Source organism: Amborella trichopoda, chromosome 1 (assembly GCF_054954075.1).
Source record: "Amborella trichopoda isolate Santa Cruz 75 chromosome 1, AtrichopodaSantaCruz75HAP2 v2.0, whole genome shotgun sequence".
Taxonomy (NCBI): Eukaryota; Viridiplantae; Streptophyta; class Magnoliopsida; order Amborellales; family Amborellaceae; genus Amborella; species Amborella trichopoda.
The window spans coordinates 16,390,054-16,443,272 of record NC_142336.1 but is presented as its reverse complement, the minus strand read 5'-3'; the positions used below and the strand labels follow the sequence as shown (position 1 = coordinate 16,443,272).

At 40.8% G+C, this 53,219-nt stretch overlaps 2 protein-coding genes across 4 annotated transcripts; both read left to right on the top strand.

Annotated features, from left to right (window-relative positions):
* Positions 1 to 2,879: 2,879 nt before the first annotated feature.
* Positions 2,880 to 38,986, top strand: SKIP5 (SKP1/ASK-interacting protein 5). Of its 3 annotated transcripts, none has more exons than XR_016045379.1 (6): positions 2,880 to 3,092; positions 25,604 to 25,748; positions 25,959 to 26,040; positions 27,527 to 27,585; positions 27,673 to 28,098; positions 38,756 to 38,986. XR_016045379.1 is itself a non-coding variant. In XM_011631102.3 (6 exons), the coding sequence occupies exons 1-6, from the start codon at positions 2,975 to 2,977 to the stop codon at positions 28,013 to 28,015; spliced, it is 660 nt and encodes a 219-aa protein (XP_011629404.1). In that variant the 5' UTR covers positions 2,880 to 2,974; the 3' UTR covers positions 28,016 to 28,226. The 3 variants fall into 3 exon arrangements, 2 of the variants coding, with proteins under 2 accessions (XP_011629404.1, XP_006830359.1); XM_011631102.3 differs by lacking the exon at positions 38,756 to 38,986 and having other exon boundaries at positions 27,673 to 27,700; positions 27,788 to 28,226; XM_006830296.4 differs by lacking the exon at positions 38,756 to 38,986 and having other exon boundaries at positions 27,673 to 28,226.
* Positions 19,961 to 21,021, top strand: LOC148783590 (uncharacterized). Its single transcript, XM_088855179.1, has 3 exons — positions 19,961 to 19,973; positions 20,213 to 20,331; positions 20,427 to 21,021. The coding sequence occupies exons 1-3, from the start codon at positions 19,961 to 19,963 to the stop codon at positions 20,850 to 20,852; spliced, it is 558 nt and encodes a 185-aa protein (XP_088711305.1). The 3' UTR covers positions 20,853 to 21,021.
* Positions 38,987 to 53,219: the final 14,233 nt, after the last annotated feature.

Genomic DNA, 53,219 nt, shown 5'->3' with positions numbered 1-53,219 from the left:
AGACATATTTACCAAAGCTGTTGAAAAAAAGAGGCCTAAATAGATTCTTGGCAAGTTGGGTGCTTTCAATCTATTTGGACCGACTTGAGGGGGAGTGCTAACATGGTATACAGTTCGCATACAGTGTAGAGCTGGCATACTCTATGAAAACCGTGTACTTGGGTGTTTCCTTTATTTTTTGGATCTTCACATCAACTTATAAATTGTAAGGAGGCTATCAGAAAAAGGGATAATAAAACCGTATTTCTTCATTCTTCGTGTATAGCAGAACCACGTACATGCTCTAAGTTCATTTCTTCTTATTTTCGGTGAATAAATTCTTTAACAAAATATAAGACCAAAGAATATGATCTCTTAGGGGCTGTTTGGGTACTTAGAAATCTATTACATGACAATTGATTATGAGGAAATATGACATTTCCACCGTTTGGGTACACTTTATAGTAAGGAAATTGAAAGATATTACCCGAGATTTCCCCAAAAATCATGAAACACATTACGCGCAGTGAAAGGTGAAAAATCTCAATAATCTTTAGAAATCTTTCGCGTGCGTCCCTCTACCATATCCCAGCTTAATAAAATGCCAACCCGCCTGCTCGGTTTGCTCCCTCCCTCTTTAAACCTGTCCCCTCTCTCTTGAACCCTAATAACTAGTTTGCAAAAGATGCTCTCTCTCTGTACGCCCCTTCCTTTTTTCTTTTTCTTATCTTTAAGCTCCTTTTATCTTTAAGCCCCTTCCGCTCATCTGGGCTTTTTCCTTTTTTTTTTTTAAGTCCCTTTACTCTCTCATCTGGATTTTTTTCCATTCTCCCTCTCTCCTTAACGTATTCATTCTCCTTAGCATATCTAATCAATGAGAAATTACACAACACAATTATTATAAAAAATTTCACCTAACACAAGAAATTGAACAACACAAGTATAATAAAAAATTTCACCCAATATAATCCTCATAAGAGATTAGTAAAGGTCAATTGAAATAAGATACCTCTTTAGTTCCTCCAATACCTCAAAATTTTCTACTGCAATTACCAAACCTTCTAGTTTACTGATCAAACTTCTTCCCATTTTTTAACTTGTACCATAAAGATTTTTAATTTGGTATCATAAATTTATTGCTTATTTGAAATTATATAGGAGACATTTGAAAGACTTATGTAAAAAAATAAATAAAAATAAGGTTTATCACAATAAAAACATGTTATTCCAATCATATTATTCCAATGACTTATCATGTTGAAACCGAAGTCTAATCATGTTAGAAGACATGTGATTCCATGTAAGTACCAAAGTCATGCAAAATAAGTAAAAAGTTGTGTGATGATGACTTTAGAATGGTATAAGTTATCATTAGAAAATCTTTTTGGAATGGTGATGATGTTATTATTAGAAAATCTTTTTGGAATGATTTGATGATGACTTTAATTCCGTATTTTAGTGAAATTTTGTGACAAAAAATAGAAATAAATGATAGTTTATAGGCAAGTGCTAGTAAAATGTTGGTAATGCATTTCCCATATTTCTTCCAGACATAGCCAAACATTAGCCATGTATTTCCCAAGTTGTATCTAAATACTACTCAAACAATAACAATCCATTTGCATGTGATATATTATGTCAGAAATATATTTCACAGACAATATATTTCCAGTTATCCAAACGGCCCTTTAATGTATTCATAGGATACACTTTAAATATGATAACGGGGTGTAACAGTGTTGGGACTTGCCATACAAGGACACCATATGCCTTGAAAGTCCTGACAACTAGTCATTGTACATCTTGAAGGTTGACCATCTCCATTTGAGATCAACTCTGGAACTTATATTCTCTTGGCATCTATATGTTTCTCCACACAATATTGAAGGAGTTTGGATACAATATGATATATCTTTATATCTGTTGTCTGTCAAAGAGGGGTTTGATACGAACTATGTGAAATCTCATCAAATTATATCAAAATGAGGTGGAACCTCGCAGATATGCTTAATAAGGCACCATATGCATCTGGTCCAATAATAACATAAATTGGACACTATTTGCTTCATCATCCAAATCCGTTGGTCACCAGGATATGCCTTGATCGCCAACCCCATAATGATACTTGGGAAGTTGATCTAGAACTTTTGAGAAATCATGTGAGGCATGATATCTCTCCTCAAAGTTCTAGATCACTTAAGATGAATTGACCCCTTATTAATACCCATAAAAAAACTAAATTTTGAGTTGATATTTATATTATACCAACTTAAGATTGGATGGTGCGTATTTAAGGGTTATTTATTTTCAGGCACATCGAGTTTAAATCCTTTTTTTGAAATTTTAAATTCTTTTTTAAAATTTGTAAGACATTAATACCTCAAAAATCGAAAAAAATTCTTCTGATGCCAGAAAACCCTTCATTAAAGATATGAGATATATTGATATAAAAAAAAAAGATTTTAAGTCATAAAAATTTATATCTTGTAGCATATTATCATAACCATATGTGTCCTTGATTTTCAAGTGTTTATAGATCTACATAGATCTTCATATTTTAAAGATCGTAAATTTCATGATCAGGGGTGATAATAGATAATCATACCTTTCTAAAAATAAATTTAAATTTTAGCACCTAAGCATCTTTCCACATAACTTGAAAGTGTACCTTACTTTAAAAGTCGACACCCAATACAAACCACGCCCGTCTTTTTACGAGGTTGGTCACATTGAAGACGAAACATTACGAAATTTGGGGTGTAAAAACGCTCTTAAATGGGGTCTTACTTAAGGCTCAAGAGGAGAAATAGACCCGCCGGAGCATAGAATCTGTTCAGCATATTATAATTCTGGAAGTCGCGAAGGAGCGCTCAGATATTGGATCATTCATGGGTCACGGCAGATCGCGGCCGTCACCTTCCCTCTCTTGACTGCAGACTGCAGAGTAAATCCTTGTGTTTCTCTCTCTCTGCGTTCGGTGGATGGTAGCCCAACGATGGAGGAGAAGCAGGCGAAGGGAAAGAGAGCTTATTGTTCCTCCTCCTCGGCGCCTGTAAATGCTTTAGATGATGGCTGTCTAATGCACATATTCGCCCTTCTCTCTCCTATTCCAGGTGCTTTCTCGCTCCTCTTAACCTCGCTTTCTCTCTCTAAACCATCTAGTTTCTCTCTCTTGTCAACGCTATACGTATCGGGGCGTTTCATTCTTGCATCTTCCAAGCGCCATTTCTTAGGGTTACAGACATTAGAAACCTTGTTTATTGGTTTTTGTAAAGGAACCAGACATTTCTTAGGGTTACAAATATTAGAAACCTTGTTTATTGGTTTTTGTAAAGGAACCAGAGTTAGTGTCGCTGTTCTAGCTTTTTTTTTTCTTCTGTCTTGATGTATTCTAAGTCAAGAGGAATAAGAGATAGGGCACAATATAATATAACTTCATTCTTTTATTTCAATAAACAAAGATAGATTTGTTTTTTATAAGAAGGGAACAAACAATGAGGGAATTACTCAACCTGAAGTGGGAATCACTCACCACTCACCACTTAGAGACGCTCAAAGAAAGCTCAAGATAAGTCTCAATTCTAAGTTGTGGAATCGACCCTTTGAGGGGTATTTATATTTGGGGGTATTTATAGGCTAATTTTGGTACTCAGATTGTCAAATCTTGGCCATGATTCGTTGGACTAAATTTTTGTCATTGATTAGTAGATATTTCTAGAGAGGGGTTATCAAGAAATTTCTATAGAAGGTTCTTAAATAATTTTTTAAACAATAATTTATTGCTGGATATTTCAAGAGAGATATTTTAGAAATTTCTTGGGATAATAATTTAACTTTGTTATATTTTTTTTTTTTTTTTAGAGAAACTTTGTTATAGGTTTCGTTGGAAGGTTCAAGAATCCTTCTTCTAGATTTAGGGATGCATCAATCACCGCCCTTCAAAATAACTCATCCTCGAGTTATCGACTACGGACCTTCATATTTCCAATTTTGTCTCTTTCAATTGCTCCTTTGGTAGCTACGTGTCTTCAGATTCAAGTTTGTCTTTCCACTGCACTACTTATTGAGTGAGTTATCCTTTACTGATCATTATATTTCGGGTATAAATGGTGTTAAGAATGCATTCATTCTCTTCCATATGTATATTGTCTCAGACCTTGTCCCATTTGATAGCATAAGCTTCTCCATGATATTTGAATAAATCTGTAATGCTGAATGCACTCATTCTCCTCCATAGGTATATTGTCTCAGACCTTGTCCCAATTGATAGCATAAGCTTCTCCATGATATTTGAAAAAGTCTATAATGCTGAAAACTGGGCTGATCACTATTCCTTTAGGTAACTCGAGGCGATAGGCATTTGCCCTAATGTGTTTCAAGATTGAACACGGTCCTATCTTCTGGTGTTTGTTTTTATGATATTTTCCCATTGGGAACCTTTCTCGACGGAGGTGTACTACAACCGGATTCCCTTGATTAAACTCCTTTGTGACAACTTTTGTTAGCAGCAGCCTTATATTGTTCATATGCCTCAGCTAACTTACAATGAACATTGTCATCGACTTCAAATGGCCAGTCAGATCAACGCCATTTGCACTAAAACGCCTAAGGTTTGATATCGGTATCACATCCAAAATGTGCAATGGCGTTCACCCATTTGCAATTTCAAATGGTGTTTTGTCCGTTGAACGATAATTTGAAGTGCTGTAGGCGAACTCAACTTGTGCAAGCACAAAATCCCATGACCCTGGTCGATCTCCTGCAAGACTTCGAAGGAGATTTCCTAAGGTTCTATTGATGACCTCTATTGCCCATAAGTTTGTGGGTGATAGGCGCTACTGAATTGTAATTGAGTGCCTATGAGTTGCCATAATGTTCTCCAAAAGTGGCTAACAAACTGTGTGTCCCTATGAAGACTCATGACTTCCCGAAAGAATAAGAAAGGAAGTCCGAGTAGCATCTGTTACATTTTTACAGGGTATGAAGTGGGCCATCTTAGAAAAACGATCAACAACTAATATAGAATCCAGGTTTTGCCTTGTTCTTGAAAGTCCCATACCACAAAGTCTAGATTAACATTCACCCAAGGTTTTGTAGGGATGGGTAGTGGGGTGTATAAACCAAAATTTTGTGTGCATCCTTTTGCACACTAACAGATCCCACATCTTTCAACAAATCTTCCAAAATTGAACTCTCTCTTGCCCTCATCCTCCTCTCTCTCGCCCTCCTCTCCCTCCTCACAGATGTTGGAACGACATCTACAATCTCTACCCCAGAACCTCCTCACCCTCTCCGCCTCTCCTTCCTTTTTCTAGATCCTTGCCTTCTACCTCGCATCCTTCCTCCCATCCCTCTTCTCAGCCCTCCTATTCTCAGGTGGCTGCCTTCCCCAAGCCTGTCTCTGATCCCAGCACCCCCCCTCAGCCTCTTCAACGGCAGCGGCAACTTTCACTTGCAGCAACCACTAGGTCTCCTTTTCTCCCTTTCTGCATCTCCATCCCTCCAGTTGAGACTTCGAAGTCTAAGCCCAAGCTCCTCGTGGCCCTTGTTGGTTCGTTCCAGCCTGGGCGACACAACATTAGAGGGATTGAAAGAGCAGCTAAAAAACACTGGGGGGATTCAAATATCGCCTGTAATCTCCTTGCTAAAGGCGATATTCTGTTCTCCTTCCCTTCCTCGAATCTTGCCCAGCTTGCTCTAAAGAATTCCAATTCTTTCTCTTTCCATGGAGCCCGCTGTCTCCTAAGGGCCTGGTCACCTTCAGAGGGGTCTGTTTGTAAACAAAGGGTGTGGATCACCTTCAGCCGCATTCCCTTTTAGTGTGGTCCCCTGTCACATTCTGGGGACCTGCGAGTGCCTGTGGTTCCCTCATTTCGATCCACTGAATTTCAATTGAAACCCTTCTACTAGGTTCAATTCAAGTTCTGGTGGAAGTTTCAGACCCCTGTCTTATCCCCAAAACTCTGTGGATTGAGATTGACGACCTTTACTTTCCTATCCCGACTTCTTGGTCTTGGGCCTCTCCTCCCTCTCCCCACTTCCTTCACCAAGTTGCTCCCGTAACAGTACAGGATAAGCAGTCTGCTTGCTGGACTTTGGTTTCCAAGAAGGAGCGGCTGAGAAGAAGATGACGAAAGCCTCCTGATCCGTCTGCCACCAGGATCCGCCATTGAGACCTCTTGCCCTTCCCGTCTTCAACCCAGCCGTTTCAGTCGCCACCTCATTCTGACCCGCCATGTCGCAACCAGGCTCCCACTGGCCCGTCCACACTCGCCTCACTTACTCTTTCCCACCGACCCGATAAGGAGGCCCGCAACGATCTCCTCCCTCTTTCTCTCCCTCCTGGCCCGTTTTCCGACTTGGGCCCTTCTTCCTTCTCGCGTCCCTTCAACTCCCGTCCACCTGTCAGCTCCCTACCGCTCCCCAAGCCACGTGTCGTGCGCGGCCTTTACCTATCTCCCGACACTGCCTGACCTTACCTGCACGGAGTCGACTTCTCTTGCCCACTTGTCCACCATGCTCCTCTTTCTCATCCTCGATCGCCCCCCGGCCACCTTTTTCCACCTTCGCTCCCCTCGATCGTAGCTCCTTGCCACTCGTCACCCTCTTGTGCCCCTGCAGACCATCAGTCACCAAAGCCGTCTTCGCCACCCTTTTTCTCTGGCGAAATGTCTCCTCCCTCCTTCCCTCCCCTCGTTCCTTTGCCATCCCCGCCTCATTCTCTTGGCTTGTCCAACAAGATACCTGAGGATCTTTGCCCCCCATCCTTTTTCAGGAGTCAAGGAATAAGGGCTCATCGCCGACGCTGCCTTCCTCACCTCCTTCTTCCTTGGTCTTGCCCCATCTTCGCCCTCTTCTCTCCATCACCTACCACCCCCTCTGCCTCTTTGACATCCTCGCACCGTCCCTTTTTCCTTTGCTGCCTTCTGGCAACCCTTTCCCTCTCTCTATGGACAGTAATCGTCTCCCCCAAGGCATCGTGACCACCCAGTCTTGGGACCTTTCTCCCCCGGACCCTAACTACATTTCCTCCATGTTGACTCCTTACCTTTCCTACACTCCTCACCTGGTCTGCTTCACCAAGGTTAACTCCCTCCATTTCACTTGGCCATCTTCCCACCCCTCTCTCCTCACTACCCTCTCCTCTGTTCAGATGTTTACCCATCTCCCTTCTTTCATTTCGCCTCCCCCCCTCGTTCAGCTCTCAGAGTACCCTTTAGCTTACAATTGGCCCTATGTATCCCCTTCCATTTACTAGGAGTCCTCCCCTCCGTTGTATCCGCCTTTTGTTACCTAGCCACCTTCACTCTCCAACCCCCTTTCCAGTCGGGAACCCCTCTTCTCCACTCTTACCCTTGCGCCTGAGCCTCTCCCTGCGCGCCCCTCTCCCCCCGTGTCTGTGCCTTCACCTGAGCCCCTCCATTCTTTACCCCCTAACCTCTACCCCCTTTCAGTCCTAACAGGCAGTCGGCTCCTATTGCTGACCTCCCTGATAATCTTAGTCAGCCATCTAACCCTCCCACACCCCCTTGCATTGGGGAGGGGGAAGCAGAAGATGCAAGGGACACTAACATCGATGAAAAAATGAAGGAAATGTATAGGATCATGGGATTCCACCACGACGGACCGGCCCCACAAGTTTCTTACTGCCGATGGACAAAGCAGGGTCAAGGTGAGATCCAAAGGACAGAGAGAACTCATCAGCCTTTTCTCTTTACCCTCTTTTCAGGACAAGCCTCTCCAGGATCCCCCTCTCGCTATTTTAACTTCTTGCCCCAGGAGGTCTTCCAAGTTGGCCTCCTCCCCCCCTCTCCCTCTATATCATGAAGCTCATCACTTGGAATATTAGGGGATTTGGTCAACAGTCCAAAAAGAATGCCGTCAAAGATCTTTCTCTCAAACATTCTCCCACCATCTTAGCCCTTGTCGAAACCAAACTACCAGAGCCCACTGTGCAGCTCATTCGCCAAATTTGGGGCAAGAAGCCTACCCAGTGGGTTGCTCTACTGGCGAATGGAGCTTCGGGAGGCATCTGGGTTTTATGGAATCCGTTGGAACACACCCTTATCTCCTCTTTTTTGGGGGAATTCTTTGTGACCATCCTCCTTTCTAGCATCCCTGACGGGTTCCCTTGGAAATTCACTGCTGTCTATGGGCCCAACTCTTCCTCGCTCAGACACAATTTCTGGTCTGAACTACATCATGTTGCAGCTCTCCCACACCCTTCGTGGGTTTTGGGAGGAGACTTTAACGTGACAAGATGGTCCTATGAGCATAACGTTTCTTACTCCATAAACCAGGACATGAGGGACTTTGCTGATTTCATTGCTAGAAATAAACTCATTGATACCGCTCTCCGAGGCAGTTGCTTTACTTGTTCTAACCACTCCCCAAATCCCTCCCTTTCAAAATTGGACCGTGTCCTCTTCTCTACTAACTGGGAGGAATCTTTCCTGGGTTCCCTTGCCTTGGCCTTACCCAAACCTACCTCTGACCACTGCCCTATCTTGTTGGATACCAATGCTGTTCACAGAGGACCTAAACCTTTCAGGTTCGAACTAGCCTGGCTAGAAGAGGCTTCCCTTCTTTCTCTGCTACCCACTTGTTGGGCTTCCTTTTCACCTCCGGTTAGGGCTAGAGCAGGCTACAGACTTCAGACTAAACATCAGCTTCTCAAAGCCTCCCTCAAAACTTGGAGTAAGTCATTGCCTGGCAATTTTTCCCATACTAAATCTCTTCGCCTTGACCCCATTCAACGCCTTGACCATCTAGAAGAAACCAGAGCTTTGGATACTTAGGAACTTAACGTCAAAATCCAAACCAAACTTGATTACCTATCCACCCTGAAAAAAGAAGAAATCTACTGGTTCCAGAGATCGAGGATCAAGTGGTTAAAAGTGGGAGACCTTAACACCAGTTTCTTCCACCGAATAGCCAACTGTCGCAAAAGGGACAACTCCATCTCGATGCTCAGAGTTAACAACAGGTTTTGGTCCAACCAGTAGATATTGCGTAGGCCATTATTGGGTTCTTCCAAAACCTTTACACTGCCCCTGCTGGCCCAAGGCCAAGAATGGCTGACCTAGATTTCTTGCTCGTCCTTGAAGATTTAGCAGCCTCGTTAGAGCTACCCTTCTCCGAGATTGAAATCCTTCATGCCATCAAAGCCCTTGGCCCAGACGGTTTCCTGATCGCACCCTTCAAAACCTTTTGGAACACTTTCCATTCTGACTTCTTTGTTTTTTTCGAGGAGTTCTTCCAAAGGGGTATTATCCATAAAGCCATTAATGCCACCTTCATCGCCCTGGTTCCTAAGGTCGAAGGGGCAGAGGAAATCAAGGACTTTAGACCAATTAGCCTCCTGAACTCAATCTGCAAAATTTTGGCTAAGGTCCTTGCTTCTAGACTTCAACGTGTCCTCTCCACAGTCATCTCTCCTTCTCAATCAGCCTTCATTCAAAATAGACAGATTCTGGATGGGGTCCTGGTGGCCAATGAGTGCCTCCACTCAAGGCATCTTGCTAAGAAACCAGGCTTAATCTTCAAAATAGATTGGGAGAAAGCCTATGACCACGTTGACTGGTCCATCTTGGAACATACCATGGTGAGAATGGGGTTCAGGGATCGACGGAGGAACTGGATGATAGGTTGTTACTCTCATCCACATCTCTCCATCCTCATCAATGGGTCACCGAAAGGGTACTTCCCAGCTCACAGGGGACTCTGTCAAGGGGATCCTCTCTCCCCATTCCTTTTTGCCATTGCTGCGGAAGTCTTCTCCAGAACCCTTTCCCGCCTTTACTAATCCGGGCTTCTTTCGGCTTCAAAACTTGTAACCACGACCCATTGGTGTCACATTTGCAATATGCAGATGACACCCTCGTCTTCCTCAACGCTTCTCGAAAGGAAATCGAGACGCTCAAACTCTTTATCCTGTGCTTTGAGAAAGCTACAGGATTCAAAGTGAATATGCAGAAATCCAAAATGGTGGGGGTTGCCATGACAATTGCTGAGGTAGGGGCCCTCATCCCAGGTTGGGAATGTCAGGTGGAAGACCTCCCTTCCACTTACTTAGGCCTTCCCCTGGGTCTGGGGAAACCTAAAAAGAGACTTTGGTCTCAGGTTCTGGATAAAGTAGAGAGACGTCTTGCCTCTTGGAAAAGCAGATACCTTTCTCCAGCAGGAAGAGCAACTCTGATCAAAGCTACTTTGGCAAATACTCCGGTTTACTACATGTCCCTTTTCCAAATCCCAGCACAAGTGGCCAACCGCATAGAACATCTTATGCGAAATTTCCTTTGGTCTAGACAGGCAGAGAAGACCAAATTCCACCTCGTTGCTTGGGACTCCATCTGCCTTCCTAGAAAGCAAAGGGGTTTAGGAATCAGGTCCCTCAGAAAACAAAACACAGCCCTCCTCGGCAAATGGTGGTGGCGAATAGCCTCCCAACCAGGCTCTCTCTGGGCTCAGGTGTTACTCTCCAAGTACAAACTTTCAGACGAAACTTGGTTACCAGAAAGGATACAAAAACACAGGCCGTCTGGGGTTAAGCATCTTCATTGCCACGATTTAGAAAGCACATAAGATTTCATGCCAGAGAAGGCCTTAGGGTCAAGTTTTGGACCGATCTTTGGCTGGGTACATCTCCTCTATGCAAGACCTTCCCAACCCTCTTCTCTCACCTCCAACCTTAACTCTACCATTGTCGAGGAGATGCCTCTCTCGGGTAGAAGGAGAATCTGGTCTCCCTCCTTTAGAAGAAACCTCTTGGATGACAAAAGTGCTATGTTCCAGCAACTTTCGTTTACTCTCTCCTTGCATTTCCTCCCTCTCCTGGGGAGCGATACCAATGTCTGGAGCCTCTCCCCCTAAGCTCTTTTTTTGTCACCTCTTTCTACAGTAGTCTCATCCAACCCCTAACCTTTCCTCTCAACCCAACCTCCATCTCGTCTAAGGTTTGGTCCACCATTGCCCCCCCTAAGATTCAGTTCTTTAACTGGATTGCCTGCTATCAAAGACCCCTCACAGTTGACCAACTTCAAAAAAGAGGCCTCTCCATCTACAACAGATGTTCTCTCTGTTTGTGTGAGGAAACCAACCCCCACCTATTCATTCATTGTTGTTTTTGCCTTAAACTTTGGTCCCAAGTGCTTCTACTTTTCGGTTTCCAATGGGTTACTCCACCCACGGTTAAGGCTTTGATCTGTTTCAACTTCGATGCACAGTGGCCTTTGGCTGGAAAATCCTTATGGAAGGCAACAATGGCTGCCACCATCTGGACTCTACGGCTAGAAAGGAACAATAGAATTGTCCATGGGATTCAGCTCCAACCATCTGCTCTCTTTCACAAGGTTGTCTTGCTGATCACTTTCTGGGCGGCAAATCACAAGACTTTCTCGGGTATTTCTAGAAATACTCTTCTCTCTCAATGGGAAAACATCCTCAGTCACAGATCGGCAAAACCCTTAAGAGCTAGTAATTGGCAATCACCACCAGAGGGCAGCATCAAGCTCAACTTTGATGGCTGCTCTCTAGGCAATCTCGGCCCCTCAGGAGCAAGGTGGGTCTTCAGAGATTGCCAGCGAAAAGTCCTCTTCACTTTCTTTGTGTTCCTCGGGACCTCTGATTCCCAACATGCAGAAGCAATGGCCCTACTTCTGGGCTTGCGATTTCTCAATCCCTCCTGGGTTACATCTCCGACCGTGGAAGGAGACTCCTTGAACACCATATCTTGGGCAAGAGGCTTGTCCGCTCCACCTTGGCAACTGTGACCTATTTTTGATGAAATTACTCATATCTGTAGGGGTACGAACGTCTCATGGAGGATACCTGGAGGACGTCCAACGCTCTCGCAGATCTTCTGGCGATGGAGGGAGTTAGCTTCGACATTGACAACTAGGATAGGTCCAACTCCTTTTTTGTTCAGGACCTCAGCCATACTATTGGGCCCACTTCTTATGAGCAAGTGACAACTTCGTTCGTTATTTTGTATATCTGACTGTATATCTTGTAAAGTGGGCGTTCTTATAAGCCTATCTTACCATGGATGACTAATGTATTTTTTTTTTACTGATTGTCACCCTACGAGGGTGCTTTCAGTTCCACTCCTCTTGTAAATTTTTACTGTCTTAGTAATACAATGTTAATAGTTCTCAAAAAAGAAATCTTCGAACATTCGCTTTTAATTTAGTCCAAAAGCACCTTTCTTGTACAAGCTCTTGGGTCTTGTTTTGACCAAAATGTCCCCCTAGACCACCACTGTGCAGTTCAAAATTATTTTAAGTTTTAAGGGAATACTCTGGTGATTTCCTTTGAATAAAAAGCCTTCATGAAGGATGAAATCCAGATAAGTTCCTTGAGTTTGGCATTTCTTTAGGATTTCTTGAAAATATGGGTCATTTTCATAATTTTGGGATAAATTATCTAATCCAATTGCCACATAAGTGAAGGTTTGAAGGAGATAGGCCCTTCGACTAAACGCATTAGTGACCTTGTTCATAGCTCCCGACCTATGGCAGATAGTGAAGGTAAACTCTTGAGGATATGCTGTCCATTTTGCATGTAGGGAATTCAACTTCTTTGATGAATTTAAATAATGTGAAGCTTTGTGATCCGAGTATAAGGTAAATTCTGTTTGAATCAGATAATGCCTCCAATGATGAAGTCCTTGGATGATCTCATAAAATTCAATATCATAAGTCGAGTATCATACCTTGCCTACATTGAGCTTTCATTGAAGAAGGATACATGTGGCCTTCTTGACTAAGAACTGCGCTAATTCCATTGTGTGAAGCATCACATTCAAGCTCAAAAACTTTAGCGAAGTGTGGAAGAGCCATCACTAGAGCCTCAATCATGTTTTGCTTTTGGATTCTAAAACTTTCTTCAGCAGCTTGATCCCATTGAAACTCCCCTTGTTTCATGCAAGCAGTGACTGGTGCAATAATAGAGTGAAATTCCTGATGAACCGGCGGTAGAAGGTGGCTAGCCCATGGAAACTTCGTACTTCGAATAGAGATTTTGGTGTTGGCCACTCCACAATGGCTTTAACTTTATCTTGATCTACATGAATCCTTTAGCGGTACTATGTAGCTAAAAAGACCACACGATCTATCATAAAAGAGCACTTCTTCAAATTGACATAATTTTACTCCTCATAAGGCTTGAAAGACCTTTCTTAGGTGTTCCTTATGGGATTCTTCATTCTTGCTATAGATCAAGATGTCATCAAAATATACAACCAGAAATTTTCCCATAAGGGGTGCATGACTTGTACCATTAGCCTCATAAATGTGTTAGGAGTGTTCGACAACCCGAATGGCATTACTAACCACTCATAGAGTCCATATTTTGTTTTGAAGGCCGATGCATCCCTAAATCTAGAAGAAGGATTCTTAAAGGTTCCAAAGAAACCTAGAACAAAGTTAAATTATTATCCCAGGAAATTTCTAGGAAACTTCTAGAAATATCCAACAAATTTTTTTTGTTTAAGTAGCTAGGAAACTTCTCTAGAAATTTCTTGATAACCACTCTCTGGAAATATTTTCCAAATCAATGGCTACGCAGTGTTTCAAAAAGCATTAGGTGGGTCTTAGGCGGCCTGGGGGGCCAGGCTCTCGGGTGCCCAAAACTTGGGCAGCCCAGTAGAAAGAAAAATGTCTCTGTAGTTTAATAATATGTATAAAACATAAGAATTAGGGATTTAGGGCGCATCAAAGTATAGTACACAACATATAGCACACACTCCTCCATACTCCATAAGACCATAACCATAAGTCTATATCTAATTATCCATAGTTTGATAGTCCACACATAGTTAAAACTTAAAATTTACTAACTAGATTACTAAAATTACCAAACCAGTGGAACCACAAATCCACAATACACAACCAATAGGAGGAAAACAAAAAGGAAAGAAATACTTAAAGACTCAAACGAATCTTCTATCATTATTCATCATAAAGAAAAGTAGGGTCAGCTGCATCTGCATCTCTACATTTACATCATATGCATCGGAGTCGATGCCATTATCATCGTCATCATCTCCTTTCTTGACATAATGGTCGTCCTCCTCTATCTCTTATGAATTTGCCTATGCTTCCTCCTCTTCCTCCACTCTCGTCCTTTGTGAAGAAGACCTATGGCCCTAGGTGGGTCAGCTGATGTCCTTGAGGCATCCATGACCATGTCCCATGTCAATCTTTCATGCCCCTTGACCTCATCATTATCAACCAACCACTCCATAGCATTGTCCGTATTTTTTGATCTGAGGGGGTCTCTCTTAGCAAATGTGTCTTTCAAGAATCAACTATACTTGACATAAACTAGGTCATTGAGCCTCTTTGATTCATGTTTGTTCCTTTTCTTTGTATGAATCTAACAAAATAAATGAAACTAATTAATATAAATAATTAAATATATAATAGTAATACTACGAAACTAATAACTGCTAAAGTACTAAATTACTAATACAAATTTCCATCTCATAAGTACTCCAATTCCACTCACAACCAGACGAGGTAGTGGTTAGGTTTAAGATCTGAATGACCAACTTTTGTAAATTTGGCATGTTAGCTCCACCAATTGGCTGCAAAGATATAGAATAAACAAATAATAGAATTATAGAGATAAAATTTGATTACTCAAACTTGATGAACTTAAGAATATTATTACTTGGATCAATTTTGGTCCTCTGCCTCATCTTCAATGGACTCTCAAAAGACTTTAATGCGCATTTGTAATTTATCAGCTCATCAACACATACTATCTTGGATACCCGGATCAGGGACTAGCACATCTACACACTTATTAAATCCAGTCATAATTGTGTCATCTGTGTGTATTTCTCTATCTACATAAAAAAAAGCTGGGTTCAAATAATAACCAGTTGCATGGAATGGCCAATGTAGTTGCCTATCCCGCTTTTCATCAATAATCTCCCAAATAGGCTTATAACGGTTCTCATCATCATCTAAATTTTGGGCTTTTTCTCTCTTGTATCTCTCCATGGCCTAGCCCATGGAAGCCTTGTCACTATCAACCATGCGAAAGACTTTGTCAAGAGGAAAAAATACCTTAAGAGCCTTTCACCCCTCGCAAAAAAGCCTTAGAAAGGATAATATCTCTTACCTTCTTCCCAACCTGATCCTTGGACTACTTATATGCTCTCCACTCATCCGAGGTAAACATCTGCCTCAACTGGACTATCCTCGAATGAATGCTATCTAGGCATAAGTACCAGGTCGCAAATCTCGTGACCCCAAGCCTCACAATCTCGTTCTTATTTGTAAATCTATGCATCATGCTAAGGGTGAGAGTGTGGCTATAAATGAAATTTGTAACTAACTTTCCCTTCTTCACTGTACCTAAAATTTCTCTCAGACTGCCAAGAGCCTCAAGCATGAGGTCTATACAATGTGCTGCACATGGGGTATAAAAGATTCTAGGGTAAGCTATGCGCAACAAATTAGCAGCAACAACATTAGGAGCAACATTATTTGTGACAACTTGTATAACAAGCTGCTCCCCAACCTCCTTGATTACCTTCTCCATAATTTGGAATATGTAATGGGCATCATGGCTATGATCAGAGGCATCAATAGACCTCAAAAAACTCAAAAAAATAGTCCCTAAAGGACAATTCACCAGCAAATTCATCTGACATCTTCTCTTCCTATCACTCCAAGCATCAAGCATCAAGCATCAATCATAATAGAAACTCCATACTAAGGCCATGCATCCTTCTGAAGTTCAACAACATCCCTCATGACACTCACCTCTTTTTCAAAAGAGGCTCTGAAAGCTCATATGGGGTTGGGGGTTTCATCCCAGGCCCAAATTGGCCAATTGCCTCTACCAAGGTGTAGAAGCTACTTAGCTAGCCATATTGAAAGGAATGCTCATCTCATAAAACCATGTAGCAAAATGAAAAACAACTCTATCTCTCTCTTCCTTCTTGATTCTATTTTTAATGATGGTTGGCTTCTTTGTTTTCTCTCTTGCAACCTCAGGGTCAGGCCGGGGCAAAAAACAATCCATATGGCCTCTAACTTGAGGCTTCTTAGGCCCCGAACTCCCAGAAGTAATTACAACTCCCTTTCCCTTCCCCCTAATCATGGATTGTTGTTGTTCTACCTCTTGATATCCCTCCCTGTCTTCATCACTGTCATCATTATCATAACTGACCGGAACCCTCTTAATCTATGCTATAGATGCATGTCTCTCATCTTCTTTCATTTTTACAAGACTCGGAAAATTGTTCATCTCATCGTTAACAACATCAGGAACATTTTTACATAGGGCAACATCCCCCCTTATACCGGCAAGAATGTTTCTTGAACCGGTTTATGCCCCTTTTGTATCATTTTCACAAACCTTGCATCTTATACAATTTTTATTCAAAGGCAGGTTGTAGCCATATTTCCAACATGGATCATCATTTCGATTAGATCCCGAAGAAGACATCTCAAAATAATACAACTTATACAAGCAATAAAAAAAATCACTAATTTTGATTGCTCGATATCCAAACTTCCACCTCTAAGATGTTTCTAAGGACTCAAAATCTTCTAAAAAACCCTCTAATAGATTTATAAAACATCCAAAATTAAATCTAATAGCAATAGGTGATGCTTAGATCAATGATTCATAACTTTGAGAAACCCTTCGATCCTATGGAAATTACAAAAAATTAATTTTTTTGGGTTTTTCTCTCTCTAAAATAGGCTCTAATGGATTTTAGGTTTCAAATGAACCTAAAATCCACTATTTTGCCACTTTAGTATTAAAAAAATGACAAAAAAATGCCCTCAACGAGTGGCATTTCCACCCTTGGGCTGCTGCTGCCTAGGCGGGTGGTCATGGATATCCGCCTATTTTGGTCGCCTATCGCCCAGGCCTTCTGAACCTCCTTGGCGGCCGCCTAGGTCTGCTTTTTAAATCACTGTGGCTAGGATTTGGCCTAAGTAATCAATGGCCAAGATTTGACAACATTTAGGGTACCAAAATCAGCTTATAAATACCCCCTAAAGGGGACCAGTCCAACAACTTAGAATTGAGACTTCTCTTGAGCTTTCTTTAAGAGTGAGTGATTCCTCTCTAAGTGGTGAGTGATTCCCACGTGAGGTTGAATGATTCCGTCCTTGTTCCTTCCCTTCTTATAAAACATTGTTGTATCCTATTGTTCATTGAAATAAAAGAGTGAAGTTATATTATATTTTGTCCTATCTCTTAGTCCTCTTGCCTCAGAATATATCATTTGGTATCATAGCTCATTCCAAGGGGAAGAATCGTCATCTTGTCATCATCAAATTTAGGTTCATTAACTTCATCTTCTTCATCCTCTCCCATAGGTCTGGAAGATGTAGTTTCTTCTTTGGACATTCAAAAGCTTTATGGCCTATCTCTCCACACCAAAAACAATTGTTATAAGAGTTTATTGGAGCAGCCTTTGAGGTGGTTGCAGTCTGCTGGTTCCCTACTTGAGGTTTTGGAAGCTAGAATTTTGTGGGATGCCTATGTTAACTTTACCTTTTGAAACCTTTGATGGGTTCCCTGGCTCCAATGGACAAGAAAACCTTTTCAGTTTTTGTTCAGCTTTTAGGCCATTTGGTAGGCTTCATTCATGTCGCATAGGTGTAGTAATTCAAGCTCATCTTGTGACATAGGTTTTAACCCACTAACATATCTAGCGACTAATTGTTCTTCACTTTTCGGAACCTGAGCTCGACTTAAGAGTTGGTAGAATTCCTCAGTGTATTATTGCGCACTTTGGCCTACCCTTTGTTTTAGATGATAAAATCTTTTATACCAGTGTTTTAAAATGAGGCCACATCGTCGCATATGCAGCTGCATCATGCGGGATGCGCTCGCATCCGCATCGCGAACTGGCGCATATGCGCTTTTGACAGATGCGGCCGCATATGCACCGCATCAGGTCGCATCCCGCATCGCACCGCATCCCCCTCATGGAGGGGCAAAATGGTCTTTTTGTAGTTCCAAAGTTTAGGGAAAATGTTTGGGGGTTATTATACCCCCTAAAAGAAGATTTCCAGCCACTTTTGTGGCTTTTTTTGCATCAAATCGAAGGAAAAAAAAATTGGCGAAATTTTTTTTCATCCAAATCTTTGATTTGGCGGTTGTTTGATATTTGGATGTTCATATGATGCCTTTGATTGTTGATTTGGGGATGTTAAGGTGAATTCGTGATAAGAAATTGGGGATTTCAGAGGCCGTAAAGAAATCAAGCACTATTTCACTGAGTCGGTAACTTTTTATTCCTTCTTGTACAATAATACTGTTATACTTATTTTTGGGGCAATGTTTTCTTCCCAATCTTCTAGTAACAAGGATCCGGCTTGGAAATATGCTAAACTAAAAAATCCAAAAGATAGAAATTGTGTGATATGCTTTCTCTGTGGAAATACTTATATTGGTGGTATTTTTCGACAAAAAGAGCATTTAGGCGGAATTTCTGGAAATGTAAGAGCATGCCCACAAGCTCCGATGATATAAAAAAGGAGATTAGAGAATATTTGGATAGATTGAAAAAAGATGAGAAAAAAGAAAAGAAAAGAAAGGAATTACTTGATGATATGCAATTATTTGATGATGTTGATGATGATGATGATGATGATGATGATATGTCTGAAGTTGCTATGAGGCAAAGGGGTACTCATACTCCAACCTCAAGAAAGAGGGTTATAAATATTGGTGGTAGTGCTGAGAGAAGAACACCTCTCTCTAAGGGGCCAATGGATTCTTTTTTCACCCCTAGCCTCGAAATTGTGGTTCAGGAGAGAGAAAAAAATAAAACAAACCACAATTGACAATAAATATAAGAAAGAACAAAAGAAGTCGGTATGTATGTGGATTGCAAAGTGGATTTACATGGCCGGCATTCCTTTTAATACTATAACTCTGGATAGTTTTGCATGTATGGTCTAGGCAATTGGGCAATATGGCCCAGGACTTATTCCTCCTTCACTACATGAGGTTAGGGAGCCCTTGTTGAAGGATGCTGTATTTGATGTGAATAAAATTTTGATTTCTCAGAGAGAAGGGTGAGAGAAATATGGGGCCACTATTTTATGTGATGGTTGGTCCGACTAGAAATCAAGGGCATTCATTAATTTTTTGGTTAACTGCCCAACAGGTACTTTTTTTGTTAAGTCTATTGATGCATCAGACAAGTCACATGATGGTACATACTTATCTGGCTTGATGGATGAGATTGTCGATTTTTTTGGGGAGCAAAATGTGGTACAAATTATCACTGACAATGGTGCCAACTATGCTGCAGCTAGGCATTTCTTGACTTTGAAAAGGAAGCATATGTTTTGGACTCCTTGTGCAGCTCACTGTGTTAATCTTATGCTTAAGGAAATGGGTACAACATCTTTACTTAGTGGGGTGATTTCAAGGACTATGTTTGTTGTTGGATTTATTTACAATCGCACCATAGACTTAAGCATGATGAGGTCTTTTACAAAGAAAAGAGAATTAGTGAGACCGGGTATCACTAGATTTGCCACGTCATTTCTCACTTTTCGAAGCCTAGCCAAGCAAAAAAGTGCCTTGAGGACCATGTTTGCTTCAGAGCAATGGAGTCAAAGCAAATGGTCAAAGCATAAGGATGGGAGAAAGGCTGAAAAAATTATTCTGAATACATCTTTTTGGAGTCAAATAATTATTGCATTGGAGGTGGCTCGCCCTTTAGTGAGAGTGCTTCGATTGGTTGATGGTGATGCGAAGCCCGCCATGGGCTACATACATGAGGCAATGACTAGGGCAAGAACTGAAATAAAAGATGTTTTAAATGATGATGAAAATATGCGCAAGGCTATATTTGAAATTATTGATAGAAGATGGGATACCCTACTTCACAGGCACCTCCATTCAGTCGGTTATTTTTTAAACCCATCTCTTCACTACAAGCACCCATCCATTGAATCAGATCGCATAATAGATGGTGGGTTCTTAGATGTGTTGGAGAGGTTGGTGCTAGACAAAGATATCCACGATGAGATCCAGAGCCATGAATTGATTAAGTTCAAGTTAGCCTTGGAAAACTTTGGGAGAGATATTGCTACTCGAAATAGGGGACACTACAGATCCAGGTAAAGGCCAACAGCCCAAAAATAATCTTACTTATCTCTTACTTTATGTATAGTTCGATTGTTTATTTTATACCCTTAATTTTTAACTATATTCTAAATTATAAAATATTATATAGCTGCATGGTGGGCATTATATGGAAGCAAGACACCAATTCTACAACGTCTTGCTATTCGAGTGTTGAATCTCACATGTAGCTCATCTGGTTGTGAGCACAATTGGAGTGCATTTGAGCATGTAAGTCCTTACTACTTATTCTTTAATCCTTATTTCTTGAATTTCAATTTTCTAATCTAAAATCTAATTTATCTGATTTCAAATTTCTACCATAGCTCCATACAAAAAAAAGAAATAGGTTGGAGCAGAAAAAGTTGAATAATTTGGTTTATGTGCGGTATAATGAGCGGCTTAGGGAGAGGTATGAAAATCGCACGAAGCTCAACCCTATTCAATTATATGAAGCTGATGGTGATTCCATAAGTGAGTGGACCATGGATCCAAGACAAGAGCGTGTGTTTGAGACGGATCTTACATGGCTTGATGTCGAGCTAGCAACAGAGGCTAATGAAGAAGATCGACCTAACACTAGAGCACAAAGGAGTAGAGGAGCTGTTGGGTCTAGTTGCACTCGCACATTAGCTTTAGAGTTCGAGGAGGAAGCTGACTCAGAGGAGACCGATGAAGAAGAATACATGGAGGCCGTTGAGGATGATATTGATGATGCGCATGACGACTCTCAAGATAACTTGTCTGTTTGATATTTGAAAAAATGAAGTTCAAATTTCAAAATTGACTCTCAAAATGGATGATTGTATTAAGTTATTATTTATTAACTATTAACTCTTCTTGAGCTTGACTTTTGATTTGTATTTTGTAATATCATTATTTTGTGCTTATGGTTGTACTATGGTTGTTGATAGTTGTGTTTAATTATAATTGTGCTTATGGTGCAAATTTGTGCTGATGGTTGTTGATTGTTGAATGCTTTATGAAGCTGGTTTCAAGTTTCTAGTTTCTATCAGGGGATAGTGGATAACTGGATACAGAATCTCCGTCAGCTAATAGTTTTGAAGTTAATCATTAAACTAGAATGCTTACTATCACATATATCACCTTCATAGTTTTTTCTATGGATTAACTTATTTTTTTAGATTTTTTAGAATTCTTTTACATTTATTGGCTGCATCATCGCAATGCACCCCGCATTTGGGCCGCATCGGCCCCCCACAGCATCAGGGCCGCATCTCGCATTTTAAAATACTGTTTTATAGACATATTGATTATAATAAGAAGGAAGAAAATGAGCAGTTAGTTTCTCCTTCATTTTTTACCATGTTTGTATTTTTTCTCTTCCACGTCGAACCCGGTTATTTTGTAAAGTTTGCCACCAAATTAGAGCATGACCCTTAAGCTTAGTGGCAGCAAACTTTACCTTTTTAGATTCCGGTTGATCGCGCCATTCAAAGAAAGTTTCAATGCTTGTTATCCAATCAACAAAATAGTCGGGATGAGTTTACCTGAACAATATTCAATATTAACTGGAATATTTCCATCTCTTCCTTCCATAGCCTTGGCTAACCTCTCTAGGGCTGATTCTTGCCATCCATCAACTGTTTGCACAAATGGGTTCTTATCGGCGATACTGGAATCTTCTTCATAGCTACTAGAAGTGTTGGAACTCCCCCCACTTCTCGTATTTTATGAACTAAGTCCTCAACTAATACTTTTAGCTTAGCAAACCAGCCATGGTAGGGGAATTAGTAGCTGCTTGACCTTGTCTTACTCGCCCTGCCATAGAGTCGTTGGCTCTGATACCAAATGATGTATTCTAAGGCAAGATGATTAAGAGATAAGGCACAATATAATGTAACTTCACTCTTTTATTTAAATAAAAAAGTAAGATACAACTGTTTTTTATAAGAAGGGAAGAAACAAGGAGGGAATCACTCAATCTCACATGGGAATCACTCACAACTTAGAGACGAATCACTCACTCTCAAAGAAAGCTCAAGACAAGTCTAAATTCTAAGTTGTTGGAATGGTCCCCTTTGGAGGCTATTTATAGGCTAATTTTGGTAGCTCAAAGGTTGCGAAATCTTGGCCATTGATTCCCTAAGGCAAATCCTAGCCATTGATTTGGAAGATATTTCTAAAGAGAGGTTAGCACGAATTTTCTAGAGAAGGTTCCTAGATACTTATTTAAACAATTATTTCTTGTTAGATACTTCTGGAGAAGTTTCCAAGAAATTTTTTGGGATAATAATTTAAGTTTGTTCTAGGTTTTTTTGGAACGTTTAAAAATCTTTCTTCTAGATTTAGGTCTGCATCACCTCTCACAATTTAGGCTTTTCTAATTATTTTCTCTCGTCTCAATTCTTTACCTTTTAGAGGCCCCCAATCTTGTATTCTCCGAGTTTTTTTCTAGGACTTACAAATATCAAATCTTTCTTGTTGTTTCATTTTACTTCAATGATTGTTGATTTTTTGTGTAAGAGGGGAAGGGAAGTAAGAAGAAAAGTTGGGTTTGGTGTTTGGTTTACTTTGAAAGCCTACTTATACTGGTTACCTTTTTTAAGAAATTTTTTGATTAATTGTTTTTATTATAAAAACTCTTATATTACTCTAAAAAACGGCTGTCTGCTTATCGTCCCTGGATAACCAAATCGTCAAACATATGCTTTCACATTGATTGTGTGAGTAACTCTGCCATGGCTATTGGGGTGAATCCATTATAACCTGCATGGCAAGGCTTAGATACTCAACTTGAGCTTGCTCAGACTCGCCCAGTAGTGTATAGGCATGAAAATGCCTTTAAAGAAAGGAAAAAAGAAAATCCCAAAAATTTAGAAAATAGAAAAAATAATTTTTTTTTTGGAGAGAGAGATCCAATATTTGGTGATTGACTTTTCCTCTTTTGGGTTATGTCCGTCTGATTTGTCCAACTTTGTGATCTTAAAGAAAGACATCCCTTTACAGTACTATAAATGATCTTTCATATCACTGATTTTACTCTCAATGTCCACAAAAACAATTTTGGGATTCTGTTGTAATCATAGTTTCTAGAAACACTTGAGAAATTTCTGTGAGGATTCCAGATGGGACAATTGTCTGTGAGGAATAACCTCGAGATCACCATGAAATGCTAATTTTGGGAGTGGGGATGCCATACAATGCAAGGTTCCTACAACTAAGTTCATGATCTTGTTTTATTTGCTGTTGGGGAATCAGTGATACGGCCTCATCTGTGTAAAATACACATATGACATTGTGCAACTTCACAGTACATTGTGCAACTTCACAGTATGGCCTTCTCTTCCCTGGTATGATCGGCATTGGGGTTATTCCTGTTAGATCTATAAGATTTACTTTCAGATTGTATAGGTAAGAAATTTACTAAGGAATTTTTCTCTCAGGAAAAAAAAATAAAAATAGAACAACTAAGAAATGCATTCCGTTGTGATGGCTATATCTCAATTGCCATCTTTCTAATTTGGTTCTGGGATATGTTTTTATTTATTTTTTATTTTTTATTTTTTTTTGGGGAAGGTGGAGGGGGTTGGGGGGGGTGGGGCAGAATTGTTTTTGACTCTTAAGTAGCATAACATTTATGCAAATGGCTATTTTATCACTCAAGCTACTTCTAAATATGTTACATTTGTTTTGGACTCTTATCTCCTCAAAATTTGTTGAGAGTGTCGGTGTCTGCAAGATCCATTATGTTGGGCCCCTCTATGTCCATATGCATTAGATAGTTAGATTTAATGCTAGAAGGGAGCAACATATGGGGGAGTAATTGTTCCTCTCTCAAAAGAGCACATGCAAGAAACAAGAAACCCCATTTATTAAGTGCTTTTTCCAAGAGCCTTGTCTTTACTGTGAGAGTGAGGAAAATAATTGAAGAAAGTGACATTTAACCTGCAAGATTTAGGAGGGCCACATTGGTCTGAACTGTCTCCATTTGTTATAATATATATCCTCAATGAGTGAGGCAATTACTTTACTTCTCTTTGCAATTCCTAATTTATGACTTCTCTTGACGCCACCGCAAAACAAGCGTCACATAGGTTTTGGCCTCCTTTCAGGTGGCATTGGGAATCTATGTCAGTGACTTCTCCTGAAGCCATCTTGTATGCGTGTTTGAACCTCAGATCCAAAATTGTGGCCTTTCTATGGAAATCAATAGAGAAAATGACTCAATTCCTTCACATTGTGCCCCATGGACAAACTCTTTATAGATTTCCATGAACACCACTCTCACGATGGAGCTCTCCATTTCCAAGGATCCTTCACTACACAAAACCAGCTTAAAGGCCTCTAATGTCTAATCCCATGGCCCGAATGTTCTTGCTTTAGGCCTACTGCATACGCCCATTTAACCAAGTGAAATTTCCTTGTCCTCCACCTCCGATCATTCCCTCCAATTACAGGGAGGGGGGGCTAGGCACCTTTCCTAGGAAGCCTGGACCTGTCTTTTATCCATGTTAAAGGGGAAGCGGGTGTTGTTATTTAAAACGCCCACAACCCTTAATAAACCTGTTTTTGAGAGAATTATCAAATGTTGAAGTTTTTTTAGTTTTGTTGATATTGAAAAAAAACCTAAGAACTTCATGAAATCTTCTCAAAGTTCAATTCAATCAATTGGTTGTACATTTAAATGCGTATGTGTTCCATACACAAGCTTATGCGCAAACACATGCTCACTTTTTGGATACATACATATGCATATATCTGTGTTTGAAGCATACATACGTGCCTGTATATCTGTGCGGTGCCTCGAAACCGAGGGACCTGTATCACACCTAATTGCCACACACATACCCCTCACCCCCAAAACCCAAAAAAAAAGGAAAAAAAGGAAGGTGCCTCGTCTTGCTTTTTTAAAACATTGGTTATCATTAAGTCCTAGAAATGCTTCATTCAGGACCCTAAACAGTGGAGATTAATTAATTCAAGGTATATCATGTGCACATCCACTCTATCACCAAGTACGATGCTCTTGGCGATCTATTTTGCCCTTAATATGCTTTCTGACTAACCGGCCACTGCCAATCCTGAGCACCTAAATTTGAAGATGATTTTCTATTATATTTTATTTTACTTTGATTTACTTCTTGGAAGGATAATTGACTGCAAGAATTTTGCTTTCCTTATGATTAGACTCATCGACTAGTTCAAATCTTCAACATTGAAGAATGAATATGGTTTTTGCATTTTCTATGTTCTTTTGGTCCTGGGCATTATGGTAGGTGCCATGCAATTGACCAGGACTCTTATGCTATGATGAAGAGGCAGCCCGCTAACCACTAAATCCTGTTATTGTCATGCTTGGGCAATTGTGTTGCAGACAACTTTAGTTTCGTTTGATCCTTTAGGTTTGGGATGTTTGGCTCCTTTGTTCAGGCCACTAGCTTTTTACTTGAGCTTTTGGCATCGTCTCTTTGATCGTTCTGCTTTTTTTGAATCATTTGTTGAATAAGTTTTTTTTAGCACATGTCTGTTGGGTTTGCAGACAGGTATAACACCGCACTCGTTTGCCGCAGATGGCGTTTTTTGGCATGTCATCCTCGTCTATGGCTTCGAGTGGAGGGCTCCGTCAAATCGCAGTCTGATCCAGGTGTCTTCCCCAATTTAGATAGTGCAATATTGGCTGCAAGGTAAATGGATTATGTCTCCTTTTGATTTTCTTTAGAGAAACTTTTGTTTGTGTGCATGAGAAACTTTTGGTTGGAATATGTTCAAATGAAAAAGGCAAAAAAAAAAAAAACTTTTGTTTGTGAGCATGCGAGAGAGAGAGAGAGAGAGAGAGAGAGAGAGAGAGAGAGAGATATGGTTGCGTGGGGGAACTGATTGGTGCCGACATTCAGGCCTGGTGATACCATTTTAATATCTGCTGGGGAAGAAGAGCATGTTGCAACAAATATTCAGATAAAGAAGCCCCTTTGTTTAGTAAGTTCCAATCTCTCTCCTTTAGTTGAGTTATTTGATGCAGTGTTCTGAAAACTGGATTGGCTGCCGCCCACTTGAGCTGTCTGGATTGAGCAATACGTATCGACCCAAATCGGCAATCAAGCAGAAAATGAAGGGAAAAATAAACAGAAAATGAAGGATCATTTAAAACAAAAGGAGTGAAAAAACTTCCAAATGCTCCGAAAGATGATTTGAAAAAAATATGAAAAAAAACACTGGTTTTTTCGATCATTTTTTAAATATTTTTCAATAAAAAACTTATACTTTAATTGTTTTTCAACATATTTGAAAACCCTGGTTTTTCAATCATTTTGAATCCTGCTTTTTTGAAAAAAATGATAGGCTTTAAGTTTTTCTTCATTCTTTTTTCAGAAAATGGTTGGAAACTTGTCAATAATATTAAAAAAAAAGAAATCACTTGTCAATAGATTGAAAAACTCTTGGTTTTCCATCTTTTTTTTTTTAAATTGTCCAATCTGGTTTTTCTTATTCAGATTGATTCATTTTTCACTCTCAAGTAATTAAATATACAATTTTGGAGAAAGAATGAAAGATGATAATTTTTCGATAGATTGAAAAACAATGATGAAAGATTGTTTTTCAGGTTGTTTGATTAAATCGATTTAAATGGGATTGTTAGAATTGGCCTTGATTCAATTTTTGTACTTTGAAAAATTGATTTATTCTTTGGGTGGATTGTTACTATCATTTTTATTCTAAAAATTCCCCCATAAATGGCGGGTTTTAAATATGCCCAAGTATTGAATCAGCCTAAAGATGGGGGATTGGAATAAAATCCATTGATCCACCAAAAAATCTGCCCAAAAATGGTGGATTCCTAAGGAATCAGGCTGATTCCCGATTCCAGAAGGGAATCAGGATGTTTTTCAGTCTGTTTGATTAAATCGATTTAAATGAGATTGTTAGAATTGGCCTTGATTTACTTTGAAAAATTGATTTATTCTTTGGGTGGATTGTTACTATAATTTTTATTCTAAAAATTCCCCCAAAATGGCGGGTTTCAAATCTGCCCCAGTATTGAATCAGTCTAAAGATGGGGGATTGAAATAAAATCCATTGATCCACAAAAAAATCTGCCCAAAAATGGTGGATTCCTAAGGAATCAGGCTTATTCCGGATTCCAGAAGGGAATCAGCTCAGTTACCCTCCGATGCTGATCTAGATTGGCAATTCCTGATCCTGATCGGTGATCTTTATAACTCTGGTTTGACTACTAGGCAATATTTTCAAATTATCATATCACTCCCAAGAAAATAAATAAGGTCATTTTTTCTGATTTTGGATGGAAGATTACCAATACAATGAAAAATCAACCGGAAGCGCCATGACCTTGATTTAAAGACAATGTTTCCCCATATCTATCGAGCAAGGGGAAAAAAAGAAGAAAAGAACAAGAGACTGTTTTGTCATCGCTCTGATCCTGATTATTGTGGTTTTCCTTTAGATGGGTGGAGGCGATCTTCCCGATGACACCATTCTGGTCTCATCCCGAGGCTCCGACAGGTTCGTTGGCCTTCTCTTTTGCCCCCTTTTTCCAAGGAGAACTATAATAAGCATCTTTATTTCATTGACATCCTCTTTTATGTACAGTGCATTAGAGTTCCTATCAACCTGCAAGGTGAGCAACCTCACTGTGAGATCAGAGCTTGGGTGTTGTTTGCTTCATAGAAGTGGGAGACTAACTGTTGAAGGTTGCATACTCCAGTGTATAGAGCATCCATTGGACCACCTCTCGTGCCCCATTGTGAGCACTGCAGGTACCTATTCACCTGTTCAAAATGGAGTATCGGTGGCTCGAACAAGGATAGAGGGAGGAGCCAAGGCTGTCCTAACAAGTGGGTCTTTGGTGTTGCATAGTGTTCGAGTGTTATATGCTCGGACATCTCTGTACTTTTGGTTTGATGTCTCACAGAAGCCACCCATTTCTTTATGATGCCCAAAGGGTTCCCAGCCTGACTTCTACCTTTACCTCTGTGTGGTTGCTTTCCATTACCAACACAGAATTGTTAACTATCAGTAAGTTCATATTTGTTATTTGCTTAGAGCTTCCTTTTGTACTCGTGTTGTATCATGTTTGGTTGTATTATGCTCACTGATAAGGAAGTTGGGAGGTTTATTTCCATCTATTAGAAGCCGTTGATTCATTAGGCATGCGTAATTTCCAGTGCTTGGTTCTGCACTAGAACTTCATATGCATCTCTTTCTATCTGTGTGCCGCGCACACAATAGTTAGTTACCAAGGATTCTTTTGGGAACATAGGTTTTTTCGTAAATAATTAGTGGCCAATAATGCATGTGTGTGCATGCGTGTGTGGGAACATCTCTCATTCTTTGAGGAAACTCCCAAGCAATGCTGCTGTTTCTAAGATAATGGTGTTTTGGTCTTTTAATGACCATTGGAGGCATGGAAGTTGAAAATCATGACTAGCTTTGATGCTAAGGTAGGGAACTGATTAACAATTAAAGAACTACTGTCATACCTTGAGAGAGATATCGTAGGAACTTCCATTTAGTCTATGCAGGTATTATATCATCTCTGCTATGAATAAACAAATGGCAGAATTGGGGATGTGTTGGTATCGGTGAGGCCAGGGCAAAGCTTTGGAGGCCTCCAATTGAATTCAAATGCTAAAATCTGGATAAACCCAAAAAAAAATCTTCAGCCACACATTTGCATACAGATTCTTGTTACTATCATTTCTGTGCACTCTGAGAAAAACTGCATCAGATCTGAACCAGTTTAGGATTCTAAACAGGTCTAATTGGGCAAGGCTTGTAGAGTTGGAAACTGGAAAAATCAATTCTCATGGTCGAATGTCTTAATACAATATGACAAGAAGCTAGCATGTTGCTGACTTTAAGTACTTGGGATAAAGTTCAGACAATGATGATAGGAAGTTAGCATGCTATATGAATACTTCATTACCATTTAGAATGAGAATAATATTGAAGGATGGCTAGCCCAACTCCAAAATTTTCGTTGTCTTATTTGAAGGTGGCTACTTCTGGTCACAAAACCCTGCTTTGATTATAGAGTCGTGTGGTTATTTCAACAATGCGCCTACCTCTTCAAAATATGGGATCCCCATCTTCTGGTCGACTTACTTCGATCGATAAACAGGCTCGTCGGTAGTTTTTCTTTATATCAATAGAAGTATCGAATATTGTTGAAAAAGAAAAAACAAACTGGCTCTTTGATTTTGCTCTTCCCTTGGTTGAGCTTTCCTTTGTGGCATGTATCTTCCTTGTAATCCAGAACTACGTTTTCTGTTAATTTGGCTTGTACCTTACAATTCTCCATCTTTGGCCTGGTTCCTCCATCAATGGTCCTAATCTATAGTGTAGCATATTTGTCTGAGCGTGCCTGCATCTAGAAACGATATAGTTTATAAAAAAGAGTATAGCATCTTTGATTCTAGAGATCTAGCCACTTAGAAACACAATTGAAATGAATTATTATTATTTGTTTTCTTTTATGTCAGTGTTAACTATATAATTTCATTCGATGTATAAAAGTTACATCAGAAAGATGACTATACAAATTAGGGACCAACACAGTCCAAAAATATTGCTGTACGAATTACCAAATGAATCAAAAGGTAATGACCAACAACTATTTTTTTAGATCTTTTCCTTGGCAAGAGCATCAGCCGCAAACGTTTGCCTCCCAGTAGGGAATTTCTCTTCTATCCACCAAGTCCTTAATCTCACGAATAATTGGATGTAGGCTCCAAGTTGCACGCTCACAACCTTAGACCTTGAAGGAGGGCCCTATGCTCAGCCTCGTTTGCCATGGTAACACCACCAGGGCCACAAAAGTAAAGCAATATTGCCCCTTTGTGTGATCTCTAACAATAACCAAAGAGCACCCATCAAAATTCAGTTTGATACAATTTTCAGCCCCTCCCCCCGTACCCGCTTTCTAGGTTTAGACCGATCTTAATCTGAACACCACTTTATGCAAGCTGCTTCTTAAAATCCCTTAATACACTTTCACCCCATTAATCCGTTTCACAACATCAGCCATGTCTGAGTTCTTGAAGATTTGTGATGACACCTTCAATCCTCCTTTTAGCCAAGCCTTGAGCTGTTGAAGATTTGTGATGACACCTTCAATCCTCCTTTTATTCATTTCCTTTCTTATGGGCTATAAGTTAGCAACCAAAAATTGTCTCCATATAATGAGTCCGATCTTTCCAAATGGTGAAACCAACAAATAACTTATCAAATGACCTTTGATAACACCCATTGAATAAATGGTCTGGATTTTGAGAGAATGTAGAGAGAGAATGTTGGAGTAGCACGGAGATGATGAGAGAGGAGGGAGACGAAGGGTGAAGAGAGGGTTAGGGTTTGGGGGGAGAGAGTGAGTGAGGGGGTGTGCATTGATTAGGGACACAAAATATGAGTATCGTTGATGATTTAATCGGTTTGGATCCAAAACTTGAATTTCGGACTCTATTCGGGTTATAGATTAATCGATCCGAGAAAATGGAGAGCGGGGAAGAAGAATGCGGTGATGGCGACATTCAGGTACCTATGGTGTCTATCAGGAATGATTTATCAGGTGGTTTAATTTCAGGCGCAAGTTTTCCGGTAGTGGGCTCCTTTTCTCCACCCTCAAATGAGATCTTTGGTCTTAGTGATTGGGCTAGAAGGGGTTGGGGTCTGTCTTATGCTCCGAAGGTTAGAATAATGGGAGAGAACAAGGTTGTGTTCTTTCTACGAAATAAGGACGATGCTGTCTTGGCATTGAAAAATTGCTTTGTGAGAGTTAGAGGTAGGCTTCTGTCTCTTGACCTTTGAAAGCCATCGTTCCATGTTTCTTATTTGCAGAAGGAAAATCAGTCTATCAGATTGTCAGGTGTCTCTTTCCATTCTTGGTCGTTGATCAACTTTCGTAAACTAGCTAATCTGTGTGGGGAATTTTGTGATATAGATAATGAATTTTTAGATGGAGTTGACTTACAATGTGTCAGGATTCGCATTTGGAGTCTGTGTGGTGCAGTCATTCCAAAAAAGTTGAGGTTGCAAGTGGGTCAAGAAACTTTTTCCATTCAGGTCTCTGTTGAGCCCAAAGTTATCAATGTGGGTCCATCGGTGGGGAAGATTGCTACGACCCCTTTGGTGGACGATGAAGGATGGCAGAAGGTGGGGAGACATCAACCGAGGTTTAATTTCGGTGTATCTTTTCCGGTGAAAAAAGCTAACTCTCCGGTGAAGAAAGACCCTCGGTTTTTCAGGGCAAGGAAGAAGGAAGTTCAAAATTTAAAAATTAGAAAACACTGGATTCCTATGGGACGGTTCCCGAAAAATATGTCGAGACCTTCGTTGAACGTGAAGAATTCGACGAGGCTTTCGGTGAATGTGGATGGTGAGGGTCTACGCCATCCCCTTGCACCTTGAGGTACACCATCCTCTACTGCGGATTTACTTTTGCAAAACCCAGGAATCGAAGATGGCTCGCTGCAGGTGCGATTAGCGGCCCACGTTACAGGGCATGTGATGATGAAGGGGTGCGACTTGTAGGTACTCCGGTTGGCTCGCTGAATCGACTGGGTGGGGGTCCTTCTTTCCCAAAGCTATCAACCTTTCCAAAGCTCCAGGCTACTCCTTTGAAGGCGGTGGACGAGGCTTTTCAAAAACTTTGTTGGTTTTTGTTGACCGCCATTGTTGTCTCAGCTGGACATCATCTGCGCTCGGAAGTGGCCCCCCTGTTTCTGCTTGTTGTGCTAGGCAAGATGTATCCATTGATGCACAGGCATGTAGCCAGCAAGGGTCGACCTTCTCAGCGCTCGTCCGTAGATCCCTCGAAAATCAACCCTCTGGTGATTGTGTTGGTTGATGAGGTTCAACAACAGGCGGTTTTAGAGGATGGAGAGAATTCCCCTAGAGTGGGGGTGAATGGTGAGCGAAGGAGCATGTTAAGGACTCCATGCTACAAGTCTCTGATTTAGCTTTGGTGGAAGCTGAGACCTCTTCTCCTCTTAACGTCATCTATAATGAGGAGAGACCTTTGCTCCTTCATATGGTGGCTGTTAAGACATGAGAGAGGGTGATCCCAGAGGACATGTTTGCTCTTGTGAATCTAATGGTTGGGGCTCAGGAAGATAAAGCAGAGATTGTTGTTACCTCTATCGTCTTTGATAGTGGTATGGACTTCGATGTTCCAATTGGGGTGGTATTTAAAGATATTTTGGAGAAGAAGAAGGTGAGCAAAAAGGTGAGTCAAGATGCTGGGAATGACAACCCTTGTCAGTCTCCTGCAAAAGGAAGAGGGCAAGAAGAAAAAGAAGGGTAAAAGTCCTATAAAGGGTACGAGGTCGTCTGTAAGGTTGCTGGCTCATGGCTTGCGCTCTGGTGCTGCCACTGGTGTCGTCATCTGTGATGAACAGGTTATTGAGATCAGCTCCTCTCCTTCATTGGTGGCTTTGGAGGACGCTTTTGATGAAGCCATGGAGGAAGCCTTGCCCTTGGAAGAAGCATTTTTTTTGTAAGAGTAGGGATGGACTTGGTTCTTCTTCCTCTAATCCTTTCTGATGTTTATTCTCTCTTGGAATATATGAGGTCTGAACGACCTCAAAAGGAAAAAAAGTTTCGTTTTTTGGTCTCTAAATTTAAGCTTGCTGTCCTAATCCTTCATAAAACCAAACTTCCAAGTCCTAGTTTATCTAGTGTCAAGGAAGTGTGAGGTCATGGGGCCAGATTAGTTTAGTTTAGTTTAGTTTTGGTCTCGTTTAGTTTTGTTTGAAAAAGGAATTTTTTGGTGGTAGGTTTTGTGGGGCCAGATTCTGATTTTCAGTTGGGATTGATGAATGTTTATGGACCATAAAAGTTTGCTTTAAAAGAATGTCAGATTTTATTCTTAATTTTGCTTAGCCGATTTGCTTTGGGGGGGGGGAGGGGATTTTAACTTTATTCAATGGCCAGATGAGAGTAGTCATGGTGGGGCTATTACGTATTCTATGCGTCTCTTTAACAAATTTATAGAGTCCCATGCTCTGTTAGATCTGCCGATCTCTGGTACAGTATTTACTTGGACCAATGGTAGTGCATCCAAAATTGATAGGTTTTTGGTGTCTGCTGAATGATCGGAATTCTTTTCGTTGGCCTCTGTCAAACCCTTGCCTAGGCTGTCCTCTGTTCATATCCCCATTGTGCTTAGCACAAAAGCTGTTTCGGGGGGCCCTAAGCCTTTTAGGTTTGAAATTAGGTGGCTACAGGAGAAGGAAGTCATTGAAGTAATAAAACGCTCTTGGGAGAACACTATTTCCTTTGGTTCCTTAGACTTCCAACTTCATAAGAAACTCCTAAACATTAAGCATAAGCTGTTAACATGGAAACAAGAAAAAATATACTCTATTAAGGGGAAAGTTGAGGAGGTATTACGTAGTATAGAGGAGTGTGACCTAGTTATGCAAAATTCATGAGAATGGTCTCAAGAGTTGATGTTGGAGAGAAGTTCTAAAATAAATGAGCTTCAGGAGCTTAGAAGAGCTAAATAAATTTATTGGAGACAAAGGTCTAGAGTGAAATGGTTGAAAGAGGGGGATCTTAATACAAAGTTTTTCCATACCGCAACAAATGCGAGATGCCGTCAGAATGACATCTCTGGTTTGGTGATTCAAGGGGTCAATGCTAAGGATTGTCTAATGCCATTGTTAATCACTTTAAAAAAGCTTTCACCTTTGAGGTGAAGCATATCCCTCGTTTAACTAGGGTGGAGTTTAAGGCTCTATCGTCAGATTCAAGGTTTTTCCTGGAAAGAGATGTTTCTATGGAGGAATTAAAAAGTACGATTTTTGCGTTGCCATGCGATAAGGCACTTGGTCTTGGTAGCTTCCCTTTAATTTTCTTTCATAAGTTTTGGAATTTGATTTGTGGTGAACTACTGGAAATGACCAGGGGGTTTCTTAGGAGATGTGAACTTCTTAGAAGGGTTAACCCCACCTATATCGCACTGATTCCTAAAAAGTCAGTCATTGCTACTCTTAGCGACATTAGACTCATTAGTCTTTTCACTAGCCTTTATAAAATTGTGGCGAAGGTTCTGACAGAATGTTTAAAGGGGGTGTTACCAGCCATTATTTCAGGTCCCCAATCAGCTTTTATTAAGGATAGATTGATTTCAGATAGTGTAATGGTAGCACAAGAGTGTATTCATTCTAAAGTTCTGAATGTGAGTGTTGGGGTGATTATTAAACTGGATATAGAAAAGGCTTATGATAGGGTGGAGTGGACGATTTTGCTTGAAATCATGAAGAATATGGGGTTTGGGGAGTTGTGGAGAAAGTGGATCTTGGATGTCTATCCTCAACACACTTTACCATTCTATACAAAGGCAGCCCTACTGGCTTCTTCAAGGCATCCCGGGGTCTTCGTCAAGGTGATCATCTTTCTCCTTTCTTATTTACTATTTATGCAGAATGTTTCAGTTCCCTTGTGAGAAATATTGAAAGGAGTGGTCATTTAAAGGGTTTTCAAATGCCAAATGGAGGCCCCTGCATTTCCCATTTGCAATATGCAGATGATACCTTGTTGTTCTGTGAGGCGGAGGTTGACTTGGTTAGCAATATTGCTACCTTTTTGAGATGTTGTGAAGTTGTCTTAGGCCTGAAGGTTAATTTTGATAAAACAACAATAATTGGTATTAATTGCAGTGATGCGTTAGTCCAGGAAATGGCAGAGGTGTTGGGGTGTAAAGTGGAGAACTTTCCCATCACGTGTTTGGGGATGCCTATTTCGGACGGTCGACTCCCGATCCCTGTTTGGGACAAAATCATCCAACGGATTCAAGTGAAGCTTGATTTGTGGAAATTTAAATACCTTTCATTGGGGGGCAGGATAACCCTGATCAAGGCGTGCCTGTCAAATTTACATATTTATCAGATGTCTATATTGCAGATCCCCTCGTCGGTTGTCAGGAAAATTGAAACCTTAATGAGAAACTTCCTGTGGGGTTCGTCTACAGATTCTATGAAATTTCATCTGCTAAGATGGGATAGGGTGTGCACACCCAAGAGTGAAGGAGGTCTAAGAATAAGGAGAGTCAAACTTGTCAATTAGGCATTGCTATGTAAGTGGTGGTGGAGGAGCTTAAATTTCAAAGACCATTTGTGGTACAAAGTGATCGCAGTAAAGTATGGTGTGGATAGGTTTGGAATGTGGGTTGGATCGAGGAATGGTACTAGGGAGATGTCTTATTGTTAAAGATCTATTCATTATTGTAGATCTCTCATTCACAGGGACATTCGGTGGTCTCTAGGAGACGGACACAATATCTCTTTCTGGCATCACAAATGGTTAGCGTCTTCACCTTTGAAACATATGTTTCCTCTTGTATTTCAGAGGATGGCCAATCCCAATGCGTTCGTCTTTGACTATTTCGGACGCAGGGAAAATAAGATTTTATGGAATATTATTCTTCCATACAATTGGATTTCAGACTCTCTCTTTGCTGAATTATCTGACTTATTGATGCTACTTAATGAAGTTTATATTTCTCACAATGCTGCTGATGAGGTAGTGTGGGATATTGACAAAGATGGAGACTATTTGGTTAAGTTGATGTACCAATTACTGTTTCATGATCGATGGAGGTGGACCATTCCTGGAGTTGTGTTCTGAAAATGGCCTTTACCTCTTAAAGTTCAAGATTTTCTATGGCTAGCAGTTCAAAACAAGGTTCTGACAGTTGATAATCTCATCAAGAGGGGAAAGATCTTGCCAAATGTCTATTTGTTATGTAAGGATGACGGTGAAACAGGTGCTCATTTATTTCTCCACTATCCATTCACTTCTAGAATTTGGAGTTGGTTTTTTTGTTAGCTTGGGGTTGCAATGGTTATGCTGTCGAAGGTTGAGGGTCTACTTTCAAATTTGTCACTTCCTTCTTTACCTCAGTTAGGTTTGATAATATGGCAAATCACGAGAGGCGTGATCTTGTGGAAGGAGAGGAATAGAAGAACTTTTGATGGGACAAGTTAGCATTTTGAGAAAATTATGGACAAGATTTTGCATTCAATTTGGCTTTATCTTTCTGTGACAAAAGGAGGACATGACATTTCAGAAGTGGATGTGAGGAGAAATCTGCCAAATCTTTTTCAGATGGGTTTCATTAAATGCAGGCCTCAAGGAAGATGGGTTGTGCCTTTGATGGGGGTTTTTAAGCTCAACTTTGGAGGTGTGGTTAGAGACTGGAATGGTAATATTATCTTTACTTATGCTGGTCCTTTTAGTGAAAGAACTGTTAATTACGCATAGTTTTATGCACTTTTTCATGGTTTAAAATTTTTGGTGGCTAGAAATCTGGGTCATTACTGTATCATTGAAGGGGATTATTTAAACGTCATCAATTGGTGCAATAGGAAGCAGAAGTCTCCTTGGGAGTTGAGATCAGTGCTGCTACAAATTTGGGACATTTATAGTTCATTTGTGTTATCCTTTGTGCATGTTTATAGGGAAGCTAATGGGCTGGCAGATTTTATTGCGAAAGGGGGTACCTTTTTATCTGAGACTTTGGTCTCTGACTCTGTAATCTCTCTTTAGATCTTTAATATAATCTCTGATTTCTATCAAAAAAGAAGAAGAAGGAAAAAGATAACACCCATTGAATATCCACCAAATTGAATAACCAAAGTCATAAGCTCAAGCAAAGTCATAATGCAAAAACAAGTGGACTATATTGTCATTGTTTTTACACAATAAGTATATATGGGTTTATGACCATAGCCCACCTCCTAATCCTATTAGCAGTAAGGACCTTACCCCATGTTAGGACCGAGAAGAATTTGAACCTTATGAGAGAATTTAATCTTCCCAACTTTAGGGATAATTTCAGTAAGGAGGCCTAAGATCTAGGAAAAATAGTTTGAAAGCTGATTTGATTGAGTTAGTTCCAAAATCAACTCATTAATAGGCCGGCTGAAGAATGCCCATCATCGCATTGAATTAGTGATGAATTGATCGGTGATTCTTGAATATCCACAAGTAATTAACTTGTTACTAATCCACTAACATGTGGATTTTTTGAGGTCACTTTGCTATACATTTTAGTACATTGCATTTTAAGAGTCATGCCAGAACATAGCAAAATATTGCCATCACCCAACATCTTGAATTTGCTACAGATGCTCCTCAATTTATACCCAACTTTCATATCGTGTTGGCAATCACATCTACCTCTAATCCATCCTTGAAGCAGAAAAAGACGTGATCTTCGTTGCTTTTGACAACAAAGTTGTGTTTTTCTAAGGAATGGGGTTTGAGTTCAAGGTGGTAGAACCACCCGTGACTTAGCTACTGGTCTCACAGTTTCCATTCCTACCGATGCTTACCCTTTCAAAAAAACTATAATGGTTTAAAAAATTGCTAACCCACTATTAACAGTTAATGTTAAAAAAAAAATGAACTTCTAAAATTTTGTCAACCAAATAATATTCAATATAATTTGAGTATAATATTTGGCTAAACCCACTAAGGAAAAAGTTTATGGAAGGCCTAGGCTCTATCTATTAGTATTTACAATCTAGGCCTTCTTAAAGGCACAAGGCAACCTAGAACAAGTGTATGCTAAAAGACTTGCCCAGGGTTGGCTAAGTAAGTGCTGTATGAGCGGTAACGTCCACGTACGGCTCCATGAGAAGGGCGGTGGACAGAAATGGCCTTGTTGCACCTTATGAAAGGACAGTATATATTGTATATCCGGTTAATATAGAACGTGTATATTGTAATCAATAAATATGAGAAGGGTAGGATATTGTATCATGTATTTTATGGTAAGTCTGGGAATAGTTTAGGTGTCTATGATTTAGTTTCTATTCGCGTCATCTGTAATTTGTCTATAAAAGACAAGTTCGTATATTCATATCAATTAATGGACATTGGTCTCTTCAGAGAAACTTGAGACTCTTCATATGGTTATAATAAGACATGCCACAGAGGTGATATGAAGCACTATGCAATGGGTTATCCATTGGTAGTATGATATGGTAAGATAAGAATGTGATATGATATGATAATAAAGTTATGTCGGCAATTGAGATCTTTCCCTGACTCCCGATGATAGGAAGGGAGTTAGGATGTGAGCCATATGAGTGGGTCATGCCCCCCAATATATGTATAAGTGATGTTATGCAATGTGTCATCCATTGGTGGCGTAACGCCCTCCAGTTAGAGAGTAAATGAGGGTCGTGTCTTACAAGGCCATCGCCTATCAAAAGCCCCAAAGCGTGCTGGGGATTGTGTGTGTGTGTGAAGATATTATGAAATCGGCCATCCATTTATCATTGTCTTCCCTCTTGAGTAATGTTAGAAGTCCTTAGCAATAGGATTGGCTTGGTCAGATTGATAGGGTTTCTACTTTGGGAATGGGTGATATTAGGATTGCCTGCAGTCATTATATGTTTGCTTGAATTATTGATTTATTATGGAAATATTTGATAAACTGTTAGCTCATGTGATATCAAGTATCTGATTTGTGCTTGCTCTATCATGAAAGAAATTACTCACGACACATTACTAATAAAAAGAACTGTGATGCATGACCTCCATATTGTAAAACCTGCATGAATCTTGGGGACAGTTATGAATAACATTGTAATGGCAGGAATGCTTGGCGCTTTGATCTACTTATTGGGCTTTATAGCTCATCCCTTGACTGTCTTCAATGTAGAGTGATAACTGGCGGTTTGAGGACGGACAGTTGGGCAATCGCGGCTGATGGTTGGGGCCTCGAATTTGGCGAAGAAGCTTCTTTTTTTATTGTAGGTTTTAGATGGAAGTTTGGTCATATAGTTATTTTGTTTTGGTGTTATGTATTTGTTGTTGGGCCTTTAGTGCCTTGGATATATTTGTAATAACTTTGGAGGTCTTGTATATATATATATATATTTTGGTTTTAGTTTGCTCAGGTTTTGATGGTTGTGTTTGGAGTTTTGTTTTCTTTCGTGGTTTGCTTTGATTCAATCTTTTCAAAAGCGCTGAGCGCACTCCTACTTGAGTGCCATTCGCTACCTTTGGTCGCGGTCCTTCACGCTGTTGCCCTCTAGCATGTACGACAAGGGGGCAGGAGACGCAGTTGTGACAATTTATGGTATAAAAGTAGCCATGATAGGATTCTTGTCCTAGAGAATCTTAGAAGTGTCCTTAGGGTGGTTTTGAATAGCAAGTAACTGGGTGTTCTTGTTATATGTTGAGATGACGAGGACTCAAACTTGAGCTTGAGTATGGGAATACGGAGGCCTTCGGGGAGTTTTTCAAGACGCTCGGGGCCATGACTCAAATGATGAAGGATTATATGCCAGCCCCGACTGCCTCCACCCCAAACTAAGGTGACAGTGGGTTGATTGAGAGGTTTAGGAGACTTACACCTCCAGCATTCTCGGGACACGAAGGATTGGAAAAGGCTGAAAAATGAAGGAGGCAAGTAGAAAATATTTTTGAAGTGTTGCATTATTCTGATGAGCAGAAAGTGAGTCTGGGGACCTTTATATTAGAAGGGGATGCCGAGCAATGGTGGAGTTCAGTGAGACAATCTTGGGAGGAGACAGGGACTGTGGTAACCTGGGAAAGTTTTTTAGTGGCATTTAATGAGAAGTACTTCCTTGATTCAGTCCGAGAAAGAAAAGAAGTGGAATTTATTGAGTTGTAGTGAAGGAGACTATCAATGGAACAATATGTAGTTAAATTTACAGAGGCATGTAAGGCGAGCAAGTTTGAGAGGGGCCTCAGGCTACATATCCGAGGGAGAATAATATTAGTCAATCTTAAGAAATTCTCCCCGTTAGTAGACATAACCATGAGGTTTGAGAGAGATATTGAAGAGTTCCGATTGAGGAAGGAAGGGAGAGTAAGGTCCGCTCCGTCTGGAGGCTTTGAGAGGAAGACTTGACCGCCTCCTAGAAGAGCCTTTAGGGGATGGCCTACTCAAGGCCATGTGAAATCCAAAAGACCTTCTCGGGAGATGTGAGGGATAACTATCGCCCGTCTTGCTCATACTGTGGATTAAATAACCACTCTTCGGTTGAGTGCTACAAGAAGTCGGGGACATGTTATCGGTGTGGCAAGCCAGACCATCTGATCAAGAACTGCCATACGATGAAGCCCGAGAACAGACCGAAGACTTAGAGTCGGGACTCCCTAGCCTTCAAGGGCTTGCCCGTATTAGAACCGGTGTCCTCTTTGTCTCTTTTTCTCCAAGTGTTGATCAGGCCTTAGCCTGGTTGAATGGTTTTTTCTGATGTAAAGATAGCTTAAAACTAAGGTTTCTTAGGTTAGGTTTTTCTTTCTTTAGGCTCTCTCTCTAACTTCTAGCCTCCCACATCCCAATTCCCTCCTTTTAACCTACACGTCCCACCTTTTTAAGAGGTGTCCCTAGTCTCCCACGTGCCACCTCCTTCCTAAAAAAAGGACCTGAGTTTTATTTTTCTTAGAGACCTAATAGGGATGTAGAATAGATAACTACGAAAACATCGTGATTTGCTAGGTGTGAAATGGATAACTACTAAAAGCTGGGGATTTGCAAGGTGTAGAATGGATAACTACTAAAAACTGGGGATTTGGTAGGTGTGGATCATAGGATGAGACCATGGATTCTGGTGGTCTATGGTTTAGGGGAAATAGTGTGGTTTTATGGATTCAGGAAAACCATGGAATTTGCTAATTTTAAAATGGGGTGTCTACAGTTGCCCCTCTTTGGCACTCCCTATCCTTCGAGGGATAGGCGAGTGGTAAAGAAGTAAACACTCTTTGACGCTCCCTATACTTCAAGGGGCAGGTGAACGTCAAAAATAATGCATACATTTTAAATTTCTTTCTGAGGTCACGTAGTCAGAGGGCACACTAACTAATCCCTCCAAGTCATTGCACTCACCGAGCTCACCCACCTAGGGCATTTTTTTTCCTAGGATATTCGACGTGAGATGTCAATGAGTTACACAAGCTTGAAACTCGAGTTGTATTTTCTGGCCATGCCACTTAACTTAAGGGGTTTTCACAATTTCAAATTCTTAAACTTGATATTTCCTTTTATTTCGTTAGGGTTTCCTAAGGCTTTCTATAGGTATTTCCTATTTAGGAAAAGGCTTGTCTGAGAAAAAGGCTTGTCTGGCAAATTCTGAAGAGAGAGAGACGAAGAGATGAGGCGATAACACGGTAAATCATCATTTACGTGTGTCCAAGCTCCTTCGTTTTAGAAGATGTTTTAGAGATTTTGAAAAGAATGAGAGAATCGAAATAGAACCCAGAGCAATGACATGTTACGATTTTAACAAAGAAATTAAAGTTTTTGAAAACACAAGACATATAGTGAAAATTTTGAAAAGACAACGATATTTTGAAAAACAAATTTTGGTTAGCAGTTTTAACTCCTGCAACCATAGAGCCCTCTATGTAGTTTAACATCATGTAGCGATGGACGATGTAGTCGGCCGTTATACTCATACGACCGTGGAGTTTTTATTATTTTCATTATTATTACTATTATTTTTTTGCTGCCCCTGTTGAGGGGTGGTTTTCTTTTAATATAGGTCTTACAGTTTAACCACTTGTGACCCTTTTGGTGGACCCTATGTAAGCGTATCGGGTCCTGCTTGAATCTTTGAGACGAGGACTCATAAAGTATTTATTTGTCTTCCAACCTCAGCTCTTGCATTTCAATTCAAATGAGAGTTCTTTGAAGCTTTCGAGCAAAACATAGTTTCGAAAATATAGGATATTGCCACTTGGTGTTCAGAATCTCTTTGGATTTTTGATTTCATTCCTCCACCATTCACCTTTTGAAGCTCCAAATGATCAAGGACCTTAACAATGTTCAATAAGGCTAATGCTCATTGATTTTTTTCTTGACACCATTTTGACTCGGGAAGAAGGAAGAGAAGATGTTTAAAGAAGGAAGGAGAGAAATTCTTCTTTTTCATCACCCCAGAGTCCCTTTCGGGTGTTCAGCCCAATAGCCTTTTTTCCAATGCTTGGGGTTCTTTCGATTTTTTAGCCCAGCGCTTGGGTCCTTTTTGGGTGTTCAGCCCGGCAGCCTTTTTTCCAACGCTTGGGGTTCCTTTCGGATTTTCAACCCAGCGGATTTTTTTTTTTTTGAAGAAAACAATGACAACGGAAGAGGGGGAGGAGGAAGAAGAGTCAGAGGTGCCCCTTTTTTTTAGTAATTCGCCTTAAGATCATGTAAGAATTCGATCATCTTTCTCTCCTCCAAGTGGCAGGGTGGTTCCAATATCGATCTTCTTCTCATTTCCCTTGATCAAGGTTGGTATCGAAAATCTCTTTGATAATAGTTGTTGAATCTCTGTTTGAACGTTTCCTTTAAACTGCTCCACTTGAACCTGGATTTTGAGACTAAAAATCACTCTCAGTTTCTTAATCTTTCAGTCTTATGTATGGATGGATAGGCTCATCAAGGTTTTCCCGTTAATGGAGTACTTTATGTTACACATTAGCCGTTAATGCCTTTTGAAGTGTGAGACATGAATGCCTCATTTGGCTATTTGCAAGGGATGAGTGATCACCCAACTCCTTTTCGATTTTCTTTTTCATTTCAAATTTCGAAATGCTTTTCAGAGGTTAACTCCATGGTAGGCTCCTTTTCAGTGCTCGAGCTTAGGTGAGACTCTCGCACAAGAGGAGTGGTTGAGTTGATATTAGATGGCCTTATGACATGTTGGGAGTCAACGAAGAAGGGTTCAATCTCATTAGTTGCCCCTATTATATTAAATGGCCTTCTGACGTGTTGGGAATTAACAAACAAGAGTTCAATCTCATCAATTGCCCCTATTATATCCTCTTCATGAGAGGAGTTTGCCCCTATTGAATATTTTGATGGGGTTTCCCTTATAGGGGTTTCTGTTCAGTTGGGAACTTGTTCTTCACAGGATGAAATCTCTTGACATAGTGGTGCTCCAGTTATTGAAGTTGTGCGTATGTCGTTAATGAATTTTAGAGAGCCTGCCTCTTGATGAGGTAACATGGTCTAATTTTCAATATCAAATTCTTGATCCCAGATTGGTGGATCATTCAAGAAATCTTGTGAAGGTGGCCCAGGTGGGCCCCTTAGAATTTTCAAAGGTTCGAGCTCTATCAACTTTAGTGAAGATGTCAAATCTTTGAGAATAGTCAAATTTGAGCTCTTTGCTTCTCCATCATCTATAATTGGGTTCACCTCGAGAGGTGACTCGGTTAAATCTTCTAAGCTTGGCTCCTCATCCCATATAGGTGGGTTAGAGAAGAAGTCTGGTGAAGGTAGCCTAGGTGGGCCCCTTAGAATTTCCAAAGGTTCGACTTCTTTTGATATTTGAGATGTTGGCCCCTTGTTTGGAAGCGTATTGGGAGACTTTGGGGTGTTGACCCTTTGTTTGGAAGATGATCCCTTCTCGTTGATCTGGATTACATCAATTTCTAACACGTCGTCCTCATCATATTGATCCCACTTAGGTGGGTCATCAAGGTTTTGAGGTGAAGGGCTTCCTTTTAGCACTTGCTCATTTGCCCCCTCAAGAGTTATTGTCTCAGAATTAAGGTTTTTCTTGTCATCATGGGATTGGGAATCCATAGCTTCAAAACCTTGGTTGAGCTTATGCGCGAGTTCATATTTCTCTTGTGAGTTTGATTCATTTCCACATATGTATGAACCATTTATTGTATTAACTTGGAAGTACGGGTTGAAGGGTTCATATGCCCTAGTGTGGCTCTTAATGATGGGGATTTCTTGTACCACTTTTGGAAGTGTATCTTGAAGTGGAATTCCAAATGCGATACCCCTTTCTTCGGTTGTGGGCTTGGAGCTAAGGTCATCCTCATTGCTTTGATCTTGGGTATCCTTAGTCATTAACTCCTGGGTGATGTTATGTTTGTTTTGTTCTTCATCTACTGGACTTCCAGTTGATTTCTACTTATGCTCCAAGGCCTTTGTGGATGTACTTCAGGTTTGGTCATAACTTGTGATTCTCCTGAGTTAATCAGGTTGACATCAGTATCCTTTGTCGGGACATATAGAGTTTCTGATACTTCTTTGCTGTCAACATCTTCCTTTTCGACACTTATCATGCCGTTATTGATGAGATCTTGAACTCTATGTTTGAAAGCTTGACATTCCTCAGTGTTCTGGGCATAGTTTTGATGCCAATTGCACCATCGAGATGTATCGCCTCCATAGAAAGGAGGAATCTTGGCTGTTGTCGGTAATTTTATGAGCCTTGCCTTAAGCAATTTCTTCATGACATCGGTCATAGGCTCATCAATGGGAGTGAATTCTTTAGGTGTCGAAGTCTGCATTCTCCATGTGGTAGAATGAATTTTAGTCTTTTCTTGTGAATGGTTTGCGGAAGGGTTGTTTTTGTTGATCATGTTCACTTCTCCTTCTTGAGAGGGTTTTTCGGCTGCGGCTTTATCTTCCTAGGCTCGCTCATATCGTGATACTCTTTCAAGTATATCATCAAATGAATAAGGGACTGCCCCCACACTGAAGAATGTGACATATTATGGAGTCATATTCTCTAATGCTATGCTTACCTGTGCATCTTCAGGGAATGGAGTTTCAATGACTCGCATAGCGACCTCTCTAAATCTGGATATAAACAGGCAATGAAACTCGCCCGACTTCTGTCTGGTGGAAGCTAACTCACCAAAGGTCTTGGCCTTCATCCGTTATAACAGTAGGAAAATTGCCTGAACATTTCGTCAGGAGTTGCTTGAGGGTTATCCTTCATGAATCTTTGGTGCCCCATCAAGGGTTCTTAAGTTGATTGGGTTGGTCTCGCAGTGTGTGGACCATCAATAAGTAGGCATTGATGTGTGCCTCAGGACCATCTTTCCTTGAAAATATATTTCTGAACTGTGGCATCACAAACCCCACTTGTAGATATTTTAGGTTTCCTAGAATTTCTTGTACATAACCCTTAGGAGTTGAGAAATCCCATATTCCCATTTTCTTTAAAGAGTCTTGAAGGTGTTTCATACAAGCAAATTGAGCTGTCGTTGTAGCTGTGAGCTGGCTCGGTTGTATGGTCTGTTGAACCTGATTTTGTGGTATGTGACTCGTATGAACCGGTTGTTGGGCCCATGTAGAGGGTTGCCTCAAGGATTGAGCTTGAGGAATGTGCTGAATTTGATGTACCGATTGTCGGCTTGTAGGCTCACCCCAGTTGAATTGGGTTAGAGCATACCCATTACTCGGAGGTTGCACAACTTGGCCATGCAAGGAGACCTGCAGGATAGAATCACCACTTAACTTGGATGGACGACTCAGGTTGCTATGACGACTAGACCTTTGACCTTGGGCGGCTAAGACTACTTGACCTTGACCTTGGTTGGATGATTGATCCCTAGGGTTAGGATATTCTCTCGCCCCAGCACTGGACTGAAAGAGTGAAGGAATGCCATGACTACTATTAGAGGGAGTCTGCCCTCTAAGTAGTCTTGGGCTCGAGTGATGATTAGAACCCCTGGACCGTAGTGGGCTGGATTAGCAGGCTAACCTTAAGATCATCCTGGTTTGAGCCAAAATGTTGGAGTTGGCCTATGGCTTGAGCTTCTGACCTGACTTTACTGGATTGAGTGCACTGGATGGTGTATCCTCTATTGAGGAGGCCTTGAAAGTATGCATGCACTTTAGGATTGTCTTTATATCGAGTTAGGTCAAAGCCCTGATCTTCACTAGTGATGGGTTGCTTGGGTAGACTTTATCTAGTTGTGTATGAACCCACTTGCCCACTAACTGGCTAATTGCCAAGACTGGAATGTTGGGCTGCTAATTGATCATCGGGGTTCACACGGCTGAGATTGACTGACACAGAGAATTGAGCCAGGGCTTTATTCTTGTTGTGCCGACTGGATTTGAGGTTAACCCCTATGTCTTGAAGGATTGTGTGACGACCCAAACTTTTCTTGACCAGTTAGAAGGCATGGGGGGATAGGGAGGTTGAGGTTGAGGTCAGCGCCAGGTGGATTTGTGAATAGGCCAGTGCCTGGTGGATTTGTGAATAGGCCAGCACCAGTTGGAAGAGACCAGTGCCGGGTAAGTTGAAGAAGAGGCTAGCACCGATTGGACGTGCCAGCGCCGGGTGAGTTGGAGAAGAGGTCAACGCCGGTTGGAAGAGACCAGCGCTGGGTGAGTTGGAGAAGAGGTCAGCACCAGTTGGAAGAGCCAGCGCCAGGTGGACTTTTGTGAAGAGGCTAGCACTGGTTGGGAGAGTCAGCGCCGGTTGGAAGAGCCAACGTCAGGTGAAGAGCTAGCTCTTGGTGAAGAAGCCAGCGCCTGGTGCATTTGTGTGCAGCATTGGCGGTGTCTTTGACATGCATGAGTTGTGTATGCCACTTGTTATATGCATTCTGATTGACTGCCACATGTCCATATTTTACAGTCTTTTGGTGACACTTGGCCAGCCACCTCAGCCCAAGAGTACTTATGCCCCCTTCCTCACCCCTGCCACTCATTCTTACTTCATCTCTCTCTCTCTCTCTCTCTCTCTCTCTCTCTAAGACACAAGGTGGGTAGGAGTGACTGTTGGTGGGCACCACTGTTGGGTGGGTGAGAGCTGTGAGGAGAGGAGTGGAGAAGACACCATTGTTGTTTAAGTAAGTGGATCCATCACCATTGCATGATAGTCGTAAGGATGCGTGGAATTTATGCATGTAAAATGAGAATGAAAGTGTATGTAAGAATGAAATTGAGGCTCTTGTTCTATGATAATGGTGAATGTCAAGAATGAAAGCATGATTCTTAGATTATGTAAGAAATGCATACTATGCATGATTATTTGTGTGATCACATTGTGAGAGAATGGTTGTTATCATGTATCTCACGATGAAATGAAGATCATGGAATGTATGCTTGAGACATATTGTATGCCACTGTGAAATTCTAGAAGTTTGTATGTTCTTGTAAGTGGCTTTTGAACAGTCAAATGGCGTCCGATTGACCTCAAACCACCCCCATTGGAAAGATATACGAGTCTAGTAAAATGTTTGTTTTTAACCATTTCTGAAATTTTTTACAAAAATGAAGTTATGTTTCAAAATGTTAACATATATATCATTATTGACTGTTTTCCTGGATTTTTCATTTATACCACTGTGGTCACTGATTTTAGCTAGCCAAACGGAGTTTGTTTTAGGCCAAGCCATAGTCATTTGAAAGATGTTTGAATGGGCTAAAATTTGCATGCGAAAACTATTTTGAAAAGCTTCCTGGATTGAACGTTATACCTTGCTTTATGAAGGTATGTCACTGTGGGCAGTATTGATGAAAATCAGAACTATCACCTTGTTTACCACGAATTTTTGAACCACCAAATGGAATCCAAATGCTTTCAAATTTAGTTTGTTAGAAAGATATATGTCTTGGATTAAACTTTTATTTTGTATTCGCCACAAGTTGCCTTACGGTTTGAATGTTATAATGAGTTGAAGCAGGGTATGTTGCTGTCCACTATACGCAGCAGGGGGCAATTAGTTAACTCTCATTTCCTTGAACCTTTAAGAGGTCAAACGGAAACCTGTTGTCTTTAAACCACTCCCAAGTGAGGGATAAGTGTGTTTGGTAGGAAATTGATTTTCGAACCATCTTTAAACTCTAAATGGTTCAAAAGTTAGGACCCCAACTGTGAGCGCACGTACGCATGTATGATAATGAAGTTATGCTTTGCTATGACATGGAAGCCTGATTATGATGAATGCCCTGTTGCGATATGAATTGCATGATTTTAATAATTCTTATGCTATATGTGAATGGATACCTACTGTGTGAATGATGGTATCATGATGCTTGCGCTATATGTGAGTGGGCATCTACTGTGTGAATGATGGTGCTGGCAGCTGCCGGTGGGGAACGGTACCTACTGTGTGAATGATGGTACCGGTAGCTGCGATGCTATTATGTTATGTGAAAGAGAACCTACTGTGTGAATGATGGTGCTGGCAGCTGCGATTTTTCCCTAACTCCCCATGATAGGATGAGACTCAGGATGTGAGTAGTTGGGAGGGTCGCGCCCCCCAGATCTATGTGGGCACTACGCATTGAGTCACCTAATGGTAGTGTAACGCCCTCTCGCCAAAAAGGCGTAAGGAGAGGATAGTGTCTTGTAAGGCCTCTGTCTATCGCAAGCCCTAAAGCGCGCTGGGGATGTGTGCATGTGTGAGGGCCTTACGAAGTGGGTCTTCCACTTGTCATGGTCCACCCTCCTGAGTGAGGGTAGAAGTCCCAAGTTGAGGATTTGCTTAGCCTGACCAATGTGGCTTCTACTTCAGGCGTAGATAGATCTATTTGCCTGAGTTATTTACGTTTTCTGCATGAGCTTTTAACTGAAATTGTGATCTACTGTCTTTATTACTCTACTTAAGAAAGGTGATTGTGACTTATGCATTATATATATTGAACTGCCTTTCTCACATTTCTGTTAGAATGTTGAGAAGCATGTTAAGGGACTTTATTTGATACATGTGTACATGTACATATACGTGTATTGCATATTGTTGTCCCTATCATGCTAGTTGGAATGTAATGGTGTAGATCTGCTTACTGGGCTGTTAGCTCCTTCCATCTTATTTTCATAACTGTAGAGTGAAGAGTGTTGACACATGTGCTTAGGGTGGGTGACCATTGGGGATTTGAAGCTTGAAGTCGAGAGGTTTAAAAGCTGTCCTTTGAAGACTTTCATTGTATGTTTTGGATGTCTCAGTATGTGTAGTATACCTGATTTTGTGTATTTGAGGCTAGTAGTGCCTAGAATAAATTGTAAAGACTTTTTAACATCGGATGAATGAGATGGCTATACTTTTGGAATCGTTATTTGTTTTGATGAATGGTTTTATTATGGTTTTCTTTCATGATTTGCTCTTGATTCCACGTTTTCATGCGTTGAGCCACTCCCACCTGAGTGACGTCGCGAGCTCCGGTCGCAACCCCACACTCTGTCGCTCTCTGGTAGAAGTCAGGGGGTCGGGCCGTGATAGATTGCCCCTGGTCTGACCCCTTGACTATTCAACGTGTTACGAACCTTACCAACCTGTTGGCTCGTGACTTCTAAATGATGGCTCTGAAGGCGGCTTGGACGGCTAGGTTTGGTCCCATACGGGTCAAGAGTCGGCTCACTGATACGAGTGCTATGGATGATTTGTGAGGGTGTACTGTGACGGTGCTCTGTGATGGTGCCTCTCGGACTGACTAGGTTCTCTAGATCTAGACTAAGCTAGGGCCATAGGGTTGGACTTTGCTTTGCCATGATCCTGGGTCATAATTCCTAAACTTGAGACTTGAAGCCTCATGGTAGACCTATTATGTCTCTGGGGGCAAAACCCTAACTAAGATCTAGGCTAGGACTAGATTGGATGAAACTTGTTAGACTCAATGGATTTTGGTTTGAACCCTGAACTAGAGTAAGCCTAGTCTAGCTCTAGAGGCAACTCTAAGTTTAGGCCTATGCTAGAACCTAGACTAAGATCTAGACTACATAGGTATGAGTCTTGGCTCGGACTAAGAGTGGGTCTGGGTTCGAACTTGGGTGTGAGCCTGGTTCGGACCTAGACTGAGCTGGGTGCAAGCTTGGGCTTGGACCAAGAGCGTTTTGAAGATTAGACCTGGTGTGAACCCGAACTGGATCAAGGTTGAGATAGGCACAAGCCCTAGGCTTGGACCAAAAGAGAGCTTAGGTTCAGACCTGGGTATGAACTTGGTTCGGACCTGGGCTAGGCTGGGTATAAGCCTGAACTTGGACCTAGAGAGTTTTGATGATAGATCAAGTATGGACCTAGACTGGATCAAAGTTGGTTTAGGCACGAGCCCTTGGCTCGGACCAAAAGGGGGCCTAAGTTCGGGCCAAGGCGAAACCTGGTTCGGACTTGGGCTAAGCTAGGTACAGGCCTGGACTTGGACCCAAAGGGTTCATCTAAGATTAAAAGAGGGTTCGGACTGAGATGATCTAAGATTAACCAACAAAAATAAGCAAGCAAAGCACGCGAAAACTTTTGACCTAGTGTTGATTACAGGTAGGCTTGGCTTGAGAGTGTGTTCCTAACTATTGAAATGCGGCTAGGCTGATATAGGTCCCCACATAGGTCCTAGCCTCTTGTTATAGGATGTTCACCAGGTCCTACTATACGCGGAGTTGCTTTGAGGCAAAAAATTACAGAGGGGTGCTCACAGTTAAAGTTATGCGAATCCCAACCACCTCAACTCTCAAAGCTAGGTTCCCCTCACTCCGTTAACGCGAATTTTGGGGGTTTTCGAAATATTTGTTTGCTGGTTTCCCAGGCACTTCTGGTCTGGTGTGTGCTGGAGTGCGTAAAGAGGCACGTAATTAAAATAAAGTCAAGCACACAATGCACACAAAACAAGAAAGGAAATAAGTGAGTGACTGATTGTGCTTAACGATGCGTGTTTCGAAGCAAAACTCGCTCGGAGCACATTATAGATGGAGGGGTATGCAACCCCTAAGAAGGTAAAGTCAAAACAATGAGACCAGGCACAATCCGTACTAAGTCGAGCACGGCCCGAGTCTAGAGTGACTCGAATGGGACACGGTTCAGGGAGGGTGCAGGCAACCCTCGATGTATTTTATTATTATTATTTATTATTTATTATTTATTTATCTTTTTAATTTTAACTTTGATGAAACACAGTTAAACTAAGCATGGTGAGAGCAGGGAAAACATGGTTTCAGTCAAAATTAACAAACTAAAATAAAAAAGAAAAAGTCAAGAGCAAGATAGACTTATCTAAAGCAAACTATTTTTTTTTATATTTTTTAAAAAAATTACTTTAAGCTAAAATTTGGTGGACCAGAAGGCAAAAGGCTCTAGAACGGGCCTGCAAGGTCCCAGGAATTTCTTGGGACCTCTGTGATAGGGCGTCACGGGTCGTGTCGCACCTATAGGTTGGGCGACACGGGTCGTGTGGCCCAAAAACAATATTTTTATTATTGTTTATTATTATTATTATTATTCTTTCAACCTTGAAGAAATAAGGCAACATAAACTTGTAGAAGTAGAAAAATCAAGATTTTTGATGAAATAAAATTAAAACAAAGTAAAACAGAAGAGCAGCAAATAGAACATACCTGTATCAAGAAAAATATTTTTTTGATATTTCTTAAAATTTTATTTTTATTTGAAAATTTGTCAGCAGTCACAAGAGAGTCCAAGGACCAAGCTTGCAAAATTTCAAAAACTTAGGCTTGGGCGATGGGGGACATCAGAGAGCGTGTCGCATTGGGCCTGGGTGGCACGCTCGTGTCGCCTGGGTGGCACGCTCGTGTCACTTGGGCAACCCGATCGCTTGGGCGGCATGCCTTTTGTTGCCCAAAAATGTTATTTTTATTTATTTTTTATTTTTTATTTTTATTTTTTTCTTATTAATATTGATGAAATATGGCTACTTTAAAATAGGACTAAGTAAGGAAAAAATATATTTATGATAGAATAAATTAAAAAAACAGTAAACAAGAAAAAGCAAATAGAAAAGATTTGTATGAAGAAACATATTTTTTTGGTATTTTTGAAAATTTTAGTTTGCTCTGGAATTTTGTGTAAAGTCACAAAAGAGACCCCAAAACAGCTCTGCAGAATTTCATAAGATTCTGAAACTTTTGAATTTTGGGAGACACGGGGAGTGTCGCCTTGGATTTGGTCGGCACTGGTGGTGTCGCCCAGGCGGCACTGGTGGTGTCGCCCAAAAATATCAAGGTTTTGTAGCACTGAAACCCTGGATCCTAGTTACTGCTAACTTCTGAGACTTTTTTTTGTACTGAAAACAGTGAAAAAAGATGAATAAAAATTGTATTTTGGCGCTTAGATCAAGCTCGAAATGCCCCACGGTGGCGTCAAACTGCTTACAATGCAAAATCAGAGAGATCTTCAGACAAAGATCCCTCGGATCTAAACACCACAAAATGATTTTAAGAGAAGATGATAGAGAATGTGGGGAAAATCGAATTATAATATGAGGCTAGATCCACCCATAAACGAGCTGATCTGTTCTCAGATCAGTGGCAGCGCCAGCATTGATCCGAATATGAAACAAGAAATAAAAAACAATAAAAACTAATCTAATCTAATTAAAATAAAAGAAAAACAGAAAATAAATAATAAAAGAATAAGAAACGATACCAAACTGGACCAAATGGCCCGGGACTCCGGAGCCTTAGAGGGCGCGCCCTTATCAGAATCGGTGTCCTCTTTGTCTCTCTTTCTCCAAGTGTTGATCAGGCCTTAGCTTGGTTGAATGGTTGTTCTGATCTAAAGATAGCTTAGAACTAGGGTTTCTTAGGTTAGGTTTTTCTCTTTGGCCTCTCTCTCTAACTTCTAGTCTCCCATGTCCAAGTTCCCTCCTTTTAACCTACACGTCCCACTTTTTTAAGAGGTGTCCCTTGTCTCCCACGTGCCACCTCATTCCCAAAAAAAAGGACCTCAGTTTTATTTTTCTTAGAGACCTAATAGGGATGTAGAATAGATAATTACTAAAACATCGGGATTTGCTAGGTGTAAAATGGATAACTACTAAAAGTTGGGGATTTGCTAGGTGTAGAATGGATAACTACTAAAAGTTGGGGATTTGCTAGGTGTGGATTATAGGATGGGACCATGGATTGTGGTGGTCTATGGTTTAGGGGTCTGCTGAAATAGTATGGTCCTATGGATTAAGGAAAACTATGGAATTTGTCAATTTTAAGGTGTCTACAAGTATTTGGGTCGTTGTGGACCGGTTGACCAAAGCTGCCCACTTCTTGCCAATCCGCATGACCTACACCTTGGATAAATTGACCTAGTTATACATCAAGGAGATTGTGAGGTTGCATGGAATACCAGTCAGCATCGTATCCGATAAAGACACTAAATTTACCTCTAGATTTTGGGTTTGTCTGCAATCAACCTTGGGGATGAGACTTAATTTTAGCACTGCCTTTCACCCCCAGACTAATGGACAATCAGAGAGAACCATTCAAACCTTGGAAGATATGTTAAGGGCTTGTATATTTGATTTTAAGGGAAGTTAGGATGATCATTTACCCCTGATTGAATTCGCCTTTAACAACAACTTCCAAGCTAGTATTCAGATGTCGCTTTTTGAGGCCCTGTATGGAAGGAAGTGCAGGTCACCCATTTGAGTTAAGTAATCAGGTTTTCTTAAAGGTGTCGCC

Excerpts from the sequence above, each read along its gene's own strand:
- SKIP5 (XM_006830296.4), top strand. The coding sequence starts at position 2,975 with ATGGAGGAGAAGCAGGCGAAGGGAAAGAGAGCTTATTGTTCCTCCTCC. Across the intron at positions 3,093-25,603 it reads CCTTCTCTCTCCTATTCCAG|ACAGGTATAACACCGCACTC; the intron begins GTGCTTTCTCGC and ends TTGGGTTTGCAG. Across the intron at positions 27,586-27,672 it reads TCATCCCGAGGCTCCGACAG|TGCATTAGAGTTCCTATCAA; the intron begins GTTCGTTGGCCT and ends TTTTATGTACAG.
- LOC148783590 (XM_088855179.1), top strand. Across the intron at positions 20,332-20,426 it reads ATTGGAGTGCATTTGAGCAT|CTCCATACAAAAAAAAGAAA; the intron begins GTAAGTCCTTAC and ends TTTCTACCATAG.